At 46.9% G+C, this 72,089-nt stretch overlaps 1 protein-coding gene across 2 annotated transcripts; it reads right to left on the bottom strand.

Moving 5' to 3' along the window:
• Positions 1–17,418: 17,418 nt before the first annotated feature.
• Positions 17,419–57,147, bottom strand: LOC119432994 (uncharacterized). 2 transcript variants are annotated; one of them, XM_037700135.2, is made up of 5 exons: positions 56,958–57,147; positions 41,359–41,498; positions 39,588–39,682; positions 21,266–21,337; positions 17,419–17,616 (listed from the first exon to the last, which is right to left on the bottom strand). In XM_037700135.2, the coding sequence occupies exons 1-5, from the start codon at positions 57,066–57,068 to the stop codon at positions 17,489–17,491; spliced, it is 546 nt and encodes a 181-aa protein (XP_037556063.1). In that variant the 5' UTR covers positions 57,069–57,147; the 3' UTR covers positions 17,419–17,488. The 2 variants fall into 2 exon arrangements, with proteins under 2 accessions (XP_037556063.1, XP_049515189.1); XM_049659232.1 differs by lacking the exon at positions 21,266–21,337.
• Between the last annotated feature and the right edge of the window lie 14,942 nt (positions 57,148–72,089).

Genomic DNA, 72,089 nt, shown 5'->3' with positions numbered 1-72,089 from the left:
ATTGATTAGTAATCTTGGTGTTTGAATAAGAGCCACCGGTGACGACCTCATATTGTGGGTTAAGAAGGTAACTGTTTGCCAAGTTTAAGGGGGGTCTGGTGATACCATAAGTATCAAGGGTTCCCTATTGAAGAGAGAATAGATATAGGCCTATACTTTGTAACCTTCGCATTTGGGACTACAGGCACCAGTTAGCAACTTCATTCAGTAGACAGTTTTGTTTTGTCGTTAGAGAGGGAACCGTTTTGTCACTGCAAGATACCGTAGTGTCGCCATCATGTAACGCGCGACGTCCAGCACTTACGACGTCAGGGAGGTGATTTATATAAATGATGAAGAGTAGGTGACCTACAATGTGCTCCTGAGGAACACATTGATTAGTAATCTTGGTGTTTGAATAAGAGCTACCGGTAACGACCTCTGGTTAAGAAGGTAACTGTTTACCAAGTTTAAGGGGGGTCTGGTGATACCATAAGTATCAAGGGTTCCCTATTGAAGAGAGAATAAATATAGGCCTATACTTTGTAACCTTCGCATTTGGGACTACAGGCACCAGTTAGCAACTTCATTCAGTAGACAGTTTTGTTTTGTTGTTAGAGAGGGAACCGTTTTGTCACTGCAAGATACCGTAGTGTCGCCATCATGTAACGCGCGACGTCCAGCACTTACGACGTCAGGGAGGTGATTTATATAAATGATGAAGAGTAGGTGACCTACAATGTGCTCCTGAGGAACACATTGATTAGTAATCTTGGTGTTTGAATAAGAGCCACCGGTGACGACCTCATATTGTGGGTTAAGAAGGTAACTGTTTGCCAAGTTTAAGGGGGGTCTGGTGATACCATAAGTATCAAGGGTTCCCTATTGAAGAGAGAATAGATATAGGCCTATACTTTGTAACCTTCGCATTTGGGACTACAGGCACCAGTTAGCAACTTCATTCAGTAGACAGTTTTGTTTTGTTGTTAGAGAGGGAACCGTTTTGTCACTGCAAGATACCGTAGTGTCGCCATCATGTAACGCGCGACGTCCAGCACTTACGACGTCAGGGAGGTGATTTATATAAATGATGAAGAGTAGGTGACCTACAATGTGCTCCTGAGGAACACATTGATTAGTAATCTTGGTGTTTGAATAAGAGCCACCGGTGACGACCTCATATTGTTGGTTAAGAAGGTAACTGTTTACCAAGTTTAAGGGGGGTCTGGTGATACCATAAGTATCAAGGGTTCCCTATTGAAGAGAGAATAGATATAGGCCTATACTTTGTAACCTTCGCATTTGGGACTACAGGCACCAGTTAGCAACTTCATTCAGTAGACAGTTTTGTTTTGTTGTTAGAGAGGGAACCGTTTTGTCACTGCAAGATACCGTAGTGTCGCCATCATGTAACGCGCGACGTCCAGCACTTACGACGTCAGGGAGGTGATTTATATAAATGATGAAGAGTAGGTGACCTACAATGTGCTCCTGAGGAACACATTGATTAGTAATCTTGGTGTTTGAATAAGAGCCACCGGTGACGACCTCATATTGTGGGTTAAGAAGGTAACTGTTTGCCAAGTTTAAGGGGGGTCTGGTGATACCATAAGTATCAAGGGTTCCCTATTGAAGAGAGAATAGATATAGGCCTATACTTTGTAACCTTCGCATTTGGGACTACAGGCACCAGTTAGCAACTTCATTCAGTAGACAGTTTTGTTTTGTCGTTAGAGAGGGAACCGTTTTGTCACTGCAAGATATCGTAGTGTCGCCAGCATGTAACGCGCGACGTCCAGCACTTACGACGTCAGGGAGGTGATTTATATAAATGATGAAGAATAGCCGACCTACAATGTGCTCCTGAGGAACACATTGATTAGTAATCTTGGTGTTTGAATAAGAGCCACCGGTGACGACCTCCTATTGTTGGTTAAGAAGGTAACTGTTTACCAAGTTTAAGGGGGGTCTGGTGATACCATAAGTATCAAGGGTTCCCTATTGAAGAGAGAATAGATATAAGCCTATACTTTGTAACCTTCGCATTTGGGACTACAGGCACCAGTTAGCAACTTCATTCAGTAGACAGTTTTATTTTTTTGTTAGAGAGGGAACAGTTTTGTCACTGCAAGATACCGTAGTGCCGCCAGCATGTAACGCGCGACGTCCAGCACTTACGACGTCAGGGAGGTGATTTATATAAATGATGAAGAGTAGGCGACCTATAATGTGCTCCTGAGGAACAAATTGATTAGTAATCTTGGTGTTTGCATAAGGGTTACCGGTGACGACCTCCTATTGTCGGTTAAGAAAGTAACTGTTTACCAAGTTTAAGGGCGGTCTGGTGATACCATAAGTATCAAGGGTTCCCTATTGAAGAGAGAATAGATATAGGCCTATACTTTGTAACCTTCGCATGCTTTAACGAGTCAAGAAAACTACCTTCCCCAAGAATGACGATAATTATATCGCTTAAGGGATCAGAAATCAAACGAGTAACCATCTTTAAATGACGTGCACCAATGTTGTCCAGCCCGGAAGAAGAATTTTTAAGATTACGAATAGACGACACTATTTCGTCAGAAGAAGGAAACAGAAAAACTGAGCGAGGTAAACGCGGCAAACTAGATGAATAAACGCCTTTGGGACTACAGGCAAACAGCTGACGAGCAAACATCAGAAAGCCTGCACAGTTTTGTACACATAATTATTTGTGGATGGAGGCTAAAAGAGCTTGTGACTTCAGATTTTCTGATTTTATTGACATAGTCTGTACTTTTTTAATGTCTTCGTGCGTGACGCATTGGATGCATAATTTTCATAAACTGGTGCGTTGCACTATGCGATGTAGTCACGCTTTAATCGCGCGACAATAATTGATGCCGCTGCTCATTAGTTTGAAAGCGCATTTCAGCCTCGCCTCTGCATCCACGTGAATTGATTTTGGTAGCTCCTGGCGCGCGAACGCTGATGGCGTCGTCCAAAGCGAACCGTCTATTGCATTATGGTTAACTACGTCCGCCCAGGCCCGCGGCGTTTCTTGTAGGTGGCGTGCAGATACAACCCCAGATCTCACACTTACCAAGAAAGTACTTACGGCCACGTGGGTAAACCCTGGGCTCAACATGGGTAGCCACCACTACCTACTCGAAACGACCGTGGAAACAGCAACATTCAAACCACCGCCACCTAAAGCCATAATCACCAATTGGGATAATTTCCACAAAGCCGGGGGTAGTAAGGCCCTGATCGACATCAAGGACCTCAGTGATTGGGCCCGCGAGCCTAAACATGACGTACAAAGCCACACCGCAGTCACGGAAGCGGTGAATGAGCAACACACGACTGACTCCAAGATACACACGACTGACTCCAAGATAAAGCACTTTTGGGAGGCGCATCTAGGCCTGAAAAGGAGCTAGAAGTCACAGAAACACAACCGCAAACTCAGAAAACGCATAGCCGAACTAGAAAGCCAAATTGAAGAATACACCGCGGAGTTGGAAAGACAGTAATGGGGACAGGTATGTGATCGGGTCAACGGTCAACTAGGCAACCGGAATACTTGGTTATAGCTTAGACATCTCCTTGACCCCACGCAGTCCAAGTCAGTCCAGCGAAACAAGTCCATCCAGATCGCCCACCAACACGAGGGCACTGCGGATGGTCTCATAAAGAGCCTCAAAATACATCAATACGCATCCGGCACCCAATCCATACTCATGGTATGAAGGTGAGGAAAACAGGAAAATCGAAATTAGACCAGGAATTCTGTATAGCAGAGACATGCCACGCCCTCAGGCAACTCAAGACCACGTCAGCAGCTGGTCACAATGGCGTCACAAAGAAAACCCTTAGAAATCTTGACATTAGGTCGGTTACGGCCCTTACTAACCTAATCATCACGTATTGGGAGAAAGGGGATATTCTGCGAGAATGGAGACACACCAGGATCATCTTCATCCCAAAACCAGGCAAAAAGATGAACATTGAAAATCTCAGACCAAGCTCCCTAACGTCGTGCCTAGGCAAGCTCATGAAGCACATGGTCGTAAACAGGCTCAAGGCGTACGTGGAAGACAACAACCTTCTCCCAAACGAAATGATAGACTTCAGAGCGCATCTCTCTACACAGGATATTATGTTCCTCATTAGCGAATTAATCGTCCTGCGTACCAGCTGTCTCAGGGCAGTCCTGGGCTTGGATCTGAACAAAGTTTTCGATAATATCACGTTTGAGAGTATACGCACTAACCTTTCCCCATTTAAACCGGGCCCCAGAACATACAACTATGTCCGATCTTTTTTAATGGAAAGAACGGCCGAGAGCTTGGCCGGCGGCACGAACTTAGATCCCATCAGCATGGGTGACCGCGGGACGCCACAGGGCTCGGTGCTCTCACCCTTCCTCTTCAACCTGGCCCTGATAAACCTGCCGGCTAAACTAAGAACTGTACATAATCTCAGGTTCACCTTATATGCGGATGACATCACCCTATGGACTACCAAAGGGCGAGACAGCGACATAGAAGATACCCTGCAAAGAGCAGCCGACATAATAGAACCACATGTATATACATTGGGTCTTAGCTGCTCACAACCTAAATCTGAGTTACTGGTCGAGCGTTACAACTCAAGAGGCAAAAAAGCAACAGACTACCCCATCCCGGATCTCAAAGTCCTGGTACAAGGAGAACCGGTCAAAAAAGTAAGCCCTCTACGAATCCTAGGCATATATGTACAAGAGAACCGCAGTAATCACATCACCATAGAAAAATGAAGACACGCCATGACACAAACTATCAGGCTCATTAGGAGAATAGCCAACAAGCGAACAGGGGTAAAGGAGCTGGACCTGTGCAAACTAGTCCAAGCCTTTGTAATCAGCAAAATTACATATGCGCTCTTATACCTTGAATAAATGTAGAGGGAAACACTAGCGATTGACAGACTAATTAGGCAAGCTTATAAAGCAGCCATCGCGCACGCCCACCGACAATGAACACGGCCACCGACAAACTATTACAGTTAGGAATACATATCTTGGACGAGCTTGTCGAGGCCCGCCGGAGAACACAAGAGCTCAGACTAACCCGAACGACAGCCGGCAGAGAAATACTACAGACTATAGGCAAAAACGCTGAACCATTGGTGGAGGACGTGCAGAAACTCCCCCCCCCCAAAGATCAGAAACACCATAACCATCAAACCTCTACCAAAGAACATGAATCCACCCTACCACGAGCGTAGGAGAATAGCTAGAGCCAAGACTATAGCAAATAAATACGGGAAGGCAGGATGTGGCGTATGTTGATGTGGCGGCATACCCTGGCAATACCAACGCCTTCGAGATAGCGGTCTCCGCTGGAAACGGAGAACCAATATCAACTGCTACAGTCAGAGCAAAACAGCCCAACGTTGCGGAGGACGCGACCATAGGACTAGCTTTAACTAACCCCAAAATTGAAACAGTCATAAGTGGTTCCAAAACTGCCATTAATAATTACTCGAGTGGAAGAATCTCAAAAGCCTCTCTCAAAATCCTCCAAAACTACCATGAAAACAGACGAGACGCGAAACTGATCTGGGTGCCGGCTCACTCTGGCAACTCTGGGAAAGAGGTAGCTCACAGTATGGCTCGAGGACCTATCGGACTAGCCGTGAGCGACGCCTTGAACCCGGAACGCACAGAGGAAGGTCTCATCAGTTCCCAGGAAATCACCCAGTGTTTCAAATTTGCTAGACAAACGATACCGCCACCGTCACAAAAGACATAGATTAAATGGAGACCACTCCAAACCAATGCTCTTCCATACCCGGTCAGAATGCGCCACATTAACCCAGACGAATTCAAACCCGATTGCTCGAAATGTGGCCACAGAGCCACAATGGAACACATCTTTTGGCAGTGCCCAGTGGACCCACAACCCGAAGAACTCCAGAACCTTGTAGGCTCGCAAAAGTGGGAGACCCTGCTAGCTAGCGCTGATCCTGAACTACCAGTCCGGGTCACAGCGCGAGCCCAAGAGGTAGCCTTGAGCACAGACTGATGGCCATCCTGGTTGGGTCTCAGAACCCATCACTCCCAATACCGAGAATGAAGTTTTATGACTGACTGACTGTAGGTGGCGTTTCCATATCGGTCACTTCCGCGACATTGTTGTAGTTTCTTTGGCTTGCGTCTGTTATTGGATCTGCGTCTTTGCATGGGGCAGCTCCGTTGACGGGTCTGAGGCAAAGGGCTAGGGCTAGTTTTACTGCTTCTGTGTTCACAGTGCGGGAGGCAATCTTCGTGGCCTTGACACAGGCGCGTCGCTCGGTCCTTTCCGTGACGCCACGAGTCCTCGCTGCGTGGTAGCAAGAGAATAGCGTTCATGCTGTTGGGGATCGTTGGGATGAGCACACGGTTTGGATACCATCAGGGCTTCAGCAGGGACTTGGATACCAGCAGGAACACCAGAGACCGTCGCAGTCTCTCCAGCAGGCGTTGTCTTCGGGGAGCTTAGGTTAACGACCGCCGCTGGCTGTCGGTAACCGGTTACTGACCGCCTACCGTTTTTGTGGCTGCATTGAATTGAGTTAATTCTGCAACAACAAGGTTGCGAGGACGACCAAGCAAAAAGCTGCTTGTCACCGCTTGGCCACCTCATACACAGGGCAGCTTCATAGCGGTAAAACAAAAGCAGACGTAATGCATAATGCATAACCGTCATACTGAAGGAAAGAACAGCCATGGTCAGAATTAATAAACAAAAGTATCGTGGGAAAATTTCGCACAGCTTTAAGAGTGAAAAAACTACAACCATAGTGCTGAAACAAAGAAAAAGAAGAAAAAACATGAACTTATTACAGCAGCCTACCCCATCACGCAAATATATCACGTAGCTGTTTTAAAGGCAGAATACGTACATTGTCATCATTTTCTTAGTGTATTCGATTTAACAGCGCCGGCAAACACAACTGTAGCATTTGGTCTCTGTAGTTCAGCTCGTGTTAACATTCCAAGGTTCTAGTTGACGCAATTTATAAAAAAGAATTCTGCTGTTCTAAGGATGTCAATTTTGTTAATGTGTCATCATTCCTAATTCTTCCAATTCTATATAAGCGACAAAGCATATATCTGTACAAGGATTAAATTTTTATAGCTCTAAGCTTTCAACACAAGGGAGCGGTGTGGCAGAGATATGGTGCCTGGGAGACAAGGCGTATTGCTCTTTTTTGCAATACTGTCAGTTTAGGCATGTTTTCCGCTAAAGTCGTTCCCCAGACAAGAATTCCGTACGGAACGAAAGAAGAAAACATTGAATTATATAAAAGCATAATAATGAATGTAGGAAGATAATTGCATAGTACCGATTGCTCTAGACACTTTACTAAGTGGTTTACTCGACAATCCCATGACATTAATTCACAGAAATATGCGCCCAGTGATCTGAAAGACAGTAATATTCCTATTTCGGTATTGTTTAAATTATTGGGGGATAGTTGAAACTCTTTTTTGCGTGGGTGAAACAGCACTGCCTTTGTTTTTTTTACGTTAATCTTAATATAATTGTTTGTCGCCCACTTGTGTATGTTGGCAAGCGTTCCATTGGCTCGACTTGACATTTAAGAACCTTAGTCACCATCAAAAAACAGGCTGGTGTCGTCTGCGTAAATTACGCACTTTGCAGATGCACCAAGACTGACTATTTCATTTATGTATAAAATGAAAAGATACGGACCCAGTATACTCTCCTGCGGGACGCCTGTTTTTACAGATTTCAACTCAGGATGTGCTCCGGCTGTATGTACGACCTGTGTTGAAGGTAGGACGTAATAAGAGAATCAGCTGTGTGTCGAATGCCGTAACAATCAAGAAGAAGAAATAAACTTTATTTAAAGAGCCGGCACTTTGCTTTTAGTGGCCTCAGGTGTCGGCTCGAAGTCCTTGGACTCGGGCGGCATCTTCGGCTTGCCGGACGGTTCAGAGCTCGTCTTCCAGCTCCGAACTTTTCAGGGCCGCCTCCCAGTGGCGGCGACAACGACGGAGAAGGTCCCCGGCGGGCCCAGCAGCCGAGGAAACGGCGGGGATGAGCGAGCTCGAGGCTTCCTTAAATCTAGTAACGCCTGCAGTTTTGGGCGCGTCGCGAACGGTGGCCGTTTCGGCACCATTGTTACCGGCACATTCCCAGAGCAGGTGTAGCAGCGTTGCTCTGTGTCCGCACGCTTTACACGCATCAGTCGGGTATAAGCTCGTGTAACAGTGGCGTAAGACGGCCGGGCTTGGGTAACTGTGTGTTTGCAGTAAGCGTAAGTTTACGGCCTCTTTCCTGTGTAATTTAACGTGCGGTGGCGAGAATTTGCGTCTTTCGAGTATGTAGTGTTGTGTTAGGTCTCTGAAAATGGTCTGACGATCGCCCCACAGGCATTGTGATTGTTGTTGTTGCAGCATGTCTGTCGTAGTGTCTCGATCCGGCAGATCCGACGCCCCGCACTCGGGGGCGGAGGCGGCGGCCACGTAGTCTGCCACGGCTCGGCGAGTGAGACCTCGAGCCGCGGCGTGGGCCGCCTCGTGGCCCGCGAGCGGGACGTCGGTGTGTGCCGGGGTCCAGAGGAGGAAGACCGTAGAATTTGGTGACGTCGAGTCCCCGTCCTCACAAATTTGGAGTATGCGGGCCGCTTCCCGCGAGACGCGGCCGCGCGCGAAGCTTTGGACTGCCGCCTGCGAGTCGCTGATCACGATCGCAGCGTTCGGAACCGTGGCGAGTGCTAAGGTTACCGCGGCTTCTTCTGCTGCCTCCGTGTGTCCAGTGGTCACTGTGGCACTCACGAGCCATTTGCCCGTGCTGGCTACAACCGCAATCGCGTGTGCGCTTCTTCCTTCGCCATATCGCGCGGCGTCTACGTACACCGCCTCGTTACTCTTACCAAATTTCTTTTTAAGGTCGGTAGCTCGTTTGTTCCGTCGCCCGACGTGATGCGTCGGTTGCATGTTCTTGGGAAGTGGCGGGACGATGAGGCGGTCGCGGACCGAGGACGGAACCGCCGTTTTTTCTCCATACTGAGTTTTCTCCATGCCGAGTGACTCTATGATGCGTCGACCCGTCGTTGACTTGGATAATCGTTGGTATTGCGCAACATCGTGCGCTTCGATTAATTCATCGAGTGAGTTGTGAAGTACGAGGTCTAGAAACTTGTCGGTGCTCGCGTTGATTGGAACGCCTACCGCCTTCTTGAAAGCCTTTCGTATCATGCAATCGATTTGGTATTTTCCGACGACTTGACGTAGGGGGCGGTGTACGTTATGCGACTTATCGCGTACGCCTGCCCGAGACGGATCGCGAAGTGTTCGCGCATACCGTTGCGCCTATTCGTGATGCGATGCAAGAGTCGGATCGTGTCGTCTACCGAACGACGGAGTCTGCGCACCGTCTCTTTGTTATATCCATTTGCCTGCAGGTGTGATCCCAGGATTCTAATTTTGTCTACGTGTGGTATGGGAGTACCGTCTTCCAAGATAGCGCGTATTTTGGAGTATTCCAGTTGCTCTTCACGCAGGGTTTTGCAACCTCTGCTCGCGGGCTTATAGAGTAACAGTACGGACTTGGTCGCCGAGCACTCGAGTCTTGTTCCTCGCAAGTGCTCCTGCACTGCATCAACTCCCGCCTGTAGCGTTCACTCGACGTGACCCTCACAACCTCCCTCGGGAACCCAGAGGGTGATGTCATCCGCGTAGAGACTGTGATATAATCCTTCTATTTCTGTTAATTTCTCGGACAGCCCTAGTAGAACTAAATTAAAGAGGTGATATGACTGAGCCTTGAGGCGTGCCCGTCGGGCCAGTCTCAAATTCCGGCGATTCCTCATCGGCGACGACAACACGTGCGCGTCTGCCCGTAAGAAAATGTCGAATGTAATTGTATGTTCTTTGACCTAGTCCTAATGCTTCAACTCTTTTTAAAATAGATTCGTGTTTAACGTTGTCAAAGGCCTTTTTAATATCTAGGCCGAGTATTGCCTTGGTGGAGCTTGTAGTCTGGTCTACGATCTGGCGTTTTAGTTGAAGCAATACGCCCTGTGCAAAGAGACTGCGGCGGAATCTCAGCATGGTGTGCGGGAACACGTCACGGTCTTCGAGAAAGTTGGTCACGCGGGTGAGACCAGCGCGTTCCATGACTTTGCCTATGCAAGACTTGAGCGAAGTCGGTCTGAGATTATTGAGCGTAACTCGCTTGCCCGGTTTAGGAATCATGATAACGCGGGCCAGTTTCCATGCTTCGGGAAGGGGCCTCTCGCGCCAGCACTCGTTGACGTACGTCACGAGTCGGAAGATTGACTCGTCGTCTATGTTACGAAGAGTCTTGTTGGTAACACTGTCAGGGCCGGGTTCCAATCGGGTGTTGAGTTCGAAAAGGACTGTCCGAATTTCTGCTTCGCTAAAGTCCGCGTCTAGTTTCTCGTTTGCGACGCCGTCGTATTCGGGGTGTTGGACGCTTTCGCCCGTCTTAAAGTAACGATCACGTATTGCATCGAGGAAGTTATCGCCTTTATAATCGCTTACCAGTCTACGAGTCTTGTGGCCTTGAGCGACCCGCGTCTCTTCAGGATCTAAGAGGTGCCGAAAGAGTTGCCAAGCACTGGCCCCGCTCATCTGCTTCTCGAGGCCGTTGCACATGTCTTCCCTACATACTTTAACAATCAAGTTTTTTTTTTAGGTAAAACGTTATGACTGATCAGGTCGAAGGCCTTGGGAAAAAAGAACATTGCACGCACCATTGTCTTTTCCTCAAATTTTTGTAATATAAATTTCCTTTGGGTCAGCAGGGCTAATTCAGTCGACCTATTTGTACAAAAACGAAACTGTGCAGGACCTATGACATGAAACTGATCAGTTAGTGAACAAAGCCACAATAAAATTACCTTCTCTAAGCCTTTTGAAAAAACTGGCAGCACGGATACAGGGCGGTAATTTGAAAGATGATTTTTAGTGTCTTTTTTGGACATTACTGTTACCTTTGCCGTGTGCATGCTACCCGAGAAAACGCCTGAAGATAAATACAGAATAAAATGTACTGGTGCAATTGTGTCCATACTAAATTATAGCGGCGATATTTGAATACCGAATGCATCAGTAGCTCGATCTACTGTTACTTAATGACAAGAATGGAAAAAATGATTTCCTTCTTTGTAACACCCCTTGGTATATTGACTGACTGTTAGATGAGTTCACGTACGAGAGGTCGATATTATCTTATACCTGACCAAGGGATAGAAATAATTCGTTAAATGCGTTAACAAGATCAATTCCTTTTAGTTAAATGCCGTCTTTTAGAATTTTAGTAGTTTCTTCTAGCGTGGCCCCAGTTATCCAGCAAGTGTCCTCCACATTTTATCAGGGCATCCTGCCCATCACTTGAAGAGATTGAAGTGATAATGTTTCTTAGCAACCCTTTTGCTTCGTGACGTAATTTCTGCATCCCTTAAATGCTTCCAATGCCTCCGCCGATTTACTTTGCATGAATGACGTGTACAACCTGTATATTTTATTTATAAGCTTAAGTAGGAGCTGATCTATCCATGGCTGGCGACATCTTTTGGTGGGCTTGAACGTTTTCACCGGAAAACATGCTTTGTATATTTCCATAAATGTTAGCATTGCGACGAGGTTTATTGTCGTCGATAACGTTGTAAGAACGCTAGGTACTGGTAGGCACTGCAAGGGACTGTTTGTAGCACGGGGTTCTCTCGCGATCACGGCACGGTCCTTCGTCTTCCTCTTCAGTCGGCACATACCCAGGGGCGCCTCTGCTTCATTACAATGCCCCGGGAGCGAAGCATAGCCACCCTGGCGACTCAGGGCGCAGAGAAGATGAGTGGGTCGTAATACGGTTTCAGGCGGTTGACATGTACTGTCTCTCGCCCGCGACGACGCAGGTCTGGTGACACTGTGAGCGGCTCAACGATGTAGTTGACCGGTGAAGTGGCATTGATGATACGGTACGGACCGTGATAACGCGCCAGGAGTTTGGAAGAGAGGCCAGGAATATGGGCTGGTATCCAAAGCCAAACAAGTGAACCGGGAGCAAAGCTGGGTGGTGGTTGATGAGTATCGTCATGTCGTGTCTATTGACGTTCTTGAGTCTCGCTAGTGAGAGAACGTGCCAGCTGACGGCAATCTTCAGCATACTTGGCGACTTCGGAAAGCGGAGTGTACTCTGCGGCATCAGGTTGGTACGGCAGTATGGTGTCCAAAGGGCAGGAAGGCTCTCGGCCATACACAAGTAAAAACGGGGAAAAGCCGGTAGTCGCTTGCGTCGCGGTGTTGTATGCGAACGTGACAAAGGGGAGTACGGTGTCCCAGTTGGAGTGGTCGGATGAAATATACATCCGCAACATGTCGCCAAGTGTGCGATTGAACCGTTCGGTCAGGCCGTTGGTTTGGGGATGGTATGCGGTTGATTTTCGGTGAATGATCCTGCACTCCGTGAGGAGGGCTTCGACACCCTCCGACAAGAAGACACGGCCCCTATCACTCAGTAGTTCTCGGGGAGCACCGTGGCCAAGAACAAAATTGCGAAGGATGAAAAACCCAACTTCACGGGCGGTCGCTGCCGGCAGAGCTGCAGTCTCAGCGTAGCGAGTAAGATGATCTACGCCGACAATAATCCACCGATTTCCACACCCGCTGCATGGAAGCGGGCCGTAGAGGTCGATGCCGACGCGGTCGAACGGACAAGCCGGGCATGGTAGCGGCTGCAACGGTCCTGTGAAATGGTGAGTAGGTGTCTTGCCCTGTTGGCAAGTAGTACAAGCCTGAATGTACTTTTGCACAAAGTTGTACATGCCTCGCCAATAATAGCGCTGACGCAACCTTGTGTAAGTTTTGAGGACGCCGGCATGAGCGCTTAGGGGATCAGCGTGAAAAGATGCGCAGATGTCAGAGCGCATATGACGAGGTATAGCAAGGAGCCATTTCCGACCGTCCGGCATATAGTTGCGGCGATATAGAATGTTGTCTCGCACGGAAAAGTGGGTTTCTTGGCGACGCAGTGCTCGTGTCGAAGGGACATCAGACGGAGCGGCAAGGTAGTCAAGTAACATTGCAAGTGTTGGGTCCATGCGCTGCTCTGTGTGCATGTCGGTGATGGCCAATGGTGACAGGGTGGACGCGGAGTCTGACAAAGACGCCAAGTCAGGCGTCAGTGGGGAGCGGGAGAGCGCATCAGCGTCGGAGTGCTTGCGACCGGAGCGGTACATGACGCGGATGTCGTACTCTTGCAAGCGAAGCGCCCAACGTCCTAAGCGTCCCGACGGGTCTTTCAAGGAAGAAAGCCAACAAAGGGCATGGTGGTCTGTAACTACGGCGAAAGAACGGCCGTAAAGGTATGGACGAAACTTGCTTAGTGCCCAGACGATCGACAGGCACTCCTTTTCTGTCACTGAGTAATTTAATTCTGTTCTCTTCAGAGTACGGCTAGCATAGGCGACGGCGTATTCATCATAGCCAGCTTTCCGTTGCGCTAAGACCGCACCAAGGCCAACTCCGCTGGCGTCAGTGTGAACTTCCGTAGGAGCAGCAGGGTCGTAGTGGCGAAGAATAGGTGGTGAAGTCAACAAGTGGCGCAACTGCTGAAATGCCGCATCACATTCAGGTGACCACGCTGCTATGCCGTTACTGTCGGAAAGTAAACTTGTCAAGGGTGCCATGATGGATGCGAAGTTGCGTACGAAGCGACGAAAATACGAACATAAGCCAATAAAACTTCTGAGGGTGTTGATAGACGTGGGCGTAGGGAAGTCTGCAACAGCGCGGAGCTTGTCTGGGTCCGGGAGGACGCCGTCCTTTGAGACTACGTGACCCAAGATGGTTAACTTGCTTGCAGCAAAACGGCACTTTTTGAGGTTGAGCTGTAGGCCGGCAGAGGCGAGACAGGTCAGAATGTTATGCAGGCGAGCGAGGTGTGTCGGAAAATCGGTTGAGAAGACGACGATGTCGTCGAGGTAACATAGACATGTCTTCCATTTGTGGCCGCGAAGGATGGTATCGATCATACGCTCAAAAGTAGCAGGCGCGTTGCGCAACCCGAAGGGCATGACGTTAAACTCGTAGAGGCCATCGGGTGTAACGAATGCGGTTTTCGGATGGTCAGGTTCGGCCATTGGAACTTGCCAGTACCCGGAGCGCAGATCCAAGGAAGTGAAATATTCTGCGCCTTGCAAGCAGTGGAGAGCGTCATCGATTCGAGGCAGTGGATAAACGTCTTTTCTTGTTATCTTGTTTAGGCGTCTGTAGTCGACACAAAAACGAATGGAGCCATCTTTTTTTCTTACCAACACGACAGGTGAAGACCAAGGACTTTGAGAAGGACGGATGACTTCCCGTTTGAGCATGTCGTCCACGTGCTCTGTGATGACTCGTCGCTCTTTGGCCGATGCACGATACGGGCGCTGTCGCAAGGGGGAGTGGGAACCGGTGTCGATGGTGTGAGAAACACCGGTGGCACGGCCCAATGACGTCTGATGGCAGTCGAAAGAAGAAAGAAACTTGTGAAGGAGAGCAAGAAGTTGGCGGTGATGAGATGGGGAAAGAGCAGGGTCGATGGCGTTGTCAAAACACAATGAAGACGATGAGTCTGAGACAGAAGCGATGGCGTCAACGTAACAACGGTGGGAGTCGGTAGGAACATCGAGATCGTCAACATAGTCGACCGCCTGCACGTATCCTAGGGTCTCTCCACGCAGTAGGCTGATCGGGTACTGGTAGTAGTTGGTGACCAGCATAACAGTTGACCCAGATGTTATAGTGAGCACGGCAAGCGGAAGAACGATGCCCTTGCGCTGAGCAAACACATCGGACGGCGTGAACACTACAGTGGCGTCAGAGTCGGCAGCAGACGACAGGACAACAGCCAGCGACGACTCAGGGGGTATGGTTGTGTCGGCATCAACAATGAGTTTATCGGCAACGCGAGGAGAGCCGGTCAGCAGTGATTCACATAGTGATAAAAGCGAAACTTCTGCGCGCGAACAGTCAATGACAGCATGATGACGTCATGCTGTCATGATGACGTCATGAACATGTCATAAGCCACATCTGCGATTTTTCTTCATATACATCATTCCAAGAAACACAGGCAAGACAATGTCGGAAAGCAGACAACGTGCTAGTATTTATGAGCCTATAAGAAAACGCTTGATACGATTGTTTTTGTTTTTCAACAGCAGGGGCAATGAATACGAACACAGGGAAGTGATCACTAACTGCGTATTCTAAAACACCAGCTTTTACAGAAGATATTGTCACAGTTCGTTATGAACGAATCCAATGCAGTCTCACATGTTGTTGTAACTCGCGTTGGCGACGTAATGACGTTTTGACAGCGATAGATATTTAAGAGAGATTGAAATTCTTGTTTCAGGTTATTCTGAGCGGTCATATTTATATTTAAGTGACCCCCAAGAACTATTTGATAATTGTTGATGTCAGCAAATTCTAACAGTGAATCTAAATACGATAAAAGCAGCAAAAAATTCCCTGATGGCGGCCGGTAGCAAACACAGAAAATTTGATCGCTAGATAGTGCTGATTAATGCAACAGAATTCAGAGAGAAGCTGAGAGTTAAATAAAGTTGAAACAAGCATTGAGACACCTGCGCCACCTTGATCACGGTGGTTCATGTAAAAATATGTGTAACAAAAAAAATTATACTCGTCATCTTGTGAAACACACCTTGTTTCCGAAAATATGACAACACAAAATCGGCATTCTATTCTGCCAAGACAAAAAACTGTCAAGTTCATCTCTTTAGTTTGTGCCAGATATAAGGTTAAAATGTATACAACTACAGCAATTCGAACCGTGGTTTCAGGTGATTGTAGCTAAGATAAATTTACTCGGTCTATGAAAAACAACACAGCACTGAGACATCCTGCATAGAGTATCCGGTGCAGAAGTCTGCTGCACTGATGACAGCGGCATCATGGTTCGTTCTTGCGTTTTAAAGGGGGCTGAGATCCCTGAAAGCGACACGGCGCAAATAAGTGTAGCATGTTTCGGACACCTCTGCTCACTTCCGAAGAGGGAGAGATAAGCCTACACACAAACAGATAGACAGACGCAACACGCCGACGCGCACTGCGGTTGCAGTCAGACTTCAGCCACGCCGCGGTCTAGCGCTCCGGAGAAGGCGGCACAAATCGAGCGGATGACGGTCGCCGAAGTGTCGGAAGTACAAAACAGAATTTTTACGTGGACACTTTGAACGAAGTTGTATTTCGTAATTTTTGAAGCTTAAAAAACCGTGAACGTCGTTACCCTGCAGACACTTTTTGGCCATTGGTAGAAAATTTAATGATGATTCTGGTGTGTTAGTACATCTAGCCAATTATCGTATGAGGGCGCCTTAGCGTCTGTGCAGTTTAATGGCGGGGTTTTGACGGAGCCGTAGGAAAGCATGACCAATTTTTACGCAAGCATTTTACGTTACCCGCGGCAGGAATTTGAATAATGTTTGGCTCAGGTGTTAACGGAAACATTCTCTTGCCTGATAAATAATGATTCATTTATCATTATAAAAGAGTGCTGCAGGACTCTTTATGTCCCGTGTGTACCTTCACCATCAAGCCCCTATGCAATACGTGCAGCTATCGCCATAATACCTTATTAAAGTGACAATAATGCTCCTATGATTATACAGCGTAAGCCGTTATGGGATCATTTCAATAGCCGTTTCAGGTCGCGATGATTCCGCCGCCAGCGGCGTCCGCCGCGTAACTGCTATCGCCGGAAACGCGAAAAAGTACCCGATTATCGCCGGGATCGAGCCCGCGCCCGCTGCGTGGGAGTCGGATACTCTACCACTGAGCCACGCAAACCCTTGCTATCGGGCCGCGGAAAATACCCTAAGGCAAACGCAGGGCGAGACGACTCGAGCCACCGCCATTATGGTGGCGCCGTCTAGGTAAGATGCCTGCAAACGCAGCGTCCGCAGGCGCAGACGACGATGTGCGATTCAGACGAGGCGCGCAATCAACGCGCTCCCGAGCTGCCGAGCCAGTTTGGTGGCGCCATCTAGTTAAGGTGCCTGCAAACGCGGCGCGCCCGACATGTAAGTTGTAGTTGTAAGGCTTGATCGGGCTCAGCAGACTGCTGTGGAGCGAGCATTACAAGCCGCAGATTGCCGTCGATGCCGGGCGGACAGTTAAGATCGTTCGCGTCTAAACGAGGCGAACAGACTGCCGCGAAGACCTGTTGTGCGTGGTGCCCAAACTGGAGCTACTCTTGAGCCGCTCCACCAGCTTACACTGTGACTGTGCTGCGTGTGCCGCGCAGGCCTGTGACTTTTGATGAGGGAAATGAAAACCGTGCGATACGTGCGACTACAATCGGGACATAGGATGGTTTCTGTTGATGCTGCGACAAATCTTAAGACACTTTGTTTGGGATACGATAACTATTTATTTTGTAACCTGCTGAGGATCAGTAAGCCATTTTCACTATCAGCTCCAGCAAACACTGTCAGCTTATTAAATTCCACAAGATTCTTTGTATTCATTGTAGCGTTTCGTGCCACAAATTGTCTTGTATGCTTCGTTGCAAGATGTAGCGTTTGCTCGTACAACTGAGCCCCAAACAATCTGTTCGCATCTGTCATCTGCAAGAAGAAAAACACAGGTTTATTTTCTCTACACTTATTTGGGGCGTCCAGCACTACAAGTCATCAAAAGTGCAAGCGGTGACAGAAGTTGTATTCCATTGCGCCCTCAATATCATGTTTTTATTGGATTGCGAATACCTTCTGGGTTCTGACTCCGAATAGCAGGTCATTAAATGAGCGGAGCGTTGTTCCGCAGTGAAATTTCCATGTTAGTGCTTATGCGGTAAGTCTGACTGGTATTCTTTTTTCGAGAACGGCTGCCGTATGGCATAAGAAAGAACTACAACAAGAAACTTATAAATATAAATGCAATTATGCATCATGCCGAATGTACAGCAAGGCTGTGTAATTAGAGCCGCCACTGCTGTGACAGACATGCAACGAATTTCGACTCCCTTGATGGACCCGTAATCAAACTAGACGGTACGACCCACGTGAGTATGAACCGACCGTGTATTTGCATGCGGCTTAGGTGTGTTCTTTTTCCCGGTAACCGTTTCTGACGTCATAGTGCGAGGACCTTAAAATTTCGTGAGGCCGTGAAAGTGTCGCAAAACCTTTATTGCATACAGCTGGTAGCATGCCATTTCGGATGTTATACTTCTCAAATAAAAAATGCGGCCAGCTTGACACTAGCGGTGCCAAGTCTGAAGAAACAGCGGAACTGGGCGATGTTCCTTAGCAACTAGTTGATGTAAGCTTAACGTGGCTTAACGTGGCTTTTTCTAGGCAAGGTTGGGCTATCAGTGCAAGGCCGGGCGTTGACGCTTGGCTTGATTCTCGCGTTCTCGGTATTCCGGATCGGCTCGGCGACGTCGCATATCGGCGGCTTTGTTGGCGAGGAAGTTTGGATCGGCACGAAGACCGCGATTCCTTTGCCGCGTGGCTTGAAGGTGCTTATCTCGTCGGGCAGCCTATTCTTCCGGCGTCAAAGTGCGCTTAGGTCGAGCCATATCTAGGTAGAGTGTAGAAATGCCTGGCGCCGCTGCGCGCACGCTTTCATGACTCTGTGTGAACACGTGATCGGAGCGAGGTTGAGCGACCGTGCACTTCTCCTCGCTCAACTAGTTTTAGCGCTGCACACCGAAATTTTGCCAAGCTTAAACAGCTCCGCTGTTAAAATTGTCATTCCTTGTGATCTGGGCACCGCCATTTCTGTGATTGATGACCATTGAAAAGAAAACATCGTAGCTACATGCATGTAGACAGTTATTAACCCAGGGGTGGTATTTCCAGACAATCTGTTTGACCATTCGGTCAAACTATTCCTCATTGGTTATAACGTGGCTCAGATGCCGCCGTGCCGCGGTCATCGCTGTGATAATCCACGGGGCCCTAGGCCTAGGCTCATTCATAAAACTGGAATTGAAAATGAAGGCAAACGTTACAAAATGTGAGACCAGTTCTTCAATTTATATATAAATACCCATCTTAAAAAGAACCTATTCAACCGCACGTTGATAAGGTGTCGCAAGTCTCAACCGCGCTTGTTTCCTTAGCTGCGTCGCCTGCAAACAAAGCTAATAAGGTTCCAATCAAATATGCAATTCAGGAGCATTCCGATAACAATTGATTTGTTCCCGATATCATCACCTCCGACATTAGCGACTTTTTGTTGATCAGCCTCGTCTGTCAATCATCTGGCCAATGATATTTCCCTACATTATTCGAATTTCAACTTACAGTGGTTCGGTGAAATGTACTGCGTCCCTCAAAATTAAATAGCTGAAATGTGGTCCCGGAGAGCGATTCACGAGTTTTAATGTTCAGGTTACGTCAATTTCATATAACTAGAAAGAAAATACGCTCTCATTCTTAAAATAACGTGAATAAATAAGCAGATGTGGGGACCGGGACATGTTGGAGATTGCCTTTTTTCACGTGAGAAAAATGCAAATAAGGCTCCTGGCCCACCACATCACAAAGTAAAATAAATATATTGTATATAAATACCATAGTTTCTTCGGGTCAAATGGAAGTGCAGTTATCCTTATATTTATGGAGAATGCGATTGATCACTGAAACCCCTTTGATAGGAAGAACTGCAAGCTTTTGAAAAGCAACTTGTTGGGCACGATCCAAACATCTTTATATTCATTGACATGCGATTAAGCATTATCTAATGCCGCCGTGCGACTGATGCAATATTTTTTCTCAATATCTTTTTTGCTAGTAGATACCCAGTAATAGTGAGAGGAATATTGACGCTCCTGCGCGGCGCAGGTAGCCGGCCGCTACATTCAACTCATTTCCGGCATATTTCCGAAGACGCGCCCCGAAATGTCAACACGCCCTGTTCACGCCTCGCAATAGCCAAGCTCTTATCGCGACTATAATATCTGGCGTGACGTTACCGCGCGAATAAGCCTAAAGTTATACAGTCGCTCGGCTGGTTTCAACCATAAGTGCCATCAATAATCACTAAAATCCACACGTTGCAATGGCTCCCTTCTCAAGCACCTAGAAAGGAGCCAAGTTAACATGTGCATTTTAACCGCCTTCGGTCATAATGGTTAGTCAAGGTGAACGCTTGACGTCTGTGTAAATCTCATTTAGGCGACTTGGAGAGGGAAGCGTACACGCTTAGAACGGTGTCGTGCGGGCGATCGAAATGCCGAGCCTCACTGAACAAATGGCCGTTCTCGATAGCTGCCTAACAAAAATTACTAGGGGTCCCTTATGGTACAACCAAGACGACTTGAAGGCGAAAGCCCGAGAGCCGCTAGCTCAATGACACGACGACCACTTTTTTTTTTTGCGGAGTCATCATGACTCTGAAACCACAATTTACAGTCATTTTTGCAAGTCATCATGCTATTTATGCAAGTCTCCCTCCTATGATTCACCAAACTCGAACTGTGACTCGGCACTTTTTTTTGCTGAGTCACTAACACATGGAGCGTCAAATGTCACATACATATTTTTAAAGTCACTCCCCTACTCCATAACGCCTTGATTCACTCTTGATTCCCACTTTATTCAGTCTTCATTGACACTACCACTGCTTGGTTCACCTTCATTCATTCTTAATTCACTCTCATTTACTCTTCATAGTCTTAGCTCACTATATATCTGATCATTACCTTTCGTTTGGCTCCTTTCGGCCACCTAAACCCCTCTGATTCACCATCAGTTCGCTCTTAATTCACCATAAATTCACTCTTAATTCATCTCATTCACCTCTCGGTATACCCATTATCATCATCAGTTCAGTTGCTTAATCATTCTGCTACCCTTTATCGCGGTTTTGTGCGCATTATCGCCTCTTATCCTAAGAGCATTTTATAACGACCATACGCGCCTTTGAAACGCCTTTTAAACGAGACCTCACCATGAGGCATATAAGGCTTTCGCCTTAAAAAGGACGATGTGCTGGGCACGAGCTTCCGAACGTTCTAAGCTACCGGACCAGTAAGGGCGCATGCTCCTCCTCTAACCAGACGTCACCGCCGCCGCCAACTGTAATGATATAGCAGCGCACAAGTACCGGCCGCCTACAAACCCAAAAGCATAAAAACCTATTACTTTAATAGATATAGCTACATGCTCTTTTATGAAAGTGAAGAATTTACACTAATTTGGAAGGAGCAGGCAGTCAAAAAGAGGAGAGAGAGATAGAGACACTCTAGCCTCATATGGCTCTTACCTGGCGGGTACGTAAAGATGCCGCACTTTTCATCCGAGTTCCAAAAGCGAAACGTGTATGGTGTTCCTTTAGCTTTTATAAAAGATATAGCGCATCATGAGCATTAGAGAAACGTCCGCAGCAAACAAATAAAACATTAAGATGTGATACAGTTGGATGCGTATAGGGGTAACTGAGTTAGGTAATGGAAGCCTGAGCTTGTCCATAAACATATCCCTTTGTATCATAATGGCTTAAAAAGACGTATACGTGAAGGGATGACAATAATCATGACAATTGTGATGAATATTATGATTTTAATTGGCACCCTCTTCGAAACAGGGCGCCAAGAAATTATCGGCCAGCCTGCTTGTGTTAAGCATGTTTGACTACATAATACACTTTACTATAACGGTGGTGGCGTGGAGAAGAGGTAGAGCACCGGATCTGTATTCCGAAGGTCGTAATCCTCCACCAGTTTACTACTCTTTCAGGCATGGAGTGGCGCCTACCACCGGCTAAAAGAAATTGCCGAGAGCTAGTGGGCTATATTAGTCCAGGTGCAACCAAATTAGGAAGGCCCACTAAGCTTCAACAATGTCACTCCCTCATCAGAACAGGAATTGGCCTCCCTGGTGCAATATTCGGCCCCTACGTCCCTCATGACTCCTGCAATTAACCCATGGTCTTCAGTCCTCAGCGGCTTCGGAGCACCTGACCAAGGCGGCAGTCAGACCTGCGACGCGGCAGAGGGTGCTAAGAATCTCTGGGTCGGGACAGGCTGCCACTGGGAACTCAACCTGGCAACGTTCAACACGCGCACCCTCTGGAGTGAGGCTAGCTTAGCAGGGCTGTTTGAGGAATTATCAGGCATTGCCTAGGACAATATTGGCCTTAGCGAGGTAAGAGAGAGAGAGTAGATTTTAATGAAGAGAAGGGAGGAGAGGTCGGCCTGGAGAGCGTGTCTCTAGCTGCTACTCCTCACTGGGGTAAGGGGAAGTGGGAGATACAGGGAGAGGCAGGTGGCAGGTGATTATGATATCGTAAAATGAGCTACTATTTACACACGTTGTCCAATACGCGGTTGTGCACTTTTCACACACTACACACAGGAGTAGTGTTGTCCACAGAAAACGTCATCGCACAAACACATTTCGCACACTGCACACTGCACAGGTCCTAAAGACGACCGTCTAAGCCCGTCTCACACATAAAGTTCAAAAGTGATCTTATGGTGCGCTGGGTAGCGAGGTAAGAAGAACAGGTGAGGCCTATACAGTGCTTACTAACGGCCACGTCCTCGGCTACAGAGGTCTTCCAGATAAGAGAGAATACAGGGTAGGACGTCTAGTCCATACGGACATAGCGGGAAACATTGATGAATTTTACAGCATTAATGAGAGGGTCTTTGTCAAGCTGAATAGGAGGTATAGAATGAAGGTAGCTCAACCTCCAGACACGATGATGAAGAAATAGAACAGTTTTATGAAGAAGTTGAATTAGCGATAAGAAAGGTGCAAGCTCAGTATACTGTTCTCATGGGCGACTTCTATGCAATAGTGGGGGAAAAGCAGGATGGTGAGCAAACAATTGGCAACTACGGCATCAATTCTAGGAACACTCGAGGAGATATGTTGGTAAAATTCGCGGAAAGCAATCGGCTTCGAATAATGAATACCTTCTTCAGGAAGAGTAAAAACAGGAAGTGGGCCTGGAAAAGCCCTAATGAAGAAACGAGAAATGAAATAGATTTCAAACTCTTTGCCGATGCGAGCATACTGCAGGATGTAGAAGTGTTAGTTAGGTATGGTAAAGATCAGTGACCATGCAATATCCGACGTTTTGAGATATAGGATTTCTCTTAATTTCAAGAGAGAAAGAGTAAAATTAGTTAAGAAGAATCAGGCCAACCTAGGTGCAGTAAGGTAAAAGCAGACCAATGCAGGCTGGTGCTCGCAAGCAAATATGCAGCTTTAGAACAGGAAGATGAAGATAACATAGATACAATGAATGAAACCCTAACAGATCTGATTTCAGAAGCAGCTGAAGCGGGAGGTAAGGCCCCAAGGCAAACAGTAGGTAAGCTCTCCCAAGAAACAAAGGACCTAATAAAGAAACGACAGAGCATGAAAATGTCAAAGTCAAGACATCAGATAGAATTCGCTGAATTGTCAAAACTGATCAACAAGAAGAAAGAGATATGCAAAATTATAACGTGGAAAAGATTCAGGAAGCCGTAAAATATGGACGCAACATAAAATCAGACACAAGAAAACTTGGCATAGGACAAGGCAAGATGTATGCACTGAAAGATAAGCATGGAAATATCATCAGCAATTTCGATGACATAGTAAAAGCAGCGGAAGAATTCCATACTGACCTGTACAGTGCCCAAACTAGCCAAGCTACTTTCATTCGAAATAGTGATGAACCGGATACAGAGGCTCCTTCTATAACCAGCGATGAAGTTAGAAGGGCCTTGAAACACAGGACCAGGGGAAAAGCTGCTGGAGAAGATGGAATAACGGTAGATTTAATCAAAGATGGAGGAGATATCATGCTTGAAAAGCTTGCGGCCCTTTATACGCTGTGCCTGACGACTTCAAGTGTACCAGATAGCTGGAAGAATGCCAACATTATGCTAATTCATAAGAAGCGAGTCGTTAAAAGAACTGACGAAATATAGGCCCATTAGCTTGCTTTCAGTATTGTATAAAATATTCCCCAAGATAATTTCCAATTAAATCAGGGCAACACTTGACTTCGATCAACCAAGAAAGCCGGCTGGCTTCAGGATGGGATATTCTACGATGGATCATATTCATGTCATCAATCAGGTAATCGAGAAATCTACGGAATACAATCAACCTCTGTATATGATCATCATACCGTATTGGTGAAGCAGCGCACAGCGTGTAAAATATGTTGCCTATATTTGACGCCCGAGTGTGTGCGTATATATGTTTTGTAAAAGTGCTGTTAATCTGGCCTTGCACATCTTTCACGTAGGAGGGTATATAAAGATGAAATGTTCGTTCTAAAATAAAATAGTTGCGAGTGCAGCGATTGTCGTGTATTCTTGTGTTTTTCCACTTTGTCCTTGTCAGTGCGCTGCTTCACCAATACGGTATGATGATTAATCACCAACTCGCCCAACTTTCCACATTGCCCTCTTTATGACTTTAATTGATTATGAAAAGGCGTTTGATTCAGTAGAGATACCAGCAGTCGCAGAGTCATTGCGTAATCAAAGAGTACAGGAAGTATACGTGAATATCTTTGCAAATATCTACAAAGATTCCACAGCTACCTTGCTTCTCCACAAGAAAAGTAGAAAGTTGCGCATCAAGAAAAGGCTCAGGAAGGGAGACACAACCTCTCCAATGGTATTCACTGCATGGTTAGAAGAAGAATTCAAGCACTTAGACTGGGAAAGCTTAGGAGTGAGAAGCAACAGCGAGTATATCAGCAACCTTCGGTTTGCATGCGACATTGTCTGCGAATTGCCACAAATGATTGCGGACCTTAACCGAGAAAGTGTAAGAGTGGGGTTGAAGAATATTGTGCAGAAGACAAAGTTAATGTTCAATCGCCTGGCAAGCGAACACTTTTCAAGGCAAGCAAGCAAGCAAGCAAGCAAGCAAGCAAGCAAGCGAACAAGAATTCAGGATCGCCAGTCAGCCTCTAGAGTCTTTAAAGGAGCACGTTTATCTAGGTCAATTACTCACAGGGGACCTTGATCGAGAGAAGAAAATTTACAAAAAATAAAATTGGGTTGGAGTGCATACGCCAGACATTGCCATATTCTTACTGGGAGCTTACCTATGTTGTTGAAAAGAAAAGTGTTCAATCATTGCATTCTACCGGTGCTAACATATGGGGCAGAAACTTGGAGGTTAACAAAGAAGCTCGAGAACAAGTTAAATACTGCACAAGGAGCGATGCAACGAAAAATGTTAGACCTAACGTTAAGAGACAGGAGGAGAGTGGTGTGGATCAGAGAACAAACGGGGATAGCCGATATTCTAGTTGACATTAAGCGGAAGAAATGGAGCTGGGCAGGCCATGTAATGCGTAGGTTGGATAACCGGTGGACCATTAGGGTTACAGAATGGATACCAAGAGAAGGGAATCGCAGTCGAGGACGGACGAAAACCAGATGGGGTGATGAAGTTAGGAAATTTGCAGGCGCAAGTTTGAATACGCTAGCGCCAGACAGGGGTAATTGGAGATCGCAGGGAGAGGCCTTCGTCCTGCAGTGGACATAAAATATAGGCTGATGATGATGATGATGATGACTTATGTCTTTGATTTAATTTAATTTTGTTGCCTTTTCTATCCCTGTTCTTTCAGATTTTCTGTTTTTGTTGTTTTCTGTTCTTTGTGTAACACAAGTTCACCAATACTAAGGCATATAGCTGTTCTGGGGAACGTTCACCAATAAATAAACGAAATGAATAAAATGAATAAAATGGGTGCCAATAAATAATAATCATCATCATTAGCATCGTAGCGGGCCACTTGTCTTGCGATGTGAGAGGCGCTCCGCGTAGCGTCTATGTGTGCGCCTTTTGCATTGCTGTTGCATATTATTACACCGGGTGGTACGCCCTGTAGCAGTTGCATAGGTAGCGGTACAAGGTAGACAGACAAGTTTTGAGGTAAAAAAAGAAGATTATGGAGCTGTATAAATATTGCTGTAACGAAAAAAAAAAAGATTAGGGTAGCTTGCACTGGAGGCGCAATGCTAAAGAGACAGCGGAGCTGATGGGCACCTAGCTAGTCCTGGCTTTTGGGTAGGCTGAGCACTACCAAGTCATTCCCAGCATATTCCGGAATTGATTGATTATTGATTGATTATCCATTAGCTACCGATTGGCTATCGCAAGGTATTGGTCACGTATTTGGGCTAGACTAAGCACTGCCACGTCATCTCCAGGATTTTCTGGAATTTATTGATTATTGATCGATTGGCTATCGATTGACTACATATGACTGACTAAGCTTAAGTAGTCCCAATCATGCTTAGCTAGACTTATCCAGGCTCAGCTTCGCTACATCACTGGGGTATGCGTTATTGCGCTCGGACCCGTTCTGCACTGCCGCTAGGATCGGCCCATATTTTCTGTTAACGCCAGACAGATTACGTTCGGCGTTAACAGCTCCGCTGTTACAAACATATATGGCATACCTGATGAAACAAAGCAAGCTAGGGGACTGGTTATCACTGTCCCGTTTTAAAGAGAATGCCATTAAATCATTATCATCACCATTATTATATTCATCATTATCATCGTGTCGCACGTGCCATTTGACACGCGATGTGACATGCTCGCCGGGTTGCGTCGTACGCACGGAGTAAGATAAACAGGAGCGCCGACTCCGCCGCCGCGCAACGCATTCTCTCGGGACAAACCGTGCAACGCAAATTATACATCGCGTAGCGCCATCTGTCGAGGCGCGTGGAAAATACTCAACATCTTGCTTCCATGTGCGCATGCGCTGAGTGGCGGAGACCGGCGGCGACGGCAGCGACGGCGGCGCAGAACGGGCAGCGCGGCACCCGCAGAGCGTGTCGTCTGCTACAAACGTGGACGCTCGGCCGTCTCAATTTGACAGCAATCAAACAGAAAAAATATATGCGCACAAATAACAAAAGCGCAAATAAACACGCGGTAGCGCTTTTATGCACGCATACGAAACATTTTTAGATGTCTTTAGAGGAAACAGACGATAAATGATGCTGTACAAAAAGACACAACAGAAGTACTTGTTTTTAACTCCTCTACGTCTGCGCGGAAGCGAAGGTGCGAAATTTTCGTCTTCCTCGCTTTGATTACCATGTCTGCAGTATGTTTATTCATGCCTGACGGAACAAGGTATCTTGATACTTTTGCGTGAAGAGACTGAGCAACAGGACAGTATTTTGTTCCCGGCTGTAAATCTGGTTATGGCAAAGGACGCGAGAAGTTTTCGCTCTTCGCTTCGCCATCTGATCTTCAACTACTGCACCAGTGGCGTCAAAAAATTCCTGAAAGTAAGCGAGCGCTTAAAGCAATGGACAAAATATGTGCGCGACACTTCGAGAAGCAGCTTATTTTTGATAGTTACTTCAGCAAAGACAAAGGCGATGATGCAAAGAAAGTGCCTCAACTTCGAAGCGGAGCAGTTCCTTCAATTTGTTTAGGGAAACCTGGCGTAGCTCAATGATGCTGAATGCCAGGAGGAACCAGAAGACGCCAATGCGGAAGGACGGGAGGAGCTCAATTTAAATTTCTCTACAACTACCCACAGTGCAGGTGCCTTTTCTTGTCCAGAGACATGCCGTAATTATTGAGTGAGAGAAAGGGAAAGAAAGACAAGGAGGTTAGCCAGTGTAAATGCCGGCTGGCTACCCTGTAAATTCTCAGCCTTGCCTTCGAGATGATTCCCCCAGTTATGCAGACACATAATCAGAGCTTCTCTTGTGAAATAATGAGCAGGAAACACTGGCAGGAATTCCTAATTATTATGTTTAATGAGAATGTGGCGATTCTGCTCGCAAGAGAACCGGGCGACACGAAAAGCACCGCGAGAAACAAAGAAGCAAGCGAAGCATCTTAGCACTTGATGCGTGCTCAGGTAAAAAAGAGTGATAAACGTCGATCAGCTTTTCCATAAAAACTTCTTTTCATTGTTGTCTGTCATTGCTTGAGACCACCCGAACTGCCGTTATATCGCCTTATCATTTGCTATAGCTTTTCTTTCCGTCTTAGTTTCCGTAATTTGGTTATTTTTTGTTCCTGTGCCTTGTAAAGTTCCATGTAGGCCACCTGACAAATGCCCTGCATTTGGCCTGTATAAAATAAATTAATAAAATGATACATGACTTGTTTCTCCTGCTAACGTTACTCCGTGAACCGAAAGAGCTATGCGCGCTACAGGCGTCAGGGCGTGCGCGGAGCAGGCGACAAGCAGGTGCCGCGAGAGAGTCCCCGAGCCTTTGCTCCTCTCGGCTGCAGAGTTTTTCTTCATTCGTAGCGCCGTCTGGCGAACACGCTGAGAAGCAGGAGCCGGCGTTGCAGAATGTGTCCCTTCCAGACAAGCGGAGTCGGCGCTCCTGTCTTATCTTACTCCGTGGTCGTACGTACAAACTTTGGTTCGCAGTTCCGTTACATTAGACTAGGTGTCCCGACATGTAGCAATTTTATATAGCATTTGCATGCTGAATGTAGCTGGACCTGGTTATCTCAAGCAGGTTAGGTGACTAGTTGTCACCACCCCGTTTCGAAGGGGATGCCAATAAACCATCATCATCATCATCGTCAACAGCAACGTACCGTGCGACGGGTCAAGGAATGTGGCAGGTGCGCCACATAGTTTGGATACTCTTCGGTGCACGTATTAGCGCCTCCTCGCAAGATACAAACGGCTGCTGAAGGAGCGAATCGTAGAGCTACGCGCGCGGCTGCAACCAGGCAATATCAGGCTCAGCAGACCGCTGTGCAGAGAGCAGCACAAACCGCAGCTCGTCGTTGACGCCGGGCGGACAGTTCAGATCCTTCTCGTGAAAACGACGCGTAATGACTTCACCGCGAAGACCCTGAAATGCGTGGTGCCGAAAATGGAGCTCCTATGGAGCCGGTACTCAACCTCACACTCTGACTGTGCTGTGTGGGCCGCGCAGGCTTGTGTCTTTTCAAGAGCAGCTTGTTATAATTCACAGATTTCGGTGGTGTTCATGTACGCACAAAATTATCATCACTAGCATTGGCTCGAGTGTCGTCTCCTTCCGCAACTGGCTCGTTGGCACCCTCGGTTAGCGCCCGTGCTCGTGCTCGGCACGCGCTAGTGCCACTGCTCCCGCGATCGTCGTCTGCGTCCACAGCTGGCTGCGTTGCCGCTAATCATTCCAGCGTAGAATTGTCTTCTCTTCTGTGGTCTTAATGGGGAGGCCGTGTTTACGGGGGTATGAGCCATTTCTTAAGGGGGTGTGAGCCATGTATTGTCTTAGGTAACGGACAGATTGAATTTTGAAGCAATTTCATGGAAATCCATCCAGAACGAACGCGCTCGGGAAAGGGCTCGTCGTCGACGGGCTGATTCTAACGTGAGGGCTTCCGAAGCCCAGGCGAAACGTCAGCGAAGAGCCGCGGACCCCGAGTTGCAGGAGCGCGATGTTGAGACGAAACGTCAGCGGTGTCTTGACCTCGAGGAACCCAGTGGTACACGCCTCGGCAACGCAAGCGCCAACTTCTCTGGTGCGGCGGCCAGGTTTCAACGCGATTTTATGAACCGGAACTTCAGAGCCAGCTGCAGTGCGTCTGCCCGGTTGTGGTTCGAGCACAACGTGGTGCTCGTCAGTGCAATTCTTTCTGATGAACACAGAAGAGACATACGACAAGCTTCGCTTACCCCCATTTCCTCGACACGGAAGGGCTACTGATTTTCTTTTTAGATGCGGAGCATCTTATTGCGGCGGCCTGTCCCGCGGCGTCGTTGGCGTCGGCGTCGGCGTCCGTCCGCACCTCTCCTCATTCTCTCCACGCCAGCAGTGCGATAACGCCTCTCTCCTCCCCTCCCCCTCTCCACGCCATCTGTTCGATAACGCGCTTCTCCCTCCGTGTCTTCATCCGCCACCTGTGCGATAGCGCGCGCATGCGCGCCTCTCTCTCTCCTCCTCCTCTCCGCGCCAGCTACTTATATAAACCCGGTGCATGCGCCGCTGCCTCAGTTGCTGATTGGGTTTAGTCACGCTGCGCAGTCCGATGCGCTGAATGGACGCCAACTAATCTGTCAACGAACTGTCTGGCACATCTTCAAACAGCAGCAGCCAGTTCATTAAAAGAACCGCGAGCCCCTCTGAAGACAAGGCTGCGCAGAGAAGAGCTCGCGACGCAGAACGTAAACGTCGGTGACGCGCAGCGGATCCAGATTCAGTTCGCCAACGCGAAGCCGCTTCGAAACGTCAGCGTCGAGCAGCGGATTCCACACTTCGAAAACGCGAAGCCGCTTCGAAACGTCAACGTCGAGCAGCGGATCCTGAGCTTCGAGAACGGGAAGCCGCGTTGGTTCGTGAACGTCGAGCAGCAGAACCTGAGGTTCGGGACCGTGAAGTTCAACGTAAACGTACGAAGCGAGCGGCGGAACCCGACCTTCGAGAACGGGAAGCCGCGTTGGTTCGTGAACGTCGAGCAGCAGAACCTGAGGTTCGGGACCGTGAAGTTCAACGTAAACGTACGAAGCGAGCGGCGGAACCCGACCTTCGAGAACGTGAAGCCGCGTTGGTTCGTGAACCTCGAGCAGCGGATCCTGAGCTTCGGCAACGTGAAGCAGCGTCGGTTCGAGAACGTCGAGCAGCAGCATGGCGTTCACGCGATGTGATGGTGACCAACGCAAGTTAACACGTAATAAAAGCGTAATAACACCAAGTTAACAACGCTAATAACACCGTAATAACAACGTAATTAACGCCGTTATAACGACCGCGATGCTCCGCATCAGCCCATGGTTCCCCTCGGGAAGATGGTGTAATTTTTTCTAACAGCGAAGTTGTTTAAGCCAGCCGTAATTTGTGGTTCGTGTCAAGAAACTAAGAAGTAAAAGAAACTTTCATGCCGAGGTGGGATTCGAGCCCGCATACCCCCAGTCCCAAGGCGAGCGTCGTAACCACGAGGCTATACAGCCACGCTTGCAGATCATCCATTTATGCGAACCACCTGCCGATGAGTACATCGATTGAGAAATTATTGGCGCTGGGGTTACACAACACCCTCAGCGAACTCACAGAAGCCCTTTACGTCTCACAACAAAAGAAATTTGCGCGGACTCACACGGGCCGGCAGGTCCTACAAAGCTTGGGCTTCAAAGCCACAACACTACGAACCCAAGAAACCTGCACGATACCTCGTCACGTCCAGAAAAGGTAGCACATTGCCCCAATACCACGCAACATGGACCCTAACCTACACTCCGGAAGGAGGAAAGCGAGGGCCCAGTACATAGAGAAAACATTTAGGTTCCATACCACGGCCCGTTTTACGGACGCCGCTATGTACGGGATGAAGAATACGGGCGTAGTGACATTGGTCTGTGACCGCCGAGGCCCCGTCACCTCCAGTGCATCGACCCACCCCTGCACGATCACGGAAGCCGAAGAGCTGGCTATCGCGTTAGCCATCAGCGAAGGCCAACACGCAAACAAACCACTGACGATCCTCACAGATTCCCAGCAGGCCTGCCGCAACTTCCTACAGGGAAGAATCGCAAGACCTGCGGCACAAGTCGTAGCCCGAATACTCAAGGAGGACACTGACGACAACACCACCAAAACCATCATTGGGATACCGGGCCACGCTGCCATCACGGGTAACCTGTATGCCGACAGAGCCGCTCGAGAATTTGTACATAACCGAGCACTCATCACGCCGACTGCAGATGACCTTGACTCAGTTGACCCCGAGTATTCAACAATCCTGAACTACCACAGAGGGAGTCGCTTGCGATATCCCCCACCCCATCGGAAACTAAAGACGGAGGATGCCGCTGCCTGGCGTGGGATCCAGACAGGCACTTACCCGAACACATATTTCATCGCATGCACCAGGGACGAATGGCCGCGGTGTGAGGCCACGCCAACCCTATACCACATTACGTGGGAGTGCACGCTACACAACATAGAACACCCCGACACGAACACCACTAGGGAGCAATGGGAGGCACTGCTGTCCAGCTCGGCCCTCGACGACCAGCTCAAGCTGATCCAGAGAACAGAGAAGATGGCAAGAGTCAGCGGAGCCCATGGACCCGACCATTAGCAATGCCCCTTCGGGGCAAGATAAAAGTCTTCGACAAAATATTTCTACAACATCAGACAAACTCTTTCTAGTACAGTTTATCTATCTATCTATGCGAACCATATGATTGCGTTCGAGCGTCGTCGTCTTCGTCGACAGATGGCGCGTTCGCATACTCGTGCTCTGCGAGAGAGATTATGGTTGTGAAGAGGAAGAGGCGCTATTTTCTGCAGCCCTTTAGGGAGCACGACTGAGTGCCTTGTGGAAGGCGCGGGGAATGTAAACAAGAAAGAAAAATTAAAGAAAACAGAGAGAGAAGGTCGAGGTGATTTCACTACCCTTGACTGTCAGGGGTAGCCAAGCGGTGCATTCACAATTTGCACGACAGCCCCGTGTCCTCCAGGAATGTGAGAAGGTGCCCGAAGGCGGAGTCGCGGTGCCGACCGGGAAAGAGCAGCTGCGATTATGAGTCCGTAGAGAGTCCTAGGCAAGGTGAAGAGGTTTTGCGCGCTATGTGAGCGACATAGAGAGAGACGCATTCACGGAGCGGGTCTGCTGGAATGCGTTGTCGGCATTGCAACGCGGTGTCGGTGTTGCCAACGTTACTAGACTAGCTTCAGTTGTAAAACTCTCCGCGCGTGCGCTTACCGCCGTTGTTGCCACTCCTTGGGCTACCGCCAGATGGCGGCGCCGTTCTATCGCGCCTCACTGCAGACGCCTCGCTGCAGCCTTGAGCTAGTGCGGACGGGCAGCTTGCGCGGGTTTCACGCTCGCAGGCGTTCGAATTAGCAATGAGATATATCGGGCTAGTTGGTTCATACTGAAAGAAGGGTAAACTGCACGATAGGAAGAAACGCATACGACGAAGCGCAGAAGCTGCGTTTTTAAGTGTCGTGTGTTTCTTCCTGCCGCCTAAACCTTTCACACTGTTTACTTTTCCCATACAGCAGCTTGGCACGCTTTCTCACTGCTTTTACTTGCTTAACACTTTGGTCTGGGGCAGTTATACGCCACCTAGCGAGACCAAACTTGGTATCCACAAAAATAACAGCACAACTTCCTTGTAAACCAATGAATTTTTATTAAAGAAAACGAAGTAAAAAACTGTATGCCCCTATATATAGCTAAGACTTAAACTGTCACAAGGGACATAATCTAAGCAAATGATTTGGGCCTACGTGGAAACCAATTCCACCTACAGCAGCTTGGCACGTTTCCTTGCTGTCTTTACTTCAAGACTGGATCCCCGCCGCTGCTCCAGGAACCTTGCCTAAGAATGCATTTTTATGCAAGGTTCCCGCAAGGTATGCGCGTATGCATGCGCGTGACTAAATAAAAATTAGCGTAGCTTGCACAAGTGGCGCAAGGCTAAAGAAACAGCGGAGCTGATCGGCACCTAGCTGGTCCTGGCCTTACGGGTTATGCTTTTCCGGAATTTCTTGATTATTGATCGATTATCGATTAGCAATTGATAGGCTATGGCAAACTATTGGCCACGTATTTGGGCTAGGCTAAGCACTAGCAAGTCATCCCTAGCATTTCCCGCAATTTATTGATTATTGATCGATTATTGATTAGCTCTTGATTGGCTATCGCAAGGTATATTGGTCACGTATTTGGGCTAGACTAAGCACTACCAAGTCATACCCAGCATTTTCCGGAATTTATTGTTTATAGATCGATTATGGATTACCTATTGATTGGCGAGGTGATATGATAACTGATATATTGGATATGACGGCAAGGTGGTTCGAGGCGCAGCTGTGCGCAGTGACGTCATCGCTAGGCGAGTTTTTGCAACAATACGCGGGGAAGCTAAAAGCTTGAACAGCTCCGCTGTTAAAATTTTCATGATGCATGCACTCATTTCCCGAAAGCGCAAGGGGCACCCAACACGACTCAGCGTATTCTCTGACAGCTCTTCTAAGATGGCCCAGAGCAGGTCACCAAACATCTCTCTTCGTTTGCGTTTTTTCCCCGGTTCGTTCGACAGATACGAGGGAAGGTTCGGAACAGTTTCGGCACCGCACCCTCAGCAAGTGTCCACTTGTCTCGTGGCACCTCAACCGTCTGTTCATTTATAATATGCAAGTAACACTTTAAGATGTCCTGCTCATGAAAGTGTAAATCACACACCATGGATTTCGCAAAGAGTTCCCGATCGGCACGAGGAATCGCTCCGTTTAACGCCGAGCGAAGTGTCGCATTGCTGGGAGCACACAAGAAATGGCGCGGCGAACTGTCGACATCGTTCGATAGCCGCTTGTCAGTAACGCAGCACGTGCGCATCGTCTGCTAATATCCTTAACAAACGCGGCGAAGGCTACAGTTTCGCGGATGACATGCTTCCTGAAATCCGCCGTCAACAATCGACCCCAGAATGCACCAATGCTGCACCGCGTGTTCCGTTCGGCCAGTTCGCGTAGCCGGCTAGTGGGGAAGTGAAGCTGGGAAGTGAAGCCTTCATGGCAGCACCATGAAAGCGCGGGCGGGTGGTGGTTCCGTGCAACGCCGCCGAGTTTTACAACTGAAGCTAGTCTAGTAACGTTGGGTGTTGCAAGCTGCGCTATGCAACGCGCAGTGACGGCCGTAAGTCAGACGCGCGAAAAGAAATGATCATCAGCATGAGTAATAAGATAAAAGTTCGCGCCCACTTCCGGAAAATGCTGGGCTACGATCGCCCAACTTCGCTGATTCAAGCGTTGCGCGGCCGAGTGCAAGGATAAGCGTTTTTTGTTGTTGTTGTTTCCATCCTTTCCATCGAATATACCGACCAATTTTCCTTTCTTTCTTTTTGAGGACGCCTGGTTGTTTATTTGCACTTTAAGCGTTCAGAGCCCTTCTACTACTGTGAAGAAGGAAGCCAGCGAAGCTGTGACTATGGTGGGTCTGCTGGAGTGAATATTTCTGTAGTGAATTTATATATTATCATTATTGATTATATTGAGCGTCTTCGGCATGTTCGTGAAAGAGCAAGGACACCGGCGTCTTCTTTCCGCCCTGCGCGATGGTAAAGTAGTGCGTTTGCTGCGCCAAGTGCGCCCCATCGTCATAGACTAGCGTACGAGCCACAGCGCTCATAGCCGCGGCACGCTGCACGGCAGCTTCAGGATCCTGTGAGATCTCTTCCGCTCCTGCTCTCGGCGGCTCACACCCACATATCCAACGCCGGTATATGAGCCCGACAGGATTTGTTTCCTTACATTCCTTCTTTCTTTTTCTCTTTTTTCTTTCTCTCTTTATTTCCTTCCTTCCTTCTTTCATGATTTCTTGTCCCTGACTCGTACCCGTATATCTAATGCGGGTATGCGCCACAGGTGATGGTATTATCATTGCCGTAACTGACCAGCATGTGATGCTATAGATATCATCACCTATCAGTCATGGTAGTCGTCCGTTCTGACACCTGTGCTAAGGGACAACTGGCGGGAAACCGCCACGCACACGGAGCCGAAATGTTGCTGCTGATTTTTTTAGATGCGAAGCAGCTTATGGTCGGGGCTATGTCAGTCCCTCCCTCCATCCGCCGTGCGGCGTCCACACCCGCACTGCGCATCCTCCTCCCCATCCTCTCCTTGTATGTATATATATAGTATATGTACGCCAAGCTCCGGCTGCCGGAAGACGGAACCGGAAGCCGGCTTCCGTTTCCGCTTCCACTTCCGGTTCCGCTTCCACTTCCGGTTTCGCTTCCGGTTACGGAAGCCAGCTTCCGGAGAACGCTTCCGGCGTTTTGCCCGAATGATCCCCCGGTGCTTCGCCCACTCATCATCATTCACTTCGTCCTCTCATTCTCCTGCCGCAACGCCGCGATGACTGCCACGGACAGCGCCAGCGTCCACGCCAGTGTCAGCGCCGTGGACAGCGCCGCGGAGAAGAGGGCTCGAGCCGCTGCCACGAAACGGCAGCGGCGACAGGCCGATCTGAAAACTAATGGGAACTCGAGTCGACCCCATGGCTGCTTCGCATACTACTCAGGGTTCCCCTACGGGAAGATGGTGTAATTTTTTTTCTACACGCGGGCACGATCCTGGGGGAACTAGCCCTTAACAGCTTCGCTGTAAAACCCTGTGCTTAGTTGGCAATTTTCGTCACCTCTTCCTCGATTCCGTGACCACGCTTTTGAAATACAGAAATTTCTGAACTTTAGCAGCTCATTTATTATTATCTGTGTTTCTTAATTTTTCTTCAAAACTACTATTACTTTTTACTTCTCTGAAATATAAACAGGCTCAATCCATGACACTCCACACTGCCTCATTTGTGGCATTTCAATGTCGGTTACAAAGCCGATCGACCCATCGACAGTTGATAAACTTCCAACCTCGAGAACATCTACAGCTGTAAGTACTCAGGGTTGGTGACGCCACTTGGTGGCGCGGGACACCAAACTGCATTGCAGTAACCAACGATGTTCTTTTTGGCTGCCTGTTTAAAGCGTGGGCAGTGACATAAAGGCCGGCGCTCATGGAGCGAATATCGGGCGTCAAAGCTGTGAGCCTGGCCCAGCGGCGAAAAAGTTGACGCCGCCCGCCGATCTCTCCTGCCCAAGAAGAGAGAAAAAAAAAAAGAAAGCTCAGGAGATGCCCAGTCCGCGCGCTAGGAGAGAAGTGTAGAGAAAGGTACGAAAGTCACAACTGGAATACGTGTTTGTTCTCGTGAACTGCAGATGGGCAAGCCATAGGTCGATGTGTCGTGATGTACGTAAAGTGAAATGCCGGTCATCGCCTGTGCCCTCTTGTATATAGTGAGAATGCGCAGATTTATTTTCTTGAAAGCGTAAGACGGATGGGGATAGACCCGAGCTTATACCCAACTGATGCTTGTAAAGCGCGCGGACACAGGGAAACGCTGCGACACATGCTCTCGGAATGTGCCGGCAACAACGGTAAAGAAACCGCCGCCGTTCGTGACGCGCCCATAACGGCAAGCGTTACCAGGAAGCGTCGAGCTCGCTCACCCCGCCGTCGCCCCACCTGCGGGCGCTGCCGGGGACCTTCAGCATCGGCGTCGCTGCCGCTGGGAGGCTTCCCTGAAAAGTTCGGAGCTGGAAGACCAGCTCTGGGCTGTGCGGCAAGCCTAAGATGCCGCCCGAGTCCAAGGACTTCGAGCCGACACCTGAGACCACTAAAACGAAACCGCCCCCTCTTTCAATAAAGTCCATTTTTTCTTCTTCACGAAAGCGGGCAGAGGTAGCGGGGACCGACCTCATCATTTAATCAGCGGAATTTACCATCATCTTCTTTCAACGCTAGAGCACAATACTCCGGTGACTTTCGCAACAGTGTCGTTATTGGATCCGTTGATAGGATACTATGGCGCCCCGTGTGCGCGCAGCCCGTCGGAGTTGCACGTGATTGCACCATGGTTGCACGCCGGAGGCGAGAAATGTAAACAAGAGAGGCGGAGTAAAGCTAACCTCCGGCGTTACGAAGGCTTCACAAAGAGTGACGTCAGTCCTTTCTTTGGCTTTTTTTCTTCCTACATGGTTTTAACAGATATTTTGATGGGGCGAACCACGCTGCTGGAAGCGGCGGGTAAGCGGCGAAGATGCAAGCCAATCAGGACGCAAGCCGATCGATACGGCCGCACAACATGCCGTTAAATTCATCCGAAGCAACCTTGTTTCACGACATGGCAACCCCAAGCTCTTGCTTACGGACCGCGTAAGTTCTTTTATGTCTCAATTATTCGAAGAATTCGAAGCTGCTCTAAGATCGTACGTAATAGAGCATGCCACTAGAGCGGTGAATCACCCGGTGTGCAACGGACTTGTTGAACTGGTTAAACAAAGAAGCTCGAGAACAAGTTAAGGACCGCACACAGAGGGATGGAACGGAATATGTTAGGCCTAACGTTAAGAGACAGGAAGAGAGCGGTGGGGATCAGAGAACAAACGGGAATAGCCGATATTCTAATTGACAATAGGCGGGAAAAGTGCTGGGCAGGCCATTAATGCGTGGGATGGATAAGAGGTGGATGATTAGGGTTACTGAATGAATACCAAGATAACGGAAGCTCAGTCGAGGACGGCAGAAAACTAGGTCGAGTGATGAAGTTAGGAAATTCGCAGGCGCAAGTTGGAATCAGCTAGCGCAAGACAGGGGTAATGGGAGATCGCAGGGAGAGGCCTTCGTCCTGCAGTGGACATAAATGTAGGCCGATGATGATGATGTTGATACGGATGTTATGACATCCTTGGGAACCTTTCACACAATACCTCGCACCGTTTTGTTTCCGATTCCCTGCTTACCCTCAACACAGCGAAGCAAGAAACCGATGCAGGCGAACCCATTTTCGCTCGTTTTTACCGAACACCATCAATTCCCCTCGATACTCAGCTTGGCATACAATGGAATCGTCCAGTTAACTCCTCACAAGTGATTGGAACACATCATTGACGCCAGAGCGTTGGATCAAGCAATCAATACGAATAACTCTATTCCGCCTCCATCGTATAAGCCCGGAGACCTTGTTCTTGTTCGACGTATAGTACGACTCCCTGGACGTGCTACAAAGTTTCTGCCGCGGTTCCGAGGCGCTTAGCACGCCATGTGTCGTTTGGTGCCAGTGACGTACCCCTGGAAGACTTGCCCAAAATTTGACCGCCCGGTATGCACCCAGTTTTTCCTGAAAACGTGTCGCACCTCAAACGCTACGTCCACTGACGCACTTGCTGCCATCCTCATCCAGTGGCGTATCTTCCCTGCTCCTAAGGCTTTGTCTACCAAACTGACTTTAGCGCTCTTTACTCTTCTGTGTCCTTTTCTCTACATTTTGCGCACTACGCAACACCGCCATTATGAACCACGACCAACTCGCCCATGCTTCTACCATGACTTCCCCCGCCGCCCAGCTTCATAAAGACACGTGATACACGCTGGCATAGGAAAGCCCATTTTTCTTTCCTGCGCAAAGTTCAGCACAACGTTCGCACTTGTGTTCTCATGAAGCAGTTCGCTTAATGTAAATCAGACCAGCCATTACGCAGTTGCCTTGTTGCCAACTTTTCATGCCATGGGGGACACGCAAGTACGCGCCGAATGGAACCACGGTATGAAGCAGACCAAGCAGGGGACGATTATTTTGGACAGTAGACTCCAAGTCGCCGCGGCATTGTAAGCGGGTTTTCCCCATGGGCTCGCTCAGTTTCCCCACCTGCCATCTCTCCCTGATGATCGTGGTTGCCACCACGAGGAATTGGACCAATAAACCGATGGGACATGTAAGTATTCGACCCACGGTTGGTATCCCAGGAGGTCAAAATTATTTCAGAGCGCTCCACTGCGGCATCAATCATAGTCGTATTTTTCTTTTGGCGCGTTACACTCCTAAATGAGTAAACTGCTTCAATATTCTTTCTTATATTATTCGCGCAAAATGTTCAAGGACAACAGGCTGCGCTGTCTTATAATCTTCTTTCTAATGTGTATCGTTTGAACATTGAAAAGTCTGCAATGTAACTTGAATAATGAGGCACACTATGGGTTCTTATTGGCTCGTTTAGTGGCGTTTTCTTAACGCAATCAAGCGTAAGTATGTACTCATGAACATATTTTGTATCTCACCTTTCGAGGCGCGGGGTCTAACCCACATCACAGGTCCATCGGTGCCTTCTGAGAGCGTGGCCGTCATGAAATTCTTCTTCTTTTGGGGCGACCAGCTAAATGTCAAGTAGAAGATTATCAAAGGATTTGAAAGTCGAACACTGCTACAAGTTTTATATGTACAGAGCGTAAAAAAGAAGGGAACGACAGAACATTTTTACGAACGTCCATTCATATATATTCTCACACGTCCATTGTTTTGCTTTATCCCGTTGACTATTTTACAAGAAAAATCAACATTATCAAGCTGTCGTTCGGTGGAAATCGCACCTACTGTTTTCTACAGTTCATGAATCTTGTCGCCGATTCTTATGGTGAATGTTCAGTCGCCTAGACTAGATTGCAAGCTAGTTCTGCGCGCCTTTGAAAGCCGTGAGCTCCTAGCTTTTCCTTTTCATGAAAAAGCGGACATGAGCCCGGCCACTGCACTTGCCATTCCATGTACGTACATTTGCAATTTTGGAAGCCATGTATTGATGATTGCTGATCGGTTGCGAATAGAGAACAAATGTGTGGGTGGCAAGTTTGGCTTGCATGCTGCTCTGGCCCTCATCAGGGAGCGCGCTGCAGTTACAAGCCAATCGCTTTTCTTGGTTGCGAGATCAAAGGCTTACAGTACTTTTCGAAAATTGAGAAGCTTTAGTTCAGAATTTTCTGATGGTCCAGCCACGCATTCGCAGGTTGAATTATTCTTGCTCACGACAGTAACTAGTGTTTATCTTTAATCAGAGCATTGTTAAACAAGGTGACACAGAGGATCCGAATTTAGCATGACATATCGCGATGATTGCCTTTTGGCAATCGCCGCAAGAACGCAATCTCACAAACGAATCCTAAAATCTCCTATAAATAGTAGCTTTTTCACCGAGGATCCTATTTATAAGAATTTTAGGCCATAGATGAAAGGAGACGTGTATAAATATACAAATAAGACTTGAGGATTTTGGATTGTCTTTCGTTTGGTTGAGTAGTATAAATCAACAGAACTTCAGCGCAGCTGTTAGCTGAAACGCCACAATTGAATGGTTTTCTCAGCATCATTAGATTATGAAGACTTTTCTTGGTTTGTCTTTGCCGATTGCGAGTTTTCTGAGTGAAACTAGTCTCAGTGTCATTACCCGCCTGCTTATTTACCTAACGTTACTCTGACGCTTAGCAAATACCCAGAAATATTTGCTAAATTGTCGTTAAACTTTCAATCTATGTCCAAAATACTTTACCATAAGTGTACCATAAGTGCATCACGTCAGAGTCTCTGAAAGAACCGCGTTATTTCTGTGTACTTTCGCCAGTATAGTCACGTGCAGTATAAATGCGACGCTCTCGATTGTGAAAAGGCCTAGGACTCTCGTGAAGATTTTCTCACAGCTCTAATTCCAGCGTCTAGCTTCTTTTTATAATTAAATAACGTGGAAGTACTATGTGTGACTGTGGGATGAAATGATGAAAAAGAATTGGTGATACTCAGTGTTAAATAATAGCTTGTTATGGGGTGCAACTCCGGTGTCAGGCACTTCACACACAACTGTTCACAATAATTTCATTGCCTGCGAAAATTGTTCTACTACACTTGCTGCGCTTGTCTGCTGTACTAGGCGGCTATAATTCCATTCAGCATAGAAAATCTCTCACGTACATTGGCAGCACAGCGTTGTCGGCAGTTTATACATATTTTCTACGAAGTTCTATCCTGGCAACCTCTTTTGATTGTCGCTTTTCTAAAGCCACTTACCTTGGATCTCCCTTCGTGTAGTATTCATCGAAGTCGTAAACATTATGCCTTAATAAGATTTTCCCATAATAAAAACACGACACAGCCTCTACTGCGTAATTGTGCATCTTCATCCAAATCTTTTGGCTCGTGTCTAAAGCCTAGAAAAAGAGAGACACCAGTACTTTTTGGCAGTCCATAACCGTGGTTATGTGGAGCTGAGACACCAAAAATATTGACATGTGAGACAATCGTGTCTCAAAGAAGCAGTTATTTATAGCATGGACGAACAAACGAATCGCGGTGCGATATGAATTAAAAATGGTCAACGGTTATTCGCGGCGAAAACTAGTTACTCTGAGAACGTGGTTACGCAGTTTGCAAATTATATTTAATTGGGAAAATTGCTAATACACGACTTTGACCAGGTTGCGCTAGTCCGCAACGACACTGCTGCAAGCAAAATGCTAAAGGAGATGAGGAGCACACTCGGCGTGGTAATTTATTTATTTATTTTATTTATTGATACTGTCAGCCCATATGACGGGCTATTACAGGAGTGGATTTAACATGCATAAACAGAGAAGTGCATTAGTGCACTTGACCAATGCACAAAAAAGAAAAAAAAAATGAAGCAGGACTGCTGATATGAAACACATTAACAATATAATTACAGAGCACATTTTGCCTTATTATATATATCACAATATTAGTACAAAACATCAGGGTACATCAGGGTACAGAAGGCAATGTATTGCTTCCAAGACTGCATTAACTGATTTTATTTGAACAATTGAGTCGGGCAAAGAGTTCCACTGCTGAATTGCCCTGGGGAAAAAAAAAACTATATTTGAGGCAGTCATTGTGCACTGTGGGAGGAGGTATATACATACTGTGTCTGTGCCGTGATGTTTCCTGTGTCTTGATTTGGAAGTACTTGTCGTATCTTATTTTGACATGGTTATGAATGACTTGGAACAGGAATATAAGCCTTTCAAACTCGGTACGTTTTTGTAGAGGTGGGAGCTGGACCTTCTCTAGTTTTAGACAGCTACTTTGGGTGTAGGGATCCCATACTAGTTTTGCGTACTCAATTATGGGTCTTAGCAAGGTTTTGTAAGCTGAAATTTTAATTTCAGGGGAGGGACAATGCAGGTTACGTCTCAGACCCCACAATACTTTGTTAGCTTTTGCACAAAGCTCATTTACGTGAAGATTCCAACGCAAGTCGGGTGTAAATATTAGACTTAGGTATTTATATTGTTTAACTCGAGCAAGTTCATGACCGTTGATACTGTATGAAAAATTTAGAATATTCTTTTTTCTGGAGATCGACATAAAAACCAATTTAGTTGGGTTAAGCTGCATTTGCCACCGATCGCACCAGTTCTTAATTTTCTGTAAGTTAAGATTAAGGTCGGCCTGATCACCTGGTGACTCTATTCTCTTGTACAAAATGCAGTCGTCGGAAACATTCTCATTTGGGTAGTGATGTCATTTGGCAGATCATTTATAAAAAGTAGGAATAAAAGGGGCCCTAAGACACTACCCTGGGGTACCCCAGATACCACGGGAGATAAACTAGATTGCTGATGTCCAAGTTGAACATATTGTTATCTATGTGCAAGGTAGGAAGTGAACCACCACGTAAGCGCAGAATTTTTGAAGGTAACACTGATTTTGAGTAAATGATTTTTTGTGTGACACCTTGTCAAAGGCCTTTGCAATGTCTAAGAATATTATATCAGTCTGGCCGTGTGCATTAATCGTGCTAGAAAGGTCATACGCCGAGGGATACGCCGAGTGACGTATAGAAAGGCGGGAATGCGAGAAATCGATACCCTAAGGCTCGTACAGGCCTTAGTGATTAGTCGAATCACATATGGCTTGCCCTACCAAATCCTGAACAGGGAAGAGGAGAGGCAGGCCAACACGATAATTCGAACAGCTTTCAAGGCGGCTCTGGGCCTGCCTAAATCTACCTCCACGGAGCGCATGCTAGCTTTGGGAGTACACAATACTTTCGACGAACTGAGGCAGGCCACTCTGATGCGACAGAGGGAGCGCCTCAGCTTCACAAAAACTGGTAGGGCAATATTGGCACGACTTAATATCCCAGCATACCCGATTTATCTCACCGAAGAGGCCGTACCTCTCCCTCCTTCGGTGAGATCCAAAATTACAGTAGCTCCAATTCACAAGAATATGCATCCCGAGTACAACAAGGAAAGGCGCAAAGCACGCGCACAACATATTCAATCGATGTACTCCAATAACGCTAGGTACAATACGTACTACACGGACGCAGCTGCGTATGCAGAGGCTACCGGGCAGCGCTACCAAAGGAGGTACGCCCTGGCAGTCGTGAACGCGATAAGCCAGCAGCAAATTACCGCGTCGACCACGGCGGGCTCCCCCACCTCGGCCGAAATGTTAGCAGTGGCGATCGCGCTCGCTCACGCGGAGCGTTCGGAAAGGGACTCAGTCGTGGTCACTGACTCCCGGAGACATGTTGCATGTTTCTTAAGGGGCACGTGACTGCGGCTAGCCTCGCGATAATCCCCAAATCGTTCAACCACCGCCATCGCCTACTCTGGTGCCCGGGACATTCGGGGGTACAGGTGAACGAACAGGCTAACGCTTTAGCTCGAGCGTCTACTAACCGAGCGATGGCGTCCTCTTCGAACCGCAACCCCTCACACTATCCCTCACAAAATCCCATCAATTTAAATGTAAAAGACATCCTTGCTCATCAGCGCGGAGTCCGCAGAAAATACCCACCGCCTCACCCACAACTTAGCGGGGAAGAGGCCGCCGATTGGCGCAAAATACAGACCGGGGTATTCCCCCATCTAAAACTGCTAAATGCCATGTATCCCACCCGCTATAGGGCCACATGCCCTTGGTGCGGTGGCATACCTACACTAATACATGTGACCTGGGAGTGTAGTAAGCACCCTCATAGGCCCACTAATAATATATCAATGGAGCAGTGGGAGGCACAGCTCGCCCGTTCCGACTTGGCAGGACAAAAGTCCTTAATTAGACAGGTCAGGCAGGCGGCAGAGGCCAGTGGGGCCCTGGACTGAGGGGCTCCGACCACCGCTATACTTGAAATATTTTCCAGCCAAATAAAGTTTCTATATATATATATATCAGTCTGGCCGTGGGCATTAATTGTGCTAGAAAGGTCATGTACAAGTTGAATAAGCTGAGTGATGGTGGACAATCCTTTGCGAAAGCCATGTTGATCTGGAAAAATTAATTTATGTTCATCTAAATAGGTGAGCAGATGCTTTGATAGAATGTGTTCTAGCATTTCAGAACAGGTGCTCGTGAGCGATGTCGGTCGATAGTTGCTGGTGTCGGAGGTTGGACCACCTTTATGTATGGGCACAATTTTTGCGCGCTTCCAGGCAGTGGGAAACGAGCCACTAGAAATGGATGATTGAAAAATTAGTGTTAAAAACTTGAATGTCCATTCCGCATATCTATAAAGGAATTCATTGGGGATTTCATGAGGCCCGGGACGTTTTTTTTTATGTTAACGTGAAGCAACAGATTGAAAACACCCTCTTCTGTAATCCCGCTATTCTGAATAGGAAGTCCCTCAGCACAATCATTGATGGTAAGCAAGATACCGTCATCGATGGTAAAGACTAAGGGAAGAAAGGAGGTGAATGCCTCCGCTTGATCCTGGCTACTTTTGTCTGTGTGCATGCTACACGACTTAGTCGTTGGATTCAAGTACCTCCAAAACTTGTCTGGGGCTTCCTTGAGAAATTGTTTCAGCGTTGAGTTATAAAATTTATCTTTAGATGTCTTTAGGTTATGACGGAGGTTTTTGCCTAAAATATGAATGTCGTGTTTCTGTTCAATACTAGGACTGAGGATGCAAGCCTTTTGCATACGTTTAAGCTTTTTTCTAGTGTGTAAGATCTCCCGAGTTACCCAGGGGTTTCTTTTTCCTGCACGTTTAGAACGCTGAGGAATGAAATGTTGTATGTAAAACGCTGTCATATGAAGGAAAAATTTCCACAGTTCGTCAGTAGTACCAGATGATCTGTACAACTCCAAAAAAGAATAATGTGACTGCTCCAGATGTTCCAGTGTTGCCAGGTCATTGGCGGCTTTAATGTTTGGAATCACAAGTTTCTCATTCTCGCGCATGATATTAACATACACATCTACGGACATAATAACCATTTTATGATTAGAGACACCTTCATCATTTTCACACATGTTAAGAAATGGGAAAAACCAACCAGATAAGAATATTAGATCAAGGATTAAGGAAGCAGTTGGACCCACACGCGTACAAGCTGATAAGACCTAAGGTAAATCATAACAGAAAGCGATCTCAAGTAGTTGTTCACAACTAGGGACTTCACGTTCCTCTACACAAAGTGTCGACCAATTAAGTCGAGGAAGGTTGAAGTCCCCTAATAAAATAATAGAGTCTTCGTGCTTTAGCTGTGCGTCCATAAAGCTCCCTAAGCTATTAAGCACATTCAATGGGGAGTTTGGTGGTCTATACATAGCACCAATGAATACTGTACGATTACTAAGTTTGGTTTTAATCCAAATAGCTTTGAAATTAGGGACATGCGGGAGAATACTGAAGAATATACAATCTTTCATTAGGCGGAAAATACCTCCTCCTCTCGTTTTGCGGTCTCACGATTTTGTAACCAGAAGGTGTTACTTCGACATCTAGTATGTCTTTCTTAAGCCATGTTTCGGTAAGTACCAGAATATCGGGATCATGTTCCAGTACTAGAGCCTCAATGTCCTTAACTTTACTTACAATGCTTCTGACATTTATGTTTATTATATTGAACTGTTAGAAGCACTGTGACGCCGCCAATCGTTGTTGCCGTGCCTGTCATCTCTTTCGGAAGGTGCCTTACATATGCACCTCAAATTAGTAGCTTCATTCCAAGCATATACCCCATAATTTATTTTCATCTTGTCAAACATAAGTATCACCTTGATCCCTCTTTTCCTCACCTGAGAACTAGAGTCCCATAGCCGTTTGCGGATCTCGACAGTTCGTTTAGAAAAGTCTTCATTAATGCCGATTTCCTTACCCCGGAGCTTAAAGCAGTTTCGCAAGATTGTAGTTTTATCTCGAAAATCTGAGAGTCTCAAGATGATTTGCCGATCTTTACCATCCTGTCGCTTTCCTAAGCGGTGAATCCGCTCGACTGAATTTCTGCACTAGCTTGGAATTTTACCTACACGCCATCGTAGCTTAGCTTAGCGGCTTGTCGTTGCTGTGCTGTTATAGACAAGGTGCCTGGCCGCGACGGCCACATTTCCATGGGGCGAAATGCCAAAACGCACGTGTACCGTGCATTGTGCCCACGTTAAGGAACCCCATAACTGAACAAGTAATCAGCGCGATATAATAAACAGTTGTGAGTAGCGCTTGTCTTTGTTTCTTCCTTTCTTGTGTCTGTCTTTTATATCGCGCTGAGTTACTTGTTCAGTTATGAAAAACCAACTAGCCCAACACTTAACTATTCTAGAATAAGGAACCCCAGTTGGTCAAAATTTTGCCGGAGTCCCGCACTACGGCGTGCCCTATAATCAGATTGCGGTATTGGCACGTATAACCGCTGAATTGAAATAAAGCTATTTAACTTAATTGCAAAAGAATCTCAGCGTGTCCATAAGTAATTAAAAAACTTCAGTCACTTTTATTTGTTTAGGTACCCTAAAAGCTCCAGAGGGCATTACATAGGGGGGGGGGGGAGCAATACAAAATCATTGTGTCAAATATAGACACCTGAACAAAAGAAAGAACAAGCAAACGGAAATGCACAGATTTGAATTGGGTATAAAGAAGGTTTAAAGAGACATTCAGAATGTTATTCGTAATTAAATCATGTGCCACGTGAGAAGTATTACACAATTCTGAATGCGCACATGAATAACAAGAACACACAAAAAAAAACACAAAAAAAACCGTGATATGAATTCCGGAAATGGTAAGTATAGTATTATAATATGAAGGTTGAGGTGACACATTAAGATGTATACGAGTAAAAAAAACAAAACAAAAAGAAAACGGAAACGGTATACAATTCCATGAAGCGCATAAACGTATGCATTGAATGAGATTGTTCCTATCAGTAGCAAACCTACGTATAGCAGTATAGCAGTATAGCTGCATAGCAGTTCATCCTGATATCTAGATATTATTGACATTGTAAATCTACCGGGATAGAGATAACCTTTAGTTACCGACCTTGTAAGAAAGCCGTCTCGCAGTACACGTTACGCACATGTTCTGCGCAACGTAAGGTAGTATTAAAATACATATAGCGTAAAGCAGCAAACCAAACGATTTACCGTTAGCGTTAACGTTGCATGATCTACTCTGTGCATGTGCAGGACGTTAAGTGATGCTACGGTTTCAAATCAATATGCTTTACCATATTACAGCTTTGTACCGAGGTCATCATCATCACCACCAGCCAATTTTTTTTTTCAATATTCACTGCAGGACGAAGGTCTCTCCCTGCGATCTCCAATATTACCCCTGTCCTGCGCTATCTGATTGTAATTTACACCTACAAACTTCCTAATTACATTACCCCACCTAGTTTTCACCCCCCGCCCCCCACCAAGGTGTAGCATAGTAAAGTACATTTGTCTCTGTGACACGCGCCTCCTCCGTCCTCCCAAAACGTCCGTTCTTTCTGCAAAACGCAGTCGTTCGTCATGCTTGCTGCAAATAACCGCTTGGCAGATCATCAAGGACAGATATTTTGAAATGCGAACTCTTCCCAATGGGGAAACCATCTTAAAAAAGAATACGTACAACCTGTAGTGTTGCGTTGTGTTGCATTCTAGCCCACCGTGGCGCCACTAACACCAGTAACACTAACGCTGCTTACTAACGCTGCGAAGTGGTTCCATTCCATTCGTGTATACATATATATATATGCCATGACAATAAACAGCGCCGGATCAGGCACGCGAAAAAGCTTACACCGTGGAGCGCCGGTATGGTCATTGTACCGAAGACGTCAGGTTCATACCGCATCTGTGTCGACCTTACCAAGCTGAACCAGGTAGTGTTGCGAGAGCGTCACATCTTGCCCACCGTAGATCAAGTTTTGGGACTTCTGATTAATGCGCAAGTGTTCTCGAAGCTTGACGCAATATCCAGCTTTCATCAAGTAGGGCTGGCAGGAGAATCTCAAGAATTAACGACATTCATCACGCCGTTTGGACGATATTGTTACCGTCCGCTGCCATTCGGGATAACGTCAACCCCGGAAGACTTCCAGCGCCAATTGAGCTACATTCTTGAAGGCCAAGGCGGCGTTGTGAATATAATCGACGACATTTTGGTTTTTGGCCGAGACCGGGGAGAGCATGACTGCCGGTTTCAAGCAGTGCTGGGCCTTCTTAGGAACGCCGGGCTGATCCTCAATAAGTCTAAATGCAAATTCGGTGTTACAAGCGTCAAGTTCCTTGGGGCAATTATTAGTGACAGTGGTATTTCGCCCGACCCACACAAGCTTGCCACTGTCAGGTGCATGGAACCTCCGGTCTATGTCGGCGGTGTCCCCAGACTATTGGGCATGACCAACCACGTGGGACGGTTCTTACCACACTTGTCATAGGTGACGGCACCCATTCGTGGATTTCTCAACAAGAAAAGCGAGTGGACGTGGAGACCAGCCCAGCAGGATGCGTTCCAGAAGTTGAAGGATATGATGTCGTCCAACATCTTCATGGCGAACTACCACCCACTGCACCCGACCATCATATCCGCAGATTCTAGTTCGTTTGGCTTAGGTGCTGTTTTGCTACAAGACCCAGCTGAGTGGGGAGCGTAGAACTGTGGCCTACGCATCACGCTCCCTCACACCAACGGAACAAAGGTACAGCCAGACGCAAAAGGAAGGCTTGGCAGTTGCATGGGCAGTCAAGCGGTTTGACGAGTATGTCGTGGTCTAGACTTCACCGTCGAGACTGGCCACTTACCGCTCACGTCACTGCCGGGTTCCATTGATGTCAATGCTTTATCGCCAAGAATCCAAAGGACTCGACTAAAGCTCATCGGCCGCGGCGGCCGCATTTCGATGGAGGCGAAATGCAAAAACGCCCGTCTGCTTGCGTAGCAGTGCACGTTAAAGAACCCCAAGGGATCAAAATTAATCTGGAGCCCTCCACTACGGCGTGCCTCATAATCAGAACTGGTTTTGGCACGTAAAACCCCAGAAAGAAGAAGACTAAAGCTCATGAGGTACCAGTACTGGATTATGTACGTTCCCGGGAAGCTGCTGGCAACGGCTGATACTCTTTCAAGAGCCCCTGTCACACCAGCATCCACGGCTGAGGGAAACCAAGTGGAGTGGTATGTGAGTGAGGTTGTCAGCAGCATCGAGCAAGATACACCAGTCGGCCATTAAGCAGTGGGTCAACACCACTCGATGGATGGCGAGTGCGTCGCCCTTGTGAAATACTGCAGACAAGGTTGGCCCCGAAAGAGCAAGGTTCCATCGAAGCTCTTGAAGTATTGGAAGTACCAAGGGGAGCTGACGGTATGCAAGGAATTGCTTCTTGAAGGAGGGCGTCTTGTGATTCCAGAAGCTCTGCAGAGGGGCGTTTTGGATGCAATCCATCAGGGCGTGAACCGGTGCGGGGCACGTGCCCGCGACTCTATTTCGTGGCCTAACATAGGTAAAGATATTGCGTCAATGGTTGGATCATGTGAACGGTGCGCAACTACAAGAGTTCAGCGGGCTGAGCCTTTGCTACCAACACCTTCAATGGAGCCCATGGCAACAAGTGGGGGCAGATTTGTTCCACCTGGAGGGACAAAATTTTCTGCTGCTTGTGGACTACTATTCACGCTACCCTGAAGTCATCACGCTACGCAACACTTCCAGCCTAGCGGTGATTTCGGCTATAAAGAGTGTCATATGGCTCGATTCGGCATACCGGAAGTGCTCCGAAGTGATAATGGACAACAGTTCTCGTCACACGAGTTTGCAAGTTGTGCGAAAAACTATGCGTTAAGTCACGTTACTAGCAGTCCCGGTTACCCCCAATCAAACAGTGCATTAGAACGGGCAGTGCACACAGTGAAGGACCTCTTCCGCAAGAGCAATGAGTGCTTCCTGGCACTGCTAGCGTATCGCGACGCACCAGGTGTCACGGGTTACAGCCCATCGCAGTTGCTCATGGGTCGGCGGTTACGAACACGTGTACCCAGGGACCATGGCAAGCTGTCTCCAGAAATACCACCACCAGACATCTTCTCCCAAAAGGACACCACCGCCAAGAAACGGCAAGCTCGGAACTTTAACCGTCGCCACGGGGTGCGAGAGCTTCGGGACCTCTCTTCAGGGGACGAAGGGTGGGTAACTGATGCCGAGTGCCGCGCTCAGGTTCTCAGCAGAGCCCAGTGGCCACGCTCGTACATCGTGGAAGCACCCAGGGGTGTAATGCAGAGAAACCGACAGCATCTGGTGTCTTTTGCAACCAAGCAGCCCACTCCAGATTCAAGTGCATCATCTCCCGATAAACCAAACCTGACATCTCCAACCTTATTTCCAAGCCCGGGGCCAAGCCAGGAGGAAGCATCACCCGGCAAGCACGAGAGCAGTGCCAGGCGCGACACGGGTGTTATCCCCCAAAAGGTACGTTACAAGGTCTCGAAGGCGTGTGGTGCCACCCAAGAGACTGAACTTGTAAATCTGACCTCGGAAAGGAAGATGCAGTGTTGTGTTGCATTCTAGCCCACGGTGGCGCCACTGACACTAACGCTGCTTACCCCTCTAACAGAGGGCGCCACTGAAGTGGTTTCATTCCATTCGTATATATATGCCATGACAATAAACAGCGCAGGGCACTTCGTTCGTTACCGGCCCAGCAGAAGGTCGCGTCATTCCTCTCGTCTCGACACAACCGGGACGGCAGCCGCCCTACCGATGTCTGCACCATGCCACATGCGTTTGTTTGCTTCTTCAGAAATGTGACGAAATGAGTGACGGATGTTATTGGCAATTCTGTCAATGTTAGCGTAAGTATATAGGTCTGCCTAAATCACGCTTTATGTCCGAATGCCACTAAGCAGTCGTTAGCATTCGAATTTACATTCATGAACTTCGTGTACATTACGCCTGGCCTCCCGAAAAAATGAAGCGCGACCGAGTGAAAAAGAAACGTAACGGAGTTAAGTCAACGATGTGGCTGTTTGTCATGAGAATAGCTTCAGCAAAATACGGAGCATGTAGCTAACTTTGTTCATGGAACCAGTTGGGTGCAGAATTTGGGCCATTGCTTCTTTGATATCCACACCGGCAGAAGAGTTTTGTACCTAAAGCACTGCTGTAAACACTCTGGCATCCCACAGCACAGCAGGCTTTGTGCTTTGGACGCAGACTCATTGCAGTTAATGTCGAGAAGCTTGGTTTATAGTTGAAATTTATTGATCCGAAACAGAACAAAACAAGGAGCGCGACGGGACTCTGTATAGTGATCGATGCCGCTGTTGCTGCTGCTCATCTCAACGTATTTGGTTCTTTATTTATTTATCACCTAATGCAGATCAATCCACACACTTCCGGCTTTTTCTACGTATCACCCAAGAACGGCCTCTTACTTTCCCCAAATATAAAGAAGGTGGCTTGTTTAGTTCAGCATTGTCAGTGTGGAAACCTACTACGTCACTAGCAAAGTAGTAAGAAATGAGAATTAGGTAAGTATTTGCCACGATCATAATTAAGCCATAAACGGCAATGTTGCACCACACATTACAGCAATGATGCACCTGGTTTTCACTTATTGCGAACTATGTAGTATGTAGAATAGCATGTATTTCCGACTCGCCCAAGAGAAAGAGAAAAAGGGAAGAGAAGACAGGGAGGTTACCCAGTGTAAGTACGGCTGGCTATCTTGTGCTGGGGAAAGGTTTAACGGACTAAAATGTGATAGAAGAAACAAATAGAAAAATAAAGTTACATAAATTCACACAATAACGCGATGCTACGTGCTACAACTTTCAATGTCGGTCGCACAATTGGCAAGCCCTTAATAACTTGAGCAGAGCACTTATGTCCTTGAATACCGAAACCCGTCTGGACCAGTGTTCGACAACTTTTTCCAGTGTCGAAGGGCGATCGTCCAGGTTTTCAAACGCGGTCGCGAGCACTTTTCTGGCCACATTGCAAAGGGTTGCAATGTGGTAAGAAATGTGTCCGCGGTTGAAGAAACTTCTCGGGATGACCATTGCAAAGAAAAGGGAATTGAACTGGCGCTTCGCGTGGGCTAAAGGTGGCAAAGTTTTCGCACGTCAAACGGAAACATCCCGCATTGTGCGGATTGCATGTGAAGCTGACTTGGAAAAAATGTTTGACACAACATCTACTCGCTAATCGCATTGCTGTCGTCGCCACAGTTTCTCAGATATTTTGTGAAAACTATGCTTAGTAACATAGACATTGCAAACCATGGCGACTATCTCAAATTCTTGCACTGCAATGCGCAGTCCGCGAGAAATAAATACGACGAGTTGACTTTATTTTTTGATGGGTTTCCTTATAAATTTGATGTAATAATGTTATCAGAAACTTGGTACAAATATGATGACGAGGTACTTCGTGTACCCGGTTATCAAACTTTATTTTTAAACAGGGCTACACGTCGCGGTGGGGGCGTGTTGCAGTTGGTCTCGAATGAATTGTCATGCACGATGCTACCAGAATTCTCCCTTATAACGCCAGACTATGAAGTCTTAAGCGTGCAATGCAAAAAATATGTTTTCGTTGTGATGTACCGCCCGCCAAATGGGAATATGGACGCATGCCTTTCTTTCCTTGACAGACTGCTAAGTTTCGTCTGCATAAATGACCTATATCTCGCGATCGGTGGGGATTTCAACGTTAACCTTTTGCAAAATACTAAATACGCGCGTGATCTGCAACTACTTCTTGAATCGTTTTATTGTAGAAATGTGATAACAACCCCCACGCGCCTTAGCAACACTTACGATAGCCTTCTTGACCTTTTTATAACAAACTGTGCTAACGTAGACACAAGATCGGGTACCATTGTGGCTGATATGGGAGATCATTTACTTATTTATATGTTCTGTCGGTTCGGTGCAGATTCTAAGGGTGCTCGTCACGCCGAGACATTTCTTGTCCAAGAAATAAACTGCAAAACACTAAGCACGTTCCGTAATGAAATCTCAAACGTAGATTGGGCACCTGTGTTTCAATGCGCCCACCCTGACGGAGCATATAACACGTTTCTGCGCATCTTGCAAAATGTATATGAGAAGTGTTTTAAGTTTAAAACCATTAAAAATGTTCTAAGATTCGTAAACCATGGCTTACTAATGAATGCGTTGCGTTGTCATGATAAGCAAAAAGAATTCATTATACAATAAGTTTGTAAAAGCAAGGGATCCAACTGATTTTACAATGTTTAAGAAATACCGCAACCAGGTAACAAAGTTTTTGAGAAATGCTAAAAAACATTATTTTGAAAACCTTTTCAGTCAAATGAGAAATCGGAGTGACAGGCTATGGCGCGAAATTAACAAATTATTACATCGCAATAATTCCCAGACTGCTGAGCTCGAGCTAATTCAAAATAACAGGACTATAAAAGGCGCAGAACTTGCAAATAAATTTAACCATTATTTTACTAGTTTGGAAAAAAGCGATCACAATGTGGCCGTAACTGCATATCTAGGTCCGCGCAATGCACATACAGTTTTCTTTGCGCCAACAACTTCAGATGAAGTCTTTTCTACTTTTATGTCCTTGAAAAATAGCAAAGCACGTGACATAAACGGGCTAGAGATAAGGCCAATAAAGTTTGTGCTTGACATCTTATCACCTGCACTTACCCACATTTTTAACCTTTCAATATCTACTGGAATCTTCCCTCAAGAAATGCAGCGTGCGAAAGTTAGTGTCATATTCAAAGCTGGTGATAAAAATGTGTTCTCCAATTATCGGCCAGTGTCTGTCCTACCCGTCATATCAAAAGGATTGGAAAAAATTATTTGCAAAAGAATAACGTCTTTCTGTGATAAACACTCAATCATAATGACGCAACAGTTCGGCTTCCGTGAAGGAATGTCAACGGAGTTGGCTTTACTAGCACAAAAGGAGCTAATATTGAACAGTTTTGAAAACAAGGAATTTATATTAGGTGTCTTTATTGACTATTCTAAAGCGTTCGATAGACTTAATCACCGAAATTTATTTACAAAACTAGAACATTACGGATTTCGAGGTGCGCCTCTTGATTTATTAATTTCGTACCTAAAGCACAGAAAACAATGCGTTGCCATCACGTCAGAACAATCTGATGAAAGAGAAATAGCTCAGGGAGTACCACAAGGTAGCATACTAGGGCCAATACTGTTCAATATCTACATCAATGATATAATAAATATTTCTAAAGATGCCCACTTCATAGTTTACGCAGATGACACAAGCATTTTTTTCAGATCACGCGATATAAGCAACCTCTCAGTCATTTGCAATACATCCCTAAAACAATTAGCTGAATGGAGCACAGTTAACTCGCTAAAACTGAATACTACAAAGACTAAAGCTATCCTTTTCACCCCGCCACAACGGCATATCAATGAAGAGTTTAGAATACAGCTTGGAACTGATAGTATAGAACTCGCGTCAAATGTTAAAACCTTGGGAGTTGTTTTTAATGATCATCTGACGTGGAATGATCACGTAGACCTTATCGCTACACGTTTAGCTAAAGCTTGCGGAGTGCTCTGTAGACTACGATATATTTTACCGCGCAACGTAAAACAAATCATTTATAATACCCTATTTTCCCCTCACTTAACCTATTGTCACTTAGTATGGGGTAATACTACAAAAGTCAATCTACAGAAGTTGACTGTGCTCCAGAAGAGAGCAGTTCGCCATATAGCAAATGTCCAGTATGATGCCCATACTCGAGAGCTGTTTACCACCCTTAAAATTTGCCCCTTGAAACATTTTTATAATCTTAACCTTGCTCTAAAATGCCAAAAATATTTCCGATGTAACAATCGTACATTTTTGCAGTTATGTAATCTTACTGCGCCCATAGTTATCTCGTACAACATTAGAGAAAAAGCAAAATGGCTGTTGCCTTTTTCACGTACCACATATGGGTTCAGTAGATTATCACATTGCGTACCAAGCTTGCTCAATAAAATTCAAAGAGATGGCATTGACATAGAAAAAACTTCAAGGAGTGCAATAATGCAATATGTTATGGAACACCTGCTTTCGAAACAATAACATGTGTTTTTTGGTAGCATGACTGATTGCCTGTGGTGTGCTTGTTTTTGAACCTTTTGAGTTTTCTTCTTTACATTTTTGTAATCTTGCGTAGTTATGAGGTTTGCATATAATAAAATCACCCTTCACTACGTATACGACAATCCTTGTAATGCATATCAAACCTGCACTTAATTGTAAAAAGAGTTGATGTATTTTTTATTATAGTAAATTTTGTATTTTTGCTGCTTTCTTCGTGCAAAATTATCACGTTGTTTCTATTTTGTTGCGAGGCAATGCCTTTTGTTACCACTATGTGCGTATTTCGTAACTGACATAATTGTTTTATGTATATTTTTTCTTTGCACTCTAATATTCTGGTCTTGTATTTACTTTAGTTATACCAAATTGGTATACATGCAAACGAAAACTTGTCTACTTATGTGATGTATTTATATGTGTTTCTGTTTTTGGCTGCCAAGGATAGGGGCAAGAACCTTGTCAAGCTGCTACTTAGCAGCTTTTTGTTCTTGTCCTCGCATTTGTTATGTGCAGATGCTGTAATGAATGCCAAATAAATTGATTGATTGATTGATTGAAGTGCTTGATCCTCTACTAGCCAAGCTTGGTTTGTTGCTGTCCGAAGAAGCCTTGATGCCGCAAGCAGGGCTGTCGGCCATTCCAATGCGGAAAGAATAAGCGTTCGTGAATGCCACGCCGAGCCACAGGCGGCACAGAAGTACTGCTTCCGCTCGTGGTATTCCTGGTGGAAGACTGAGTTGTAGACTTCGATCCAGTCAGCGGAGACGTGCGTTGGTGAATTGCATTCAGCTTAGATAGGGGATCTTAGATAGAAGATAACGAACGTCAAAGTATGCCGACACTACACACTATGATAACCAGTATGTTTGCAAAATACTAATACAGTAAGTGCCCACAGAGCCTGGCTTGTGCTGCCGTAGACGTAACCGAAATGGCGCAATGCGCACGCATAAAGTGACAAATTGTGTGTGGAACGGCGAATGCGTCAGCGAATGCGCCGCACGTCGGTGACGTCGACGTTGACAGCGCCGACGAAGACGTGACGACGATGACAAATAGTGCATGACAACGCATGCGACGCATTTGTGTCTTCTGTAGTGCTCCCTCTGTGTTGCGAACCGGCCAGCTGGGAAAAGAAAAATGCTAACATATTCGGATATCTACCTCCATTTAATAAAGTCGATTGCAGAGGAAAATATTGCGTTGCAATTAAAAAAGCAACCATAATTTATCGGTGGTTCAAGTGTGGACTACTTCTGATAATAAAAACATAAAATATCGCGATTTTAAATAATCAAATACCTGGAATAAAGTAGTCAAGCTTGGTTTGTTGCTGTCCGAAGAAGCCTTGATGCCGGAACCAAAACTCTCCTTAGCAAGGGAGAACACGAGAATTAGAACAAGATAAACCATGTTTTCCGTGAAGTGTTGCTACGAAATGGATACCAAGGAAGTTAGACAATGTGAGCGGAACAGAAGATGCCCGGATTATTTATAAAAACATTGGTCCTAGAATAGTGCGCCGTATGCATGTTATTTGACGACATGTAAACCTATTCGTATAGTGCCATGACATGTTTTCCTTTTCCCTGTATTCATTGTGTTATTCGTGGTGCAGGGCATACTTCAAGCACTTACATTGTTCTCTCTCCAAAACAACGTTTGGCGACACTCTAGGCATTTCTAATCCTCGAATAAATTGTACTCAATGCTGCCGAACATCTGTAGGTGTTCCTAATCTTTGCGATGTTTTCGAGGACTTCCACGTATAAATGACACGCGCGCACATAGGCACATGTATTTCACTTCTTGGTTTTCGATGCGGTTCCAACAACACAATCGCAGCAAAACTTTGATTTGCGTGAGTTGGTTCATAGCTATTCAAAAGGGGCAGCGCAACTGAGACGGAGAGAAACATCAAACCAAAATAGCGCAGCGCTTCTCAGGTGGTTTTGTGTTTCTTTGTCCCCGCCTCAGGCGCAGTGCGCCTTTGGAATAACACAATTGCAGCTGACCGAAATATCCGCTTATTGTGTACTGTCCTTTGCATTGCATATCAGGTCAAGAGCGAAGATTTCAAGCTCATGTTGAAGCAGCAAATATTTTATACCCCATGTTAGCCGCCAGGAGAAAAATTCAATTTAACCTCAATTTGTAAACACGGTGTTCTAAAAGCTGAAATATTTTGCAATAGAGACGTTCAAGCAAAATCAGCGTATAAGTCATCCAAGTTGTTTCATTTTGTTCATTTCCGTGCGTTTTTTTTTTTTTTGACGTTGCTAAGAGGAGAATCTTCCATAGCCAGGCTAAATTCAACACAGTACAACAAATACAGTTAGTGAACATGCAGCATTGCTTCTCGACGTGGTTTGATTAGCATTAGCTAAGCTACAGTAATGAACAATAACAGAGCGTCGCAAGTAGGCACTGAAACATAACGAAACGTAAATACTTACAAGGCAAGAATTAAGAGAAACGAAATAAAGAAAGTGCAGATCCCACCCACACTGGGATCTTCGGTTTATGCAAAACTTTCTTTGGTGCTTGAAAAGAGTGCTGTTTCTGTTTAACGACGATTTTCAAGTATAGATCACATGACCAGATTGGATACATCTTTCACTGGGAAATGCCTAGCTGAATGTTGCGGAGCTCCAAAGTGTGCATACTACGTATGGACACGTGTACATGTTAATCTTTCACCGGTGACCGCTTTTCACCGGCTAACAAATGTTAAACGTTATCGCTAGGCACAGGACGCGCCAGCATGTGTCGGAAGTTTCTCGAAAGTTATCGATGCTTCTATCCGTTGTCTGTTTTCACCGACACTTACGTAATCTGATTGTATGAGCGACGTGAATTGTCTAGTACTTTCTGGAAGACACGCGGGCACCAGGGATTAGAGCACTGCACGGCTCGGGCTTACCCGAAAGCCCGGGCCCGGCCCGGCCCGTGGGCCGGGCCGTGCCGGGCCGTGCCGGGCCGGGTAGAGCAGTTTTTTCACGGGCTCGGGCTGGGCTCGGGCACGGCGTGTGCTTTTTGACCCGGGCCCGGGCCGGGCTTGGGTTTTCTGACGCGGGCCCGGGCCGGGCTCGGGCTTTCTGGTGGTGTGCATGTTACGTGCAGCGAGTTATTCTCGGGCGTCTCAACTCTAAAAAACATGCATTTTTCGGTCTCGGGCCGGGTTCGGCTGGTTTCGAGCCAAGCTCGGGCCGGGCTCAGGCCTAAGGTAAAGGGGTGGCGGGCCGGGCCGGTCGGGTAACGTAGATTATTTCCGGGACCGGGCCGGGCCCGGGTCTCGCCATAAAAGTTTTGATCGGGCTCGGGCGGGCAGCTCAAAGTAAACACGGGCCCGGGTCGGGCCCGGGCTGAAAAAATTGGCCCGTGCAGTACTCTACCCGGATTACTCCGGAACCTTCGATGACTCATGTACAAAAGTCGACGCGTTTCGCCCTGATCAGACTTCGACGATCGCCGACTGTGTTCGCCGCAATCATTGTGCTTCGAGTGTAGCTTGCTTTTGTGGGCACAGGTTCGCCCATTAAAGAATTAAGAAAAGCCATGATAGAAGCCCGAACCCCGAAGACAGTACCAACGTTGTCCCGGACGATCGAGCTAGCCTCAGGCTACGAAACCAGCCTCTGGAGTACGGACTTCTTCCCGAGAAGACCAGGAAGTGCACTGCCACGACCGCATCAACAATGACAGCACCAGTGCCGCCTACACCGATCGTGTTACAGCAACCCCGGGAGCCACCGAGGTTCTGCGGATCAACATTTGAGGATCCGGAAAGCTAGGTGGAGACGTATGAAAGGGTCACTGCATTTAACAACAGGAACAGCGACGACAAGCTGCGCCATGTTTTCTTCTCATTGGAAGATGCCGCCAGGACGTGGTTCCGGAATCGGGAGTCGACTTTGACAACATGGGACCTGTTCCTCCACGGCTTCCTGCAGACCTTTACATCGTCGTGCGTAAGGAAAGGGCCAAAGTTCTCCTGGAAGCCCGGGTGCAACTGCCCAACGAAAACATCACGATTTTCACAGAGGAGATGACTCGCCTGTTCAAGCACGCCGACCCCTACATGCGAGAAGAGAAAAAAGTTCGCTTCTTGATGAGGGGTGTCAAGCAAGAGCTCTTCGCCGGATTGATACGCAACCCTCCGAAGAGTGTTGCTGAATTTGTTTCTGAGGCCACAACCATTGAGACGACGCTCGACATGCGGACAAGGCAATATAACCACCGAGCACTGGCCGCGAACAACATTGACGTTCAAGCACTTGGCAGCGACGACCTGCGCGAGACCATCAGAGCGGTCGTTCGCGAGGAACTGCAGAAGCTCTTTCCTAGGTCGCAGCCTCGAATGGCATCTATCGCCGACATCGTCAAAGAAGAAGTTCAGCGCTCATTTGGAGTTCCCGATGTTCAGTCGAAATCGCCGCAACCCCAGCCGGAAGCGCTGACCTACGCCGCCCTCGCCCGTCGTCAAGGCACCCCTCCGCGCTCGCGCCAGGGCCCCGTAATGCCGCAGTTCCGACGTCCACCACCACCGCCGCCAGCACGCCCGTCCGTCGTCCAGCGCAGCTACCCGAGAAAAACGGACATTTGGCGCGCCCCCGACCACCGCCCGCTCTGCTATCACTGCGGGGAAGCTGGTCATGTCTACCGCCGATGTCCATATCGCGAGATAGGCCTACCAGGGTTCGCCGTCAACGCGCCACGTCCACAGCATGGCGAGCAACCACGTGATATCGCCGACTACCTCTCCGGATCCCAGTGGCAACCACGACGACCCTCACGCTCGCCGTCACCAGGACGCCACCTGTCGCCGCAGCTCCGACCATACACGGGCGCAGCCCGGGGCCGGTCCGTGAGCCCCTATTCGGTTGCTGTACGGCGCAATACCAAAGATCCTCCGCCGCCGACGACGACAATTCGCGCATCATCACAACGAGGTATCAGCACGCCGCCTGGCAAGAGCCTTGACGACAACACTTCGCCACCGAAAGAAGACCTGCCGACGCTACGCAGCAGCGGATCAAGCCGACGCAGCCGTTATCCGACGCCACGAATTAACCGCAACGCTAGACGACGGTCTACCGACCTAGACGTGCTAATCGATGGTCATAGCGTCACAGCTTTCGTCGACACTGGAGCCGACTATTCAGTCTTCAGTCGTCCGTTCGCCGCCAAGTTGAAGAAGGTGAAAACGGCCGGGCAAGACCCGATATCCGGACAGCGGGAGGCCACCTAATAGCGCCGGCTGGAATCTGCACAGCGCGAGTCACGGTTAACAACTGCACTTACCCGGCGAGCTTGGTAATCATATATCACTGCTCCAGGGACGTCATCCTAGGCACGAACTTTCCAAACCAACATGGTGCAGTCGTTAACTTAAGGTCCAAGTGGATAACAGGTTTCAACGCACAAAGCGATACCACCGGATACAAACATCATTTACCATGCCTTGGATGTGCTTAAAGCACAAGTCACCATTCCGCCTCGCTCAAGCGTAATGATATCCGTCGGTACCGAAGTGCCTGCAGACATGGAGGGCGTCTTCGAGGGCGATCATCACTTACTGCTCGACCGTGAGACTTGCGTCGCTAGAGGCATAGCTGAGCTACGTGAAGGGAAAGCAAGAGTGATGCTCACAAACTTCACCCACGAATGCAAGCACATTAATAAAGGCACCACGGTGGTCTTTGATTTGGTCTACGATAGGTATCGGGCCCCCGTTCACTTTTAGGTTAATGTTCGGTGTTCCTCCGTATTGTTTCCTGGTCGTAGGGTACACTAGCAGGAGTTCGGACTTTTGAGAGGAGCAACTGAGCCCCTTCTCTACCGCGTAGCGTTCGACGGCCTCCGAGGCCTGTTGGAGGGTTTCCACGATTTGGCGTTCCCTGCCGCCTGTCACCCACAACGTTATGTCGTTGACGTGCAGGCTGTGGTTGAGGCCGCGGATCTTGCTGAGGATTTTCGGCAGGCCGATCATGGCCACGTTGAAGAGAAAGGGGGACAATACCGAGCCTTGCGGTGTTCCCCTACTACCCAGTTTTATGTCATCCGTCTTGCTGTCTCCTATCGTGATTTGAGCTGTAACAGAGCTGAAACCTGAAAGCGATGTAATTTTATTGGCGCGGCTGTGCACTAGAGCACTGCACAGGCCGATTTGTTCAGCCCGGGCCCGTTTTTACTTTGGGCTGCCCGCCCGAGCCCGTCCAAAATTTTATGGCGAGACCCGAAATAATCTACGTTACCCGCCAGGCCCGGCCTGCCAGCCCTTTACCTTAGGCTCGAGCCCGACCCGAGTCCGGTTTAAAACCGGCTCAAAATCGACCTTAACCCGGCCCGAGACCGAAACAGACATGTTTTTCAGAGTCGAGATGCGTGAGGATAACTCGCTGCACGTTACATGCACACCACCAGAAAGTCCGAGCCCGGCCCACGCCCGCGTCAAAAAACCCGAGCCCGGCCTGGGCCCGGGTCAGAAAGCGGTTGCCGTGCTCGAGCCTGGCCCGAGCCCGTGAAAAACTGCCCTCCCCGGCCCGGCTGGCCCACGGGCCGGGCCGGGCCCGGGCTTTCGGGTAAGCCCGAGCCCGTGCAGTGCTCTACTGTGCACTACGTCCCTGGAAAAGGGTTTGAAAGATACCGGATACGGAAAAGTGGTGGCGTCATTAAGAAAGACGTTGGCTTTAATTAATAAACGTAAACAAACTTCTGTGATGACAGGATTCAAACAGAAGATCCCTTGCACGACAGGTAATTTTTACTTAGCTTGCGTTTAGTATAATTTATACTGCCACTAAGCTACGACTCTTAGGCCCTGATTCTGAAACATTCCTTTCCTTACTAAAGACGCCTCACACGCTGTAAGGTGACCTAGCGTCAATTCTGGAACGTCTCTTTCTAAGGGGCACTAAGGGCCTCCTTGGTGCTTCATCGCGCTTAGGGAGTCGGCATGCTACCTTCATGCTTCCTAACCGTGCTACTCCACCTGAACCCATGCTTCTCCGCAGGACTTTGCACGCAGTACGCTCGGCTTGGATAGGTGCCGTGCGCAGCCAACGCCGCGGTAGCCAACCGCCGTGTATCGACATCCACTTTGGTTCCGCAGACTGCGCTTTGTGCCATTTCTTTTGTGATTCTGTTTTTCTGGGAAAATCGAGCAGCGAGAATGACGGCCTTGCGATATTTATCCTAAGACGATAGCTTCGAAAGCTACTTTTTTATTTATTTTTATTTACAGAATACCTGCGTCGCCTCGAAGGCATTATCGCAGGGGGGAGGGGGGGCAGTTAGATAAATATATGTTAAATCATTCACAGAAATAAAGAATAAATACACAATGCAAAGTAACATCAAGGAGGACCATACAATGAGTCAACACTTTCAAGCGTAATAGAAAATTTAAACAAAGTTAAGGCAGTAATGCATTGTCACAAACACAGGCGCGAACAAAAATCATGATTATCAGACACTGAAACACATTCTTCCGGCGACCAATTCCAGTCTTTCACCGTATGAGGAAAGAACGATTCAGCAAAACGGTAAGTATTGCAGCTGTATTCACGCACCTTCTTTGAGTGGTCGAGTCGATTCGAGACATAAGTTGGCTCCGATAGGTAGTTGCGGCTGTCAATGCCTGTTTGATTATAGAAGATACGGTGGAAGAACTTGAGTCTCAATTTTTTTCGTCTGGTGATTAACGTTTCCCAGCCCAGCAATGCTTTTATTTCGGTGACACTAAGGAACGGGTTGTAACTATAAGAGACGAATCGTGCAGCCTGATTTTGAAGTTTTTCTATTACTTGAATCAAATAGTCCTGATATGGGTGCCAAATCATAGAGGCGTATTCGAGGATAGATCTTACATGCGAAAAATAAAGTGTTTCTTTAACATCTTTGGATGCTGATTTAAAATTTCTTAGAATAAAAAACAACATTTTACTTGCCTTAGATATTGAATGCCGAATGTGTACGTTCCATTTAAGGTTAGATGTGAAGTAAACGCCAAGGTACTAAGATACTTGCACTCTGAGACGCTTTTTATTGTTGTGTTTTCAACATTGTACTGGGTTTGAGGCTCGAATTTTTTATTTGAAAAGCGGACGTGATTAGATTTATAATATTCAGATTCATTCGCCAGCGTAGACACCAATTTCCTATTTTATCAAGGTCCCTCTGCAAGATTGTTTCATCTGATGGTGAATTTATTTTTCTGTAAAGAACACAGTCATCTGCGAAGAATTCCATGGGGGACTGTATGTCATCTACAATGTCATTAATATATATGATGAAGAATAGTGGCCCCAGAACGCTGCTCTGGGGCACTCCTGAGGATACGGTTATGTGTGATGAACTACATCCATTAAGAACTACACACTGTTTATGGTCATTAAGATAATTACAAATACAGTTCTGGGTTTTATTATGTATGTTCAAAGACGTTAACTTAATATTTAGTAAGTGATGAGATACTGTGTCAAACGCTTTTTTAAAGTCCAGCAATAGTGCATCTACATGTTCGTTCTTGTCAAGGGAGTTACCTATAAAGTGTTGGAATTCAACTAATTGTGTGTTGCATGAGTAACCGTTACGAAATCCATGCTGTGAGGCAGTAAAAAAGTGAATCGACTCAAGGTACTTAAATAATTGACTATACAATCTATGCTCAAAAACTTTGCAGCATACTGAAGTTAGGGATATAGGCCTGTAATTTTCCACCAGTTTCTTGTCCCCAGATTTAAAGATGGGATTAACAGCCGCGAGTTTCCAATCGTGTGGAACCAACCCAGTCTCGTACGCGATTTGAAACAAAATGCAAAGATATTGTGCAATAGTGCCGTGACATTTCTTTAGAACATAGGAAGGAATTCTATCAGGACCCCTAGATTTATAGGTGTCGAATTCCTGCAAAAGACAGTCGATACCATGTATATCGATGTTTATTTCAGGCATGGAATGGTCAAAGGCACTGTTAGGAGGAAGTGATGTGGTCGCGTCAGTCGTTGGTGTCTCCGAAAACACCGATTGAAAATAGAGATCAAACACTTCTACCTTTTCAGCGTCTGTCGTTATAGCAGTGCCATTTGATTTCAGAGCGGGAACTGAAAGGTCGTCTGTTCTACTTGTTTTTATATATTTCCAGAAAGCTTTAGGGTTTTTTTCAGGTCTGTGTTTAATCGGGCAAAAATAATTCTTTCGCTTTCTCGATTCCTAGTTTTAGCATCCGGTTTGCATCCTTTAAGTGTTGGCGGTTGAGAGAAGTGTTGTTATTACAGCATTTTTTGTACGCCCTTCCAGCTTTCCTTATCAGTCTACGCACTCCCGAATTAAACTATGGTTTATCTTTTTTCTTTTGCCGCAGGAATTTTATAGGGACATGTTTATCTAGTAGGTCTAATAACTTGTTTCGAAGGGTGGACCGTAAATGCTCTGCATCACTACTCTCTAACAGACGCCGGAAGGTTGGCAAGTATGATACTAATTCTGCCTGGATGGCGTCAAAGTTGCCTCTCTCATATAAAAATACTCGCCGTGGTAATTGCACCTGTATAAGAACCAGTGAAATGTTTAAGTTTGTAATGACCACATCGTGGTCACTAAGGCCAGGTTGCGTTGAGACTTTGGTCACAATGTTGGGGTCGTTACAAAGGACCAGGTCTAATGTAGCTTGTTGTTTAGTAGGAACAAGTACATATTGGGTTAAATTGTTTAACATAACTATTTCGTGAAAATTGTATTGATTCGTGATTTGTTAGTTATTGCACCGTCAGTAGTCCAAGTTATATCTGGGAGGTTAAAATCATCGCCCAGAAAAACACTATCAGAGAGCACTGATAAGATGTCAGCAAGGTTATGAATTGGGCTTTCATTACTATCGGGTGGGCGGTAGAAGGAACCAAATACTAGTTAATACCCTTTTGACAGGTGCACACGACACCATACTGATTCAGCATCATTGTCAAAATGGAGTACTTCACTGGGCAAGTCGTTTGCTATTACAATAAAAACGCTTCCGCCGTGCCGGTGTCTATCTTTACGGTAGACAGTAAACCCGGGTGGGAATACTTCGCTGTTCCCGATACTCTTTTCTAACCAGGACTCAGTGCCTAGTAAAACGTGCGGCTGCACAGTTGCAACCATAGAGGCGAAATCGTCCGTCTTATTTTTGATGCTTCTGCAGTTAACTAAGAGCACGGAAAATCCTTTAGATTCAACCAAACCGCCGGTGTGCTCTGGCGGTGTCCCTCGTTACGGCACCACGATAATCTCACCACGGAAGAAGAGTGGGTAGAGGCGCTCAAGACCTCCGACCTCGCCGCTGAGCTCCGGGCTGTCCAGAGGGCCCGCGACGCGGCGGTCAGGCACGGCCTGACCGTGCCCGTAAGGGGTTCACGGAGTCGCTCCTCAGGACCTAAAATAAAGTTCATTGCCTGCCTGCCTGCCTTTAATGTAACCATAACTGAACGAGAGGTCACAACCAAACCTAAACATTCAGACGTACGAAGCTAAACGATAAAGATGTAACCGCAGACAGAACCAAGCCAAACATAAAATTAACCGTACCTCTCGCTACGCACACCCAGGCATAACTCAGTTAATCCACACACACACACACACACACACACACACACACACACACACACACACACACACACACACACACACACACACACACACACACACACACACACACGCACGCACACACACACACACACACACACACACACACACACACACACACACACACACACACACACACACACACACACACACACACACACACACGCACGCACGCACGCACGCACGCACGCACGCACGCACGCACGCACGCACGCACGCACGCACGCACACACACACACACACACACACACGAAACAAAACGCAGGCAAAAAAAAAGAAAAAAAAAGAAAGCGACGCCTGACCAACCGAACTGTCAGATTCTGCCAAAGTTTCGAGACTGAGCTTGCTTTCCTGCCATGTGCATCATTCTTTAGCTATTTTTACCTCATTACCGAAAGAAATGAAATTTATGCACTGGTATTGAACTAGAAATGCAATTCTAACAGCGCTGAAGTTTACTTTGGCAATTCATTACAAATATTTAGCATTTTTCGTAAGTAATCTCGAAACCAGAAGCCTGTAACGTTCCACTTCCTTTGATGAGGCGCTCCTTCCGCAGGGGAGGTGAAAGGAAGCTTTTAGAATTCGTGTTAGCCTTCTGAGGGCGCCTAACGTTTAGGTAGCATGAAGGACTCCTTGCGTAAGGTAGGGAAACGGTCTAAGGTTAGGAGCATTTCTAAATCCGGGCCTTACACTTCGTGTAATATTGTAACATGTTGATATCGTCTTCATTGCTTCGCCCTTCTGGCGAAACTGTGATATCTTTTTATTTTGATGTGAACGTGTCGAATGGCTCATTGAGTGAAAGGGCCGGCGTCCGGTGTCTGTAGCTTCGACGCCACGTCACGAGCGTGCTTCGACGGAGAAGAGCGGGCGATACGGAACACCAGCGTGCCAGTTGTTTCTCGGCGTGCCAGCGTGCCAGGCAGTTATAACCAGCATTATTCCGAAACTATCAAATAAAGTGGCGTCATATAGCCCATCTTCAGCGTGTACATGCAGTATCGTCAAAGCTGAACCAGTTCACTGTTGACTGACGGCGGGGAGGCGATGAGGTAAGCGGCCAAGGAAGTGAACGATGGAGTTGAGCGACGAGTCGTAAATGGCTGGCTGAAGGTAGTGTACAGCAGGTTGAGGGGACACCAGTTCCGCATCGAAATCGGAAGGGGGATTCGGCCGGCTGTAGTTGCGTTCTGGCCGGGCAGCTATCGGCTAGGTCGTGCCTGCACTCGACCGCTGGCCTTCAGCCCACGAACGCAAGAATCCACAAGTTTATAGTTCACGGATTGTTGTCTGGTCGCCTGGTTAGGTGAAGGTATGGTGGCTCGGCTCGCTAACTGGACAACACGTCTTCAACGCTCCGACCAGTGGCCGAGTTTGCTCTTAGGATCCGTCATCTGGCATGCCCGCCGTCGCTAGGGCTCACTTACATCCTTACTTCCTCTTAGATTTCCGGCCAGTAGAAGGATTCCAGAACGCGATCAATCATTCTCTTTATTCCTTTCATGCGCAAGAGTGAGTACTTGGCTACGTAACCTTTGAGGCACCACCAATTCTTCCACCCTTCTGCAGGAAGGTAGCCGGTAATGGCGGTACAACACTCCCTTTTGTACTGCAAAGGAATGGAACATTTACCTTTTGCCCGGGAAAACTTGATCGAGTTTGTTCTTGCAAGCCTCTAAGGTCTTGTATTCCTTTTTGGCTGCCATTGCATCTTTTCTAGTCAATATCGACGAGATGAAAACGACACTGGATAAGTTCGGCCGCAGTTCTGGACTCTTGAATACCGAAAATCGTCTTCTCTTATGGTGATTTCTCGATAAGCTATACAGTTCGAGGCGGACTTTTTTTCCGTAAGCCTTTCTTTTCACGTTTTGTCTCGCTCCTGAGCTTCCGTGAACCCGGTACATTTACGACAATAATGTCATCAAGATGAACTGGCATGCACCTGATAATCGACGTACAGTCGGCGTCACCCTTGTGTAGAGTGTGGAAAAGGCGGCTGCCGAGGCGCTCGGGAGCCAGCCACCAACGTCTAACGGTAGTTGCTGGGGCCCAAACGTGCCGATCAGCTCCAGCAGGTCCCTAGCAAGGACAACTCATTCAGTTGCCGCTTTACTTCTGAAGGCTCCCGCCGGCTCCAGCCATCACCGACCCGTCGCTCAGCCTCATCACTGGTTGGTGAGATCTTCGCCGCTTTCCTCATCACCTTGCCCTTCGGTCACGCAATGATGAACTATTCTTGGTCAGCTTGAACCGCATGATCCTAACTGTATTACAGCGACGCTGTATATGACTAGGCGAAACGAAAATCCGCCCGTCCGTTGTGCGCAGGAACTCTTCCCCCGGAACCTATGCGCATGCGCGAAAAAAACAGGGGCGGAATTCACTCAGCTGCGCTGTTCGTACGCAATTTCTTAGCGAAAAAGTTCTTACGCTGACATAAGGGTGCATATAATGCCTGCGCATTTAACTTACGGTGTCGTATGAGAGCCAGGAGAAAGCAAAGCTCTCAATAAACGACAAGAAATTAAAGACATGCGGTGAACTGATAGCATGATCGCAAATCATGCATATGTAGTCGAGGTCATATTCATGCGACAAATCCTGGAACAACCCCATTCGACAGCTTCCTTTTCCGGGCGTCTGCTATAGCGCCGACAAGCTCAACAACGCTCGCCAGTTCACCGCACCGCCGTAAACAAAATTGCGGTGATAGTGTTGTGCATTCTGCTCACACTTCTGCGAGAGACAGGACTGCTGGACACATGGCGACATATTTGGTGCAGAAAATTGGCGGTGAGGTCTGCCAGGCTCACCCCCCCCCCCCTGTACACATCATCATCACCACCACCCTACTGCAAAGCAACTAAATGTCTTGATTAAGATGTTATTAGGGATTAAAAACTAAATTTTGATAATATATAGTTCGCATGGCCTCAAGGAAAAGAGCCCGCCGCCCGTACGTTCATCTGTATGGTATGTGATCGCGGACTAACAAAATGTTAGTGCAATGGCATTCTATTTATAATGAATTTGAGAATGTAAGAGAAAGGTTTTTATACATTCTTTAAAATGGAGTGCATAAAAATCATTTTTTTTTGCTCGACGATGTTTAGTAGCTTAGGTACTTGATAGTTTAGATCCTGCCGTCCATAGTTAGTACGCGTGAAAGGTATTGTTCTGATTTGATTGCGTAATGGGTATCGATGAGGAGAAATGGGTAGGCTGACAAAATGTACTCTGTGTTTTGTCATATGTAAGAGTAATCTATAATAGAAAACTTGATTTGCTCGGATCAATCAATGTTTAGTAAACAGATTTTGTGTGGGTAGGTCTCGAAGCCTGCCATGGTAGTTTTCAAAAATTCGGACTACTCGTTTTTGCAAGTTTATTAACTTCCCATAATTTTTTGCTGTCGTTGTTCCCCATAGTAAGGCACAATAAGTTAGCTTCGAGTAAAAAAGGGCATAATACATTGCTTTTTTTTAGCCATAATGGTATTAGATTACCAATTTTATACATACAGCCTACTACTTTACTAAGGTGATTGCTCAGCTTGTTGACATGATTGTCCCTGGCGAGGTTCTCCTGAAACCATACCCCCAAAAACGTTTGCGATGTTACTTGTTCAATCCTCTTTGCTTGAAATAGAACAATTATATTAATAGGCAATGGTTTATTTATTGGTTTAAATATGATATATTTAGTTTTGTTGACATTCAATTGAAGTTTGTTTATGTACAGCCATTTAGATAATATATTCAAGTAATCATGCATTTCTTTTTCTATGCATCGCAGGGAAGAATTTGCAAAGAAAAGAATAGTATCATCAACGTACATTATCATATTAGGTGAAGAAGAAATGCATGGAAGGTCATTAATATAAAGGTTGAATAATACAGGATCAAGTGTGGATCGCTGTGGTACGCCAGTCTGTATTTTGAGAAGTGAAGAAGTAGCCTGATTGAATGAAACACACTGGCAACGATCCGTTAAGTAACTCCTCATAATATCTAATGCCGTACCACGTATACCGTAATCATAAAGTTTGGACAGAAGCATAACACGATTTACACTGTCGAACGCCTTACGCAGCTCCAGAAATAAACCTACCGTGTATAAACGTTTTCCAATATTTTGCAGTATTTGATGTTTTATGTTTAAAAGCCATCCTCACATGATTTATTTTTTGAAATCCATATTGGGTCACACTGATAATACCATATTTTCTTAAGAAGCCCCCCAGTCGTGAATTTAGAACAGTTTCAAAAAGTTTCGACAGAAGAGATGGTATCGATATAGGTCGGAAATTGTTTACGCTATGGTCTGCGCCACCTCTATGAATCGGGCAAACTCGGGCTATTTGAAGTTTGCTAGGGAAAATTCCGGATTCAAACATTTTATTGATAATGTGAGCTAAGACATTAGAGATGATGTCGGACACATTTTATAGGGGATGCCATGATACCGTCGACTCCTGCAGCAGTGTTGCATTTAAAGTTAGTGATCACGCTTTCAACTTCGCCTGGTGTTACCTGAAATAACATTAACGAATTCGGTAAGGTCTGTTTCGTAACAGTATGTCCTATCTCTACTGGATATTCGGCAGAAATATTGGTACAGCATTGAACAAAGTGAGTATTTAGGGCATTGACTGCTTCATCATCTGCAAGAGTACCGTTTACAGAAGGTATTTGTAAGTCCTGAGGGCTAGCCTTTCCTCCAGATGGCTTCTTAATTTCCAACCAAACTTTTCTTGGATTCGTATAGATGCGCGAGAATACCTTCTCATAATATTTTTATTTTGCCTTTTTTAATTCTGAATTTACTTGGTTTCGATACTCCTTGAATTTGGCTAATTGATTTATGTCTCGCATCTTAAGAAATGTATGGTACATTTTATTTTTATTTTTAATTTTTCTGAAAAGCACACCATCTATCCACGGCTTTCTAATTTTTTGGGTCGTCTTATAGCGCTATGTTGTGGGAAGGCAATATCGTAGCATGCGATTAGTTTGCCGAAAAATGAATTGCATGCCTTATTTGGGTCACTTTCGGTTAGCTCGGATTCCCATTTTTTTCAAGGATAAGAGAGCAAAAATGGGCTAGCGTCGTTATATCAATGAGGCGATAGGAATATACAAGAGAACTTTGCTTGTATCTCTCGGAACAAGGCAGAAAACAAAAGATTGGAAGATGATCACTTATGTCTGAGGACATGACACCGGCAGTCACTGGATGAAGATGCACATTAGTGATACAGACGTCTAACAAGGTGGAACTATGTGCTGTTGCTCGTGTTGGCAGGGTGATACTATTCGAGCATGCGTAAGAGTACAGCAACTGGTTATATTTTATTCTCTTGGTATTGTATTTTCAGTCATCATATCTATGTTCGTATCACCTAGTATGGCGAACATTTGCCTATCCCACTGAGATAAAATAGCAGCTTATCCATAAAGGAAAAGAATTCCTTTTATTGCGATAGCAATTATATGGACACTTCAACCGGATTTCGGCCGGTTGCGTCACCGTCGCCGTCGCGGTCGTCGTCGCCGTCGTCGTCACCGTCGCCGTCACCATGAGGTTCCCTATAGATAAAATCTTCGCCGCACGCCGTATGCCCGAGCGGAAGCGTGCGGGGACGCCCGCTATCACGGAGAGCGAACGCACTCAATCTCCCACGCGCAAGCAAGGAAGCAGGAAGCCAGCGCCGGAGGGAGCGGGGGGGGGGGGGGGGGCGCACTTCTACTTTGCCAACAACCGCGCTCGTCGCTCGCCCGCACCGTCTCTTATCTCCACATG

This window comes from Dermacentor silvarum, chromosome 11 (assembly GCF_013339745.2).
Source record: "Dermacentor silvarum isolate Dsil-2018 chromosome 11, BIME_Dsil_1.4, whole genome shotgun sequence".
Taxonomy (NCBI): domain Eukaryota; kingdom Metazoa; phylum Arthropoda; class Arachnida; order Ixodida; family Ixodidae; genus Dermacentor; species Dermacentor silvarum.
The sequence above is the reverse complement of the archived record's forward strand: the minus strand, read 5'-3'. Positions and strand labels throughout refer to the sequence as shown.

Bases quoted from the DNA above. Each gene is read 5' to 3' on its own strand.
- LOC119432994 (XM_037700135.2), bottom strand. From the start codon at position 57,068: ATGGTTTATCTTGTTCTAATTCTCGTGTTCTCCCTTGCTAAGGAGAGT. The intron at 41,499-56,957 runs GTATTTGATTAT...CTCTTTTTCTAG, and splicing joins GCTTGACTACTTTATTCCAG to GCTTTAGACACGAGCCAAAA. The intron at 21,338-39,587 runs GTGAGATACAAA...CTTTTATAAAAG, and splicing joins TAGACCCCGCGCCTCGAAAG to CTAAAGGAACACCATACACG.